This window comes from Lactuca virosa, chromosome 1, assembly GCF_052849685.1.
Source record: "Lactuca virosa cultivar CGN04683 chromosome 1, Lactuca_virosa_CGN04683_v6, whole genome shotgun sequence".
In the NCBI taxonomy this organism is placed as follows: Eukaryota; Viridiplantae; Streptophyta; class Magnoliopsida; order Asterales; family Asteraceae; genus Lactuca; species Lactuca virosa.
In genome coordinates, this window is record NC_136426.1 from 14,879,039 (window position 1) to 14,951,127 (window position 72,089).

The window sequence follows — 72,089 nt, forward strand, 5'->3', positions numbered from 1 at the left end:
GAGGCAAGCCTTTATGCATTAAACCCTATAATAGAGCTTGTTTTGGCATTTCGAGCCCTAGGTGCCATGCATGGACATAAAGCTTGCAGCTTTACGTGGTATTTTAGCCTTGGGAAGTTAGATCTATAGTTTAAGACAATATTTTTGCTTAGAATCGACTGAATGAGAATTGGTCAAGAGGGACTCGACGAGTGCATGAGCCAACTCGACGAGTCAGTTAGGGTTTTTCCCCAATAGGTTGGATGCGCTACAACTCGGCGAGTTGACGAGACAACTCGACGAGTTGAGTTGGAGTTTTCCCGATTCTTCTGAGGACAATAGGGACTCGACGATTCACATAGGTGCACTCGCCGAGTTGGGTCAACAGGGACTGTTGACTCGAGTGTTGACTTCTGTTGACTTTTAGGGTTTGGTCAAGACTTGGATTATGGAGACCATGGAGGGGTAAAATGGTCTTTTACCAATTCCAAGAGTTAGAGAGAGAGGTTGACCGAATTTATCTAGAGTTGAGGTTATAAGTGTTAATTAGAGATAATTATGACATGTAGGCGGAGATTAGACCGTTTGAGGGGTACGAGGTTTACTTGCTTGCTTATGAGGTGAGTCTTCTCACTATACTTACGATGAGTGGTAACTTTGTGTGATCGGAGGGTCTTGTATGCTATTATTGAGTATTTTGATATCCTGCATTATGTCTTTGTGATTTATGATGTGTATTATTCTAAGATTTATTGAGTTAGGACCGGAGGGTCCAACCCGAGTTGTGGGACCGGAGGGTCTCCACCGAGACACATCGACCGGAGGGTCTTTATTGAGATATAGCCATGAGAGGCAAATGAGATGTGTGTGGTATTTTGGGGAACTCACTAAACTTTATGCTTATCGTGTTATGTGATATGTGTTTCAGGTACTTCTCAGGATCGCGGGAAGGCGTCGGCTTGATTGTACACACGGGATGGAGTTATGTTTTGAGGATCCTGGATTTTCATTCAAACAATTATGGATTTGTGTTTTTGATAATTGACACTTTGGGGTCTTTGAGAAATGTGTTAATGAGAATTATGTGTTTTAAAAATGAAAATTTTGTTTGAAAATTTACGGTGTTACAACAACACTTAACCAACAATCTTTTCTATCATTTTTCTCAAAGCAAAGTCGGTACCCATTGGCAACATCATAGTTGCATAACATAGAATTTAATTGAGTTGGATCTTGAAATCTTATACCAAGTATTGAAACCTATTCTTTCCATGGTATTGGCTCATTAAAATCGAATGTTCTTGATTTATGGCAACTGTTTCAACCCCATCATCATCATCATCTTTGTTGTTATCATTTTCCTCCTCCTCTTCACCGCATAATTTACTCAAAAACTTATCACCCTTCAGTGGCGGAGCGTCTATAGGGACAGGGGGGCCATGGCCCCCCAGCCTTTTTTACTTATTAATAAATGTATACATATGTATCTCGTATTCTATTTTTTCTTTTACAAAAAAGAAAAAAATATCAGAAACCGATCTTATGGCCCCCCGAATTTTAGGATTACTTGTATATACATCTAACTGATTTAAAGAATTCGTACAGATCTTAATAAGTTATAGACTAATAAATTAGGAAGCTAAACAAAAATTTAACATCAACCCCGAAAATCACTGAAAAAATCAAAACAAAAATTAGGAAGCTAAACAGAAACTAACATCAAACCCGAAATCACTGAAAATTCAAAACCGATCTTATCAGGTTGACATTTAATTCGAAAACTAGAACTCTATATAAAAACCAAATAACTTATTATAATGTAAGAACTTATTTCCTCAAAACTTTGAACAAATGAAAAACCCCTAAAAATCATAGCTTCCATCGGAGAAGGGATTCTCAAGCCTCACCAGATAACATCACAGTCGGCGTAGTGTTAATCTCTATCTGCTCTCCGCCGTTTGTCGCACATGTCATTTATTCGAAGCAGCGACCTCCGATGTGCATCGCACTTTCCTATATGTCGTCTCTTTTCTCTCTTTATCTCACTGGTAATATTAGGTGAAGAAGGTTTTGAAGATATGAAATTATGAATTCTAAAAAAGTAACCATAGATTGTGAAAAGGTAAAAGGAGGCTGACAGCTTTCTATTATTTATTATTTTTAAAATTATTATTATTTTAGTAAGTAAAACATATTAGTGGGTATTTTACTTTAAAAAATTGAAAGTTTCTACCGAATGATGTTGTTTGTTAAAATTTAAAAAAGTATTTGTTCATTATTTTATTTTAATAATGTTTAAATGTTAATTAATTTGCTAGTTGTTAATTATACTTCAACTTTTTGTAAAACAATCTTAATAAAAGAAAAATAATTAATTTTTTGAAAAAAAATGTTTGTTAATCGTTTTTAATGTTATTTAATTGTTTTTATATATTAGTTAATTTTTTTATTTAGTGAACATTGGCATGAAATAACAATTAACTGATCGGGTTTAAAAAACATGTAAGTACTTCTCAAAATCCCAAAAAAAATTACGAACGGTTGGTTTTGGGTTCGGCCCCCCTAGTTTTGGTGTATGTGTTCCGCCCCTGTCACCCTTTGTTCTGTTCATAGTGATTATATCTTCATTAAAGTCCACCTCCACATCTCTAAGGTTATCAATTTCCTCTTCATTTTCCCCACCATCAATGCATGAATCATCACCATCTCCTTCTTCTATCTCAGAACCAAACCAATCCTCTGTTCCTTCACCAACATGGTCCACATAGAGGGAAATTATATCATCGGTTCCATAAGCATCAAAAATGAAACCAAAGTAATCTCCATTATTAGTAATAGCAGTTATCCCAAACAATAAGGCTTACCTGACTCAAAATAGTGTAACTTATTTATACTTTCTTGCATGAACCATTCGAGAAAGGTGATACACTCATAGTATGTCGTTCCAAAAAATCGTGATCATTGAACGTGAATTTGATAACATGATTATACGAGAAAGGATTTCGAAGAAAAAACACCTTTAAAGTTGAGCTTCGCTAGAGGATACAATCGATCAGGGTTTGGCATCGAGGTTGACATTATTGGATGGTTGGCTGCTCCCTGACGTCAATAGGGGAAAACGAGTTTGAACCTAAGGTTTTTCCGTTCTTGGTCACTGAGATGAGAAAGAACAGACATGAGTGTAGTTTTGTGTGATTTAATGTGATGTGTTTGACTTCATTTACATATGTGGATTTAATAATGTTTATATCTAATTTATTGTAATGTCACATCAGGAAATACAACCGTTTGTTCCGTTTATCCGGTCCATAATGGTTTAATTAGACAGTAATTGCTTACTTTAAGGACTAATTGCGAAAAAAATTGAGTGACTAAATGGGTAAAATCACCAAACTTCGTTGTGTTAGAGTAGCATTCTCCCAAAATCGTTCTTCCTTACTTTAAGTCAGATATTTTTAAGGCTAGTCTTGGTTCATTTAAAGTGATGCTCTATACAATTTGCAAAATCCCAAGCTTTCAGTAGCATAGATTACCTCAACGGTCACAATGAATTCCCAAGATCTTACAATGTGAACCATAAAACTTACATAAATGTAGTACTTAAATCCCAAATCTGATTCTTAATTTTAAGCATAAATCTAAATAGTGATGGCATAACCACATAGCCATCACATTAAACACCCCACGTACAATAATCCATAACTCAATAATGCTCTAGAACCCAAACTTGAGTTGAATACCATATGCTCATATAATTTAGCACATTGACTCACAAATATATCGCTGTCATATTCATTAAAAAACCAGTAAATTAAGGACATCGGCTTTTTATTCATACACGATTGATAATACAACCAAAAAAAGACTTTTCAAAATTGATAACACGCCTTAATAAACTAGAAAACATCACGCTAAAACATTTTAAAAACTTGCATATATAACAAATTTCATTAATTAAATATTTATGTAAACAGACTCAAAGAGCACAAAAAAAAATATCGATATAAGATATTAAGATTAAAGATAAATCCTTGTATTAGCCACGTTTGGCAACTTTCACACGCTTCATCATCGTGAACTGATACTACTCATTTTTTCATTATCAGCACAAAGGATTTGTGTTATAATTTATCCCCCCAACAGTTTTTTTTTTTTTTTTTTTGTAATCCGATTAGTTTCATCATTTTAGCTGGCTACAAATTCAATCAAACGCTATAAACAACATCAAATAGTAGGTCTACGAAAATCATCAATTCATTTTCATTAAAACATAACAATTTTGGAATAACTACATTGGAAATCATGGACCCTTAATCACCATTTTAGGGTAGTACCAAAATAAACCGTAATTTTATGTAACGATAAATCTAGGCTCGCTCGCCTCTGATCCTCCTAGCCAACTGCATATCTTTCGGCATGATTGTCACTCTCTTTGCATGAATCGCACACAAATTGGTATCCTCAAACAATCCGACCAAATAAGCCTCCGACGCCTCTTGAAGCGCAACCACAACACTGCTCTGAAACCTCAGATTCGTCTTAAAATCCTGAGCAATCTCTCTTACTAGTCTTTGAAACGGAAGTTTCCTGATCAAAAGTTCAGTGCTTTTCTGATACGTACGGATTTCCCTCAGCGCGACTGTTCCCGGCCTGAATCTGTGAGGCTTTTTCACTCCTCCGGTCGCCGGAGCAGATTTCCTGGCCGCCTTAGTCGCCAGTTGCTTCCTTGGAGCTTTTCCTCCGGTAGATTTGCGAGCAGTTTGATTTGTTCTGACCATATTTTAGCTAACAAGAAAATATTGACTGTGTTTAGACTAGAGAGAGATTTGATTGCAGATGGTGATTTCGTTAGGAGTTGAGTGGTTTTTATTAGGGTTCTTGAAAACAATTTTGGCAAATTTTGAAAATTTTGAGGTGGACTTGTAGCGCGAGATTTAGACGGTTAGATTACTGGAAGAGAAATTAGACGGCTGAGATTTGATATTAAGAGTGGACGCGGATTGAGATCCATGTGTTCCACGCCCGCGAAAAACAAAGATTAGCAGGGATAACTTTAATTTAAATTAAATTTCTAATTTCTAATAGTATACGATTGTTAGAAACAAACTTTTTTAATTATAACAATCCTATTACATTTTATTTTCATTTTTATTTATTCTCTTAATAGTTGTGCTAACTTATAATTATCTAGCACAAACAAAGATAACATCTACCAAGCCAAATCAATATGCTTCTTTCGGTTCAATAATATAACTTTAGGAAAATAACTTACCAGGGTAATCATCTTTATCGTTTTGTTTACATTTAGGTAATTTTTTTATTTTTGTACACATTTGACAATTTAACTTGTTATATGTGTTCACATATTGCAATTATCATCGGTTATAGCATCTGACAATGGTAATATCTGAAAAATTAACAAATGAAATGGTCAAATGTGTATAAAAAAAGTTGCATAAATGTGAACAAAACGAAAAATTAATTACTATGATAATTCATTTTCACCACTTTTTAATAACGATTTTATTTTTAATATTCGTTTGTGTTATTTTTTTCAAATGTTATTTTTAAAATATCCATAATTTCCTAAATATTAGTTAAATATTGATCAATTTTAAACATTACCTTTTAATTAATAAATATGTTTTTATTTTGTGAAATATTTTATATAGTCTCTTATAATTTTTTTCTTTTGTTTTTAAGCATATACAATATTTTTAAAGTAAATAATATCTAACAATAAAATTAAATAAATTAAATATGTAACAATAATTATGGAGAATCTTTTAAAAAATAAAAAGAAAATATTACTTAGCATTTAAAAAAAATCTATATAATGTAAATGTTTTAAAATTATTCCAACTTTTTAATACTTTTTAATTAGAAGTTTATAAACTTTTAATTTTTTTAATAAAACGTTTTAAACTAATATTTAACTTAAATATTTTTATATGTTATAAAAAATATAAATTGTCATACAAAATCTATGAAACATTTTTAAAATGTTGTAAAAGAAAGTTTATAAATAAATGTATGAAAGTTATAAAAAAAACAAAACAAAAAAAAAAGTTTAAAACCTGTAAGAAAATTTTAAAACATTTATAAAATATTTTGTTTAAAATCACTTGTAATAAAATTATATGAAAGTATAAAAAAAAGTTTAAAAAATATTATAAGAAAAGTTGAAAACATTGTATTAGAAAAACCTATAGGAAAAAATATCATAAAAATATTGTAAGAAAATATAAAATATCTTAAGAAATTTATAATTAAAAATAATAATAATAAAAAAATTGTTCACATTTAGGCAACTTTATTTTTTGTACACAATTGATAATTTAACTTGTTAAATGTGTTCACATATTATCTTTGTCACCTGGTATAGCAGATGACAATGATAATATGTGAACACATTTAACAAATTAAATGGTCAAATATGTACAGAAAAAAAAAGTTACCTAAACGTGAACCAAGCGAAAATGTAATTACCCTCGCAAGTCATTTTCCCTACAACTTTATACGCTATATTTTCCTTTGTCGACAAGATGATTTTTGTCAAGCCTGATGCATGAATTGTCCTTGAGAAGGCGGTGAACTTAAGGGGTAAATTTCATTAATTAAATATTTATGTAAACAGGCTCAGAGAGCACAAAAAAAATATCGATATAAGATATTAAGATTAAAGATAAATCCTTGTATTAGCCACGTTTGGCAACTTTCACACGCTTCATCATCGTGAACTGATACTACTCATTTTTTCATTATCAGCACAAAGGATTTGTGTTATAATTTATCCCCCCGACAGTTTTTTTTTTTTTTTTGTAATCCGATTAGTTTCATCATTTTAGCTGGCTACAAATTGAATCAAACGCTATAAACAACATCAAACAGTAGATCTACGAAAATCATCAATTCATTTTCATTAAAACATAACAATTTTGGAATAACTACATTGGAAATCATGAACCCTTAATCACCATTTTAGGGTAGTACCAAAATAAACCGTAATTTTATGTAACGATAAATCTAGGCTCGCTCGCCTCTGATCCTCCTAGCCAACTGCATATCTTTCGGCATGATTGTCACTCTCTTTGCATGAATCACACACAAATTGGTATCCTCAAACAATCCGACCAAATAAGCCTTCGACGCCTCTTGAAGCGCAACCACAACACTGCTCTGAAACCTCAGATCCGTCTCAAAATCCTGAGCAATCTCTCTTACTAGTCTTTGAAACGGAAGTTTTTTGATCAAAAGTTCAGTGATTTGATTTTCTGATACTTACGGATTTCCCTCAGCGCGACTGTTCCCGGCCTGAATGTGAGGCTTCTTCACTCCTCCGGTCGCCGGAGCAGATTTCCTGGCCGCCTTAGTCGCCAGTTGCTTCCTTGGAGCTTTTCCTCTGGTGGATTTGCGAGCAGTTTGCTTTGTTCTGGCCATGTTTTAGCTAACAAGAAAATATTGACTGTGTCTAGACTAGAGAGAGATTTGATTGCAGATGGTGATTTCGTTAGGAGTTGAGTGGTTTTTATTAGGGTTCTTGAAAACAATTTTGGCAAATTTTGAAAATTTTGAGGTGGATTTGTAGCGCGAGATTTAGACGGTTAGATTACTAGAAAAGAAATTAGACGGGTGAGATTTGATATTAGGAGTGGACGCGGATTGAGATCCATGTGTTCCACGCCCGCGAAAAACAAAGATTAGGAGGGATATCTTTAATTTAAAATTAAATTTCTAATTTCTAATAGTATACGATTGTTAGAACCAAAGTTTTTTAATTATAACAATCATATTACATTTTATTTTGATTTTGATTTATTTTCTCTTAATAGTTGTGCTAACTCATAATTATCTAGCACAAACAAAGATAACATCTACCAAGCCAAATCAATATGCTTCTTTTGGTTCACTAATATAACTTTGGGAAAATAACTTACCAGGGTAATCATCTTTATCGTTTTGTTTACATTTAGGTAATTTTTTTATTTTTGTACACATTTGACAATTTAACTTGTTATATGTGTTCACATATTGCAATTATCATCGGTTATAGCATTTGACAACGGTAATATGTGAAAAATTAACAAATTAAATGGTCAAATGTGTATAAAAAAAGTTGAATAAATGTGAACAAAACGAAAAATTAATTACTCAGATAATTCATTTTCCCCACTTTTAATAACGATTTTATTTTTAATATTCGTTTGTATTATTTTTTTCAAACGTTATTTTTAAAATATCCATAATTTCCTAAGTATTAATTAAATATTGATCAATTTTAAACATTACCTTTTAATTAATAAATATGTTTTTATTTTGTGAAATATTTTATATAGTCTCTTATAATTTTTTTCTTTTGGTTTTAAGCATATACAATATTTTTAAAGTAAATATTATCTAAACAATAAAATTAAATAAACTAAATATGTAACAATAAGTACGGATGATCTTTTAAAAAATAAAAAGAAAATATTACTTAGCATTTAAAAAAACAAAAAAAATCTATATAATGTAAATGTTTTAAAATTATTCCAACTTTTTAATACTTTTTAATTAGAAGTTTATAAACTTTTAATTTTTTTAATACAACGTTTTAAACTAATATTTAACATAAATATTTTTAAATGTTATAAAAAATATAAATTGTCATACAAAATCTGTGAAACATTTTAAAAATGTTGTAAAAGAAAGTTATAAACAAATGTATGAAAGTTATAAAAAAACAAAAACAAAAAAAAAGTTTAAAACCTGTAAGAAAATTTTAAAACATTTATAAAATATTTTGTTTAAAATAACTTGTAATAAAATTATATGAAAGTATAAAAAAAAAGTTTAAAAAATATTATAAATAAAGTTCAAAACATTGTATTAGAAAAACCTATAGGAAAAAATATCATAAAAATATTGTAAGAAAATATAAAATATCTTAAGAAATTTATAATTAAAAATAATAATAATAATAAAATTGTTCACATTTAGGCAACTTTATTTTTTGTACACATTTGACCATTTAACTTGTTAAATGGTCAATTATGTATAAAAAAAAGTTATCTAAACGTGAACAAGGCGAAAATGTAATTACACTCGCATGTCATTTTCCCTACAACTTTATCCGCTATATTTTCCTTTGTCGACAAGATGATTTTTGTCAAGCATGATGCAGAATTGTCCTTGAGAAGGCGGTGAACTTAAGGGTTAAATTTCATTAATTAAATATTTATGTAAACAGGCTCACAGAGCACAAAAAAAATATCGATACAAGATATTAAGATTAAAGATAAATTCTTGTATTAGCCACGTTTGGCAACTTTCACACGGTTCATCATCGTGAACTGATACTACTCGTTTTTTCATTATCAGCACAAAGGATTTGTGTTATAATTTATCCACCAACAGTTTTTTGTAATCTGATTAGTTTCATCATTTTAGTTGGGTACAAATTCAATCAAACGCTATAAACAACATCAAACAGTAGATCTACGAAAATCATTAATTCATTTTCATTAAAACATAACAATTTTGGAATAACTACATTGGAAATCATGAACCCTTAGTCACCATTTTAGGTTAGTACCAAAATAAACACTAATTTTATGTAACGATAAATCTAGGCTCGCTCGCCTCTGATCCTCCTAGCCAACTGCATATCTTTCGGCATGATTGTCACTCTCTTTGCATGAATCGCACACAAATTGGTATCCTCAAACAATCCGACCAAATAAGCCTCCGACGCCTCTTGAAGCGCAGCCACAACACTGCTGCTCTGAAACCTCATATTCGTCTTAAAATCCTGAGCAATCTCTCTTACTAGTCTTTGAAATGGAAGTTTCCTGATCAAAAGTTCAGTGATTTTCTGATACTTACGGATTTCCCTCAGCACGACTGTTCCCGGCCTGAATATGTGAGGCTTCTTCACTCATCTGGTCGCCGGAGCAGATTTCCTGGCCGCCTTAGTCGCCAGTTGCTTCCTTGGAGCTTTTCCTTCGGTGGATTTGCGAGCAGTTTGCTTTGTTCTGGCCATATTTTAGCTAACAAGAAAATATTGACTCTGTTTAGACTAGAGAGAGATTTGATTGCAGATGGTGATTTCGTTAGGAGTTGAGTGGTTTTAATTAGGGTTCTTGAAAACAATTTTGGCAAATTTTGAAAATTTTGAGGTGGACTTGTAGCGCGAGATTTAGACGGTTAGATTACTAGAAGAGAAATTAGACGGCTGAGATTTGATATTCGGAGTGGACGCGGATTGTGATCCATGTGTTCCACGCCCGCGAAAAACAAAGATTAGGAGGGATATCTTTAATTTAAAATTAAATTTCTAATTTCTAATAGTATACGATTGTTAGAACCAAAGTTTTTTAATTATAAAAATCCTATTACATTTTATTTTGATTTTGATTTATTTTCTCTTAATAGTTGTGCTAACTCATAATTATCTAGCACAAACAAAGATAACATCTACCAAGCCAAATCAATATGCTTCTTTCGGTTCAATAATATAACTTTAGGAAAATAACTTACCAGGGTAATCATCTTTATCGTTTTGTTTACATTTAGGTAATTTTTTTATTTTTGTACACATTTGACCATTTAACTTGTTATATATGTTCACATATTAAAATTATCATCGGTTATAGCATTTGACAATGGTAATGTGAAAAATTAACAAATTAAATGGTCAAATGTATATAAAAAAAGTTGCATAAATGTGAACAAAACGAAAAATTAATTACTCTGATAATTCATTTTCCCCACATTTAATAACAATTTTATTTTTAATATTCGTTTGTATTATTTTTTTCAAACGTTATTTTTAAAATATCCATAATTTCCTAAGTATTAATTAAATATTGATCAATTATAAATAAATGTATGAAAGTTATAAAAAACAAAAACAAAAAAAAAGTTTAAAACCTGTAAGAAAATTTTAAAACATTTATAAAATATTTTGTTTAAAATCACTTGTAATAAAATTATATGAAAGTATAAAAAAAAGTTTAAAAAATATTATAAGTAAAGTTGAAAACATTGTATTAAAATATCATAAAAATATTGTAAGAAACTATAAAATATCTTAAGAAATTTATAATTAAAAATAATAATAATAATAAAATTGTTCATATTTAGGCAACTTTATTTTTTGTACACATTTGACCGTTTAACTTGTTAAATGTGTTCACATATTATCTTTGTCACCTGTTATAGCAGATGACAATGATAATATGTGAACAAATTTAACAAGTTAAATGGTCACATATGTACAAAAAAAAAAGTTACCTAAACGCGAACAAGGCGAAAATGTAATTACCCTCGCAAGTCATTTTCCCTACAACTTTATCCGCTATATTTTCCTTTGTCGACAAGATGATTTTTGTCAAGCATGATGCATGAATTGTCCTTGAGAAGGCGGTGAACTTAAGGGTTAAATTTCATTAATTAAATATTTATGTAAACAGACTCACAGAGCACAAAAAAAATATCGATATAAGATATTAAGATTAAAGATAAATCCTTGTATTAGCCACATTTGGCAACTTTCACATGCTTCATCATCGTGAACTGATACTACTCATTTTTTCATTATCAGCACAAAGGATTTGTGTTATAATTTATCCCCAACAGTTTTTTTTTTTGTAATCTCATTAGTTTCATCATTTTAGCTGGCTACAAATTGAATCAAACGCTATAAACAACATCAAACAGTACATCTACGAAAATCATCAATTCATTTTCATTAAAACATAACAATTTTGGAATAACTACATTGGAAATCATGAACCCTTAATCACCATTTTAGGGTAGTACCAAAATAAACCGTAATTGTATGGAACGATAAATCTAGGTTCGCTCGCCTTTGATCCTCCTAGCCAACTGCATATCTTTCGGCATGATTGTCACTCTCTTTGCATGAATCGCACACAAATTGGTATCCTCAAACAATCTAACTAAATAAGCCTATGACGCCTCTTGAAGCGCAGCCACAGCACTGCTCGGAAACCTTAGATCCGTCTTAAAATCCTGAGCAATCTCTCTTACTAGTCTTTGAAACGGAAGTTTCCTGATCAAAAGTTCAGTGCTTTTCTGATACTTACGGATTTCCCTCAGCTCGATTGTTCCCGGCGGCTTCTTCACTCATCCGGTAGTCGGAGCAATTTCCTGGCCGCCTTAGGCGGCAGTTGCTTCCTTGGAGCTTTTCCTCTGGTGGATTTGCGAGTAGTTTGCTTTGTTCTGGCCATATTTTAGCTAACAAGAAAATATTGAATGTGTTTAGACTAGAGAGAGATTTGATTGCAGATGGTGATTTCGTTAGGAGTTGAGTGGTTTTTATTAGGGTTCTTGAAAACAATTTTGGCAAATTTTGAAAATTTTGAGGTGGACTTGTAGCGCGAGATTTAGACGGTTAGATTACTGGAAGAGAAATTAGACGGCTGAGATTTGATATTAGGAGTGGATGCGGATTGTGATCCATGTGTTCCACGCCCGCGAAAAACAAAGATTAGGAGGGATATCTTTAATTTAAAATTAAATTTCTAATTTCTAATAGTATACGATTGTTAGAACCAAAGTTTTTTAATTATAAAAATCCTATTACATTTTATTTTGATTTTGATTTATTTTCTCTTAATAGTTGTGCTAACTCATAAGTATCTAGCACAAATAAAGATAACATCTACCAAGCCAAATCAATATGATTCTTTCGGTTCAATAATATAACTTTAGGAAAATAACTTACCAGAGTAATCATCTTTATCGTTTTGTTTACATTTAGGTAATTTTTTTATTTTTGTACACATTTGACCATTCAACTTTTTATATGTGTTCACATATTAAAATTATCATCGGTTATAGCATTTGACAATGGTAATATGTGAAAAATTAACAAATTAAATGGTCAAATGTGTATATAAAAAGTTGCATAAATGTGAACAAAACGAAAAATTAATTACTCTGATAATTCATTTTCCCCACTTTTAATAACGATTTTATTTTTAATATTCGTTTGTATTATTTTTTTCAAACGTTATTTTTAAAATATCCATAATTTCCTAAGTATTAATTAAATATTGATCACTTTTTAAACATTACCTTTTAATTAATAAATATGTTTTTATTTTGTGAAATATTTTATATAGTCTCTTATAATTTTTTTCTTTTGTTTTTAAGCATATACAATATTTTTAAAGTAATTAATATCTAACAATAAAATTAAATAAATTAAATATGTAACAATAAATATGGAGGATCTTTTAAAAAATAAAAAGAAAATATTACTTAGCATTTAAAAACAATCTATATAATCTAAATGTTTTAAAATTATTCCAACTTTTTAATACTTTTTAATTAGAAGTTTATAAACTTTAAATTTTTTTAATACAATGTTTTAAACTAATATTTAACATAAATATTTTTGAATGTTATAAAAAATATAAATTGTCATACAAAATCTATGAAACATTTTAAAAATGTTGTAAAAGAAAGTTTATAAACAAATGTATGAAAGTTATAAAAAAAACTAAAACAAAAAAAAAGTTTAAAACCTGTAAGAAAATTTTAAAACATTTATAAAATATTTTGTTTAAAATCACTTGTAATAAAATTATATGAAAGTATAAAAAAAAGTTTAAAAAATATTATAAGTTGAAAACATTGTATTAGTAAAACCTATAGGAAAAAATATCATAAAAATATTGTAAGAAAATATAAAGTATCTTAAGAAACTTATAATTAAAAATAATAATAATAATAATAACAAAATTGTTCACATTTAGGCAACTTTATTTTTTGTACACAATTGATAATTTAACTTGTTAAATGTGTTCACATATTATCTTTGTCACCTGGTATAGCAGATGACAATGGTAATATGTGAACACATTTAACAAGTTAAATGGTCAAATATGTACAGAAAAAAAAAGTTACCTAAACGTGAACAATGCGAAAATGTAATTACCCTCGCAAGTCATTTTCCCTACAACTTTATCCGCTATATTTTCCTTTGTCGACAAGATGATTTTTGTCAAGCATGATGCATGAATTGTCCTTGAGAAGGAGGTGAACTTAAGGGGTAAATTTCATTAATTAAATATTTATGTAAACAGGCTTACAGAGCACAAAAAAAATATCGATATAAGATATTAAGATTAAACATAAATCCTTGTATTAGCCACATTTGGCAACTTTCACATGCTTCATCATCGTGAACTGATACTACTCATTTTTTCATTATCAGCACAAAGGATTTGTGTTATAATTTATCCCCCAACAGTTTTTTTTGTAATCTAATTCGTTTCATCATTTTAGCTGGCTACAAACTGAATCAAACGCTATAAACAACATCAAACAGTAGATCTACGAAAATCATCAATTCATTTTCATTAAAACATAACAATTTTGGAATAACTACATTGGAAATCATGAACCCTTAATCACCATTTTAGGGTAGTACCAAAATAAACCCTAATTTTATGTAACGATAAATCTAGGCTCGCTCGCCTCTGATCCTCCTAGCCAACTGCATATCTTTCGGCATGATTGTCACTCTCTTTGCATGAATCGCACACAAATTGGTATCCTCAAACAATCCGACCAAATAAGCCTCCAACGCCTCTTGAAGCGCAGCCACAGCACTGCTCTGAAACCTTAGATCCGTCTTAAAATCCTGAGCAATCTCTCTTACTAGTCTTTGAAACGGAAGTTTCTTGTTCCGTGATTTTCTCTGATACTTACGGATTTCCCTCAGTGCGACTGTTCCCAGAATCCGTGAGGCTTCTTCACTCCTCCGGTCGTCGGAGCAGATTTCCTGGCCGCCTTAGTCGCCAGTTACTTCTTTGGAGCTTTTCCTTCGGTGGATTTGCGAGCAGTTTGCTTTGTTCCGGCCATATTTTAGCTAACAAGAAAATATTGACTGTGTTTAGACTAGAGAGAGATTTGATTGCAGATGGTGATTTCGTTAGGAGTTGTGTGGTTTTTATTAGGGTTCTTGAAAACAATTTTGGCAGATTTTGAAAATTTTGAGGTGGACTTGTAGCGCGAGATTTAGACGGTTAGATTACTAGAAGAGAAATTAGACGGCTGAGATTTGATATTAGGAGTGGATGCGGATTGTGATCCATGTGTTCCACGCCCGCGAAAAACGAAGATTAGGAGGGATATCTTTAATTTAAAATTAAATTTCTAATTTCTAATAGTATACGATTGTTAGAACCAAAGTTTTTTAATTATAAAAATCCTATTACATTTTATTTTGATTTTGATTTATTTTCTCTTAATAGTTGTGCTAACTCATAAGTATCTAGCACAAATAAAGATAACATCTACCAAGCCAAATCAATATGCTTCTTTCGGTTCAATAATATAACTTTAGGAAAATAACTTACCAGAGTAATCATCTTTATCGTTTTATTTACATTTAGGTAATTTTTTTATTTTTGTACACATTTGACCATTCAACTTTTTATATGTGTTCACATATTAAAATTATCATCGGTTATAGCATTTGACAATGGTAATATGTGAAAAATTAACAAATTAAATGGTCAAATGTGTATATAAAAAGTTGCATAAATGTGAACAAAACGAAAAATTAATTACTCTGATAATTCATTTTCCTCACTTTTAATAACGATTTTATTTTTAATATTCGTTTGTATTATTTTTTCAAACGTTATTTTTAAAATATTCATACTTTCCTAAGTATTAATTAAATATTGATAAATATGTTTTTATTTTGTGAAATATTTTATATAGTCTTTTAATTAATAAATATGTTTTTATTTTGTGAAATATTTTAAACATTATCTTTTAATTAATAAATATGTTTTTATTTTGTGAAATATTTTATATAGTCTCTTATAGTTTTTTTCTTTTATATTTAAGCATATACAATATTTTTAAAGTAAATAATATCTAACAATAAAATTAAATAAATTAAATATGTAACAATAAGTATGGAGGATCATTTAAAAAATAAAAAGAAAATATTACTTAGCATTTAAAAAAAACAAAAAAAAATCTATATAATGTAAATGTTTTAAAATTATTCCAACTTTTTAATTCTTTTTAATTAGAAGTTTATAAACTTTTAATTTTTGTAATACAACGTTTTAAACTAATATTTAACAGAAATATTTTTAATTGTTATAAAAAATATAAATTGTCATACAAAATCTATGAAACATTTTAAAAATGTTGTAAAAGAAAGTTTATAAATAAATGTATGAAAGTTATAAAAAAAACTAAAACAAAAAAAAAGTTTAAAACCTGTAAGAAAATTTTAAAACATTTATAAAATATATTGTTTAAAATCACTTGTAATAAAATTATATGAAAGTATAAAAAAAGTTTAAAAAATATTATAAATAAAGTTCAAAACATTGTATTAGAAAAACTTATAAGAAAAAATATCATAAAAATATTGTAAGAAAATATAAAATATCTTAAGAAATTTATAATTAAAAATAATAATAATAATAAAATTGTTCACATTTAAACAACTTTATTTTTTGTACACATTTGACCATTTAACTTGTTAAATGTGTTCACGTATTATCTTTGTCACCTGGTATAGCAGATGACAATGTTAATATGTGAACACATTTAACAAATTAAATGGTCAAATATGTACAGAAAAAAAAAAGTTACATAAACGTGAACCAAGCGAAAATGTAATTACCCTCGTAAGTCATTTTCCCTACAACTTTATACGCTATATTTTCCTTTGCCAACAAGATTATTTTTGTCAAGCATGATGCATGAATTGTCCTTGAGAAGGCGGTGAACTTAAGGGGTAAATTTCATTAATTAAATATTTATGTAAACAGGCTCACAGAGCACAAAAAAAATGTCGATACAAGATATTAAGATTAAATATAAATCCTTGTATTAGCCACGTTTGGCAACTTTCACACGGTTCATCATCGTGAACTGATACTACTCATTTTTTCATTATCAGCACAAAGGATTTGTGTTATAATTTATCCACCAACAGTTTTTTGTAATCTGATTAGTTTCATCATTTTAGCTGGCTACAAATTCAATCAAACGCTATAAACAACATCAAACAGTAGATCTACGAAAATCATCAATTCATTTTCATTAAAACATAACAATTTTGGAATAACTAAATTGGAAATCATGAACCCTTAATCACCATTTTAGGGTAGTACCAAAATAAACCCTAATTTTATGTAATGACAAATCTAGGCTCGCTCGCCTCTGATCCTCCTAGCCAACTGCATATCTTTCGGCATGATTGTCACTCTCTTTGCATGAATCGCACACAAATTGGTATCCTCAAACAATCCGACCAAATAAGCCTCTGACGCCTCTTGAAGCGCAGCCACAACACTGCTCGGAAACCTCAGATCCGTCTTAAAATTCTGAGCAATCTCTCTTACTAGTCTTTGAAACGGAAGTTTCCTGAGTGATTTTCTGATACTTACGGATTTCCCTCAGCACGACTGTTCCCGACCTGAATCTGTGAGGCTTCTTCACTCCTCCGGTCGTCGGAGCAGATTTCCTGGCCGCCTTAGTCACCAGTTTCTTCCTTGGAGCTTTTCCTCCGGTGGATTTGCGAGCAGTTTGCTTTGTTCTGGCCATATTTTAGCTAACAAGAAAATGTTGACTGTGTTTAGACTAGACAGAGATTTGATTGCAGATGGTGATTTCATTAGGAGTTGAGTGGTTTTTATTAGGGTTCTTGAAAACAATTTTGGCAAATTTTGAAAATTTTGAGGTGGACTTGTAGCGTGAGATTTAGACGGTTAGATTACTGGAAGAGAAATTAGACGGCTGAGATTTGATATTAGGAGTGGACGCGGATTGAGATCCATGTGTTCCACGCCCGCGAAAAACAAAAATTAGGAGGGATATCTTTAATTTAAAATTAAATTTCTAATTTCTAATAGTATACGATTGTTAGAACCAAAGTTTTTTAATTATAACAATCCTATTACATTTTATTTTGATTTTGATTTATTTTCTCTTAATAGTTGTGCTAACTCATAATTATCTAGCACAAACAAAGATAACATCTACCAAGCCAAATCAATATGCTTATTTCTGTTCAATAATATAACTTTAGGAAAATAACTTATCAATGTAATCATCTTTATCGTTTTGTTTATATTTTGGTAATTTTTTTTTGTACACATTTGACCATTTAACTTGTTATATGTGTTCACATATTGCAATTATCATCGGTTATAGCATTTGACAATGGTAATATGTGAAAAATTAACAAATTAAATGGTCAAATGTGTATAAAAAAATTTGAATAAATGTGAATAAAATGAAAAATTAATTACTCTGATAATTCATTTTCCCCACTTTTAATAACGATTTTAGTTTTAATACTCGTTTGTGTTATTTTTTTCAAACGTTATTTTAAAATATCCATATTTTCCTAAATATTAATTAAATATTGATCAATTTTAAACATTACCTTTTAATTAATAAATATGTTTTTATTTTGTGAAATATTTTATATAGTCTCTTATAATTTTTTTCTTTTGTTTTTAAGCATATACAATATTTTTAAAATAAATAATATCTAACAATAAAATTAAATAAATTAAATATGTAACAATAAGTATGGAGGATCTTTTAAAAAATAAAAAGAAAATATTACTTAGCATTTAAAAAAACAAAAAAAATCTATATAATGTAAATGTTTTAAAATTATTCCAACTTTTTAATTCTTTTTAATTAGAAGTTTATAAACTTTTAATTTTTGTAATACAACGTTTTAAACTAATATTTAACAGAAATATTTTTAAATGTTATAAAAAATATAAATTGTTATACAAAATCTATGAAACATTTTAAAAATGTTGTAAAAGAAAGTTTATAAATAAATGTATGAAAGTTATAAAAAAAAACTAAAACAAAAAAAAGTTTAAAACCTGTAAGAAAATTTTAAAACATTTATAAAATATATTGTTTAAAATCACTTGTAATAAAATTATATGAAAGTATAAAAAAAAGTTTAAAAAATATTATAAGTAAAGTTCAAAACATTATATTAGAAAAACTTATAGGAAAAAATATCATAAAAATATTGTAAGAAAATATAAAATATCTTAAGAAATTTATAATTAAAAACAATAATAATAATAAAATTGTTCACATTTAAGCAACTTTATTTTTTGTACACATTTGACTATTTAACTTGTTAAATGTGTTCACATATTATTTTTGTCACCTGGTATAGCAGATGACAATGGTAATATGTGAACACATTTAACAAGTTAAATGGTTAAATATGTATAGAAAAAAAAATTACCTAAACGTGAACAAGGCCAAAATGCAATTACCCTCGCAAGTCATTTTCCCTACAACTTTATCCGCTATATTTTCCTTTGTCGACAAGATGATTTTTGTCAAGCATGATGCATGAATTGTCCTTGAGAAGGCGGTGAACTTAAGGGGTATTTGATAATTACTTATTGATTCACAAACCTGATTGGGTGTGAATTTAATTGAGACTATATTTGACTAGAACTATGTTATTTGATTATATGTATGACTCATAATCATTTTACTCTTATATTTGCAATACATTATAGTTTATCACATTAATTTTCTACTTTGTTAATTTTTCATTTAGCATTTACCAATTAATTATTATAATCGTCACCCTTGCCGATTTTCTTTCTAATTTACTTATCATTTATTTATTATTAATAAATTATAAAACAAAAGGAAAACTCCTCAACTTCAAACTCCAACCCACCTAAACTATATCTCTATTTTTATATACACAAAATATTTCACTAAACCATAAAATCCATCTTCCAATAATATACACCGTCAGCCATCATATCATCTGACTCATACCCCTACCCCCGTCGTGGTGTGTATATCATCGATTCAAACAAAGACCAAATTTGGAGTCGAGTTCCAACCTTACAGGTTTGATTTATTATGAAGATCAAAAAATATTTATTTCGAAAACTGGGGATTTTTGGTGTGTATTATCATCGAGGAAGACCGAAATCTAAACTACTCCCATTGTTGAAACGGACTCGGGTTGATACGGACCCGACATAGCTACTTGTTGTCGCATAGGTTGATACGGACCCGTCATATGGGGTTAATACAAACCAGACACAACCACATGATGTTATATGTATATGTGTATTGTATGTGGTATTTTAGGGACTCACTAAGCTTTGTACTTACGATTTTATGTTTATGGTTTCAGGTATTTCCGATTCGAAAAGGAAGGGTCCGGCGTGACTGCACAACATCCCCCCCCCCCCCCCCCCCGAGTTTTCCGCATTGGCAAATTATGATCTTTACTCTGATGTTTAAATAGCATACTCTGTTTAATCGGTTTTGGAACAACTCTTTTGTATGGTTTACTATTTTGCAAATGAAAAGTTATTATAAATTTTTGGAGCGTTATAGTTAGTAATGTAAGCTTTAAATTTTATGTATTTTCAATTTCTAAGTTAGATTTTTGTTTCCAATTATTAATGTTATTTTTGTTAAAATGCTTGTTGGATTTTAAAATTATTATTTTTATTAAGTAAATGTTCTTTTTGCATTTATAAAATATTTATTTATGTATAATAATTATGTTTTTTATTTAATACAATGTCAAAAAAAATAAATAAAATAAATAAAAAGATAAATAATGTGGAGAGATAACCATATCCAAATGCTAGTGAAGATGATGTGGCATATACGTTGCATCACTTTTTTAATGGGTTGATGGTGACCATACCCCATATCCTTATAATTTTCCGCATAAAGATCATTGTGCCTATAAGTCTTCATTCTTGTTGCAGAGCAGAAAGTAACATAATCCAAATGTCTCGTGTCATATAAGTTGAAAACACATGCCAATGCAACTTTATAATATGCCATAACAAAAGACCGTTCAGAAATTTGACAATAAAATCTTATTTTCATGTAAAATTAACATGATTTATTCTTTGATTCTTTCATTTTACATATTCAGCTGATCAATTCACAAAACGTAAACAAAAAAAGTTGTATATGGTCTTTGTAAAAACATTTTTGGGTACCAAGGTTTAAAAGAACAAATCGAGCCCAGAAGCGTTTTCCCTTCGCCACACAAGGCGTAAGCCTCGAGACAAAGCGGGGCGAAAATAAAAAATAAATATAAAATTGTATATATTATAGAAAATAAAATCCTAAACATCAATTAAGTAATTGTTAACAAGAACATATTAATTGTAATTATTAGTAAAAAAAATTCTATATATGTAGGAAAATATTACTTCACGTGTCACATTTTAGTCCACAAGTTGTGGTTGTCCCTGTTCTCAACTTATAGGATAATATATAACTGAATGTATTATAATATATAATTCAATATACAAGGACCCTGAACATATATTTTTACAAATTCTGGTTCGATGCTCCTAATCTATGGTGGTGTGTCGGAATCAAGAAATTAGGAGTTAGTGGTTTTTATTAGGGTTCTTGAGAACAATTTTTACAAATTTTGACAATTTTGAGGTGGACTTGTAGCACGAGATTTAGACGGTTAGATTACTGGAAGAGAAATTAGACGGCTGAGATTTGATATTAGGAGTGGAAGCGGATTGAGATCCATGTGCTTGACACCAGCGAAAAACAAAGATTAGTAGGGATGTATTTAATTTAAAAATAAATTTTTAGTTTTGTATACTATATACGATTGTTAGTCGTTAGACCCAAACTTTTTTAATTATCACACTCCTATTTTTAGTACATTTTTATTTTGATTTTGGTTTCCTTTTACTAATTAGTTGTGCTAACTCATAATTATCTAGTAATGTCACAAACAAGTATAACAACTACTAAATCAATCAATATGCTTCTTTAAGTTCAGTGCATACAATTCTTGTTCATTATATTTCCCTTAATTTGTCTACACGATGTTTTTGTCAAGCATAATACATAAATTGTTTCAACCTCTCCACAAAATTGTGAATTGTCTTCTTCTCGAGAAGGCAATGAACTAAGAGTGAGAAAGGAGAGAAGACAATGATGTTTGTAAGGCTTGAAAATAAAGCCGACAATATTTTAAACGAGCAAAAGATAATATAATAGATTTTCATCAAAATATGTTTGGAGTTTTGGCAAATCTCCTTGCACCAATGCTACTCAAGTCAAAGATACAGATAAAGCTGATGATGATGTGGAGATGTAAAAGATGGAATACTTAAGGATGATTAATTTATAAAGGATTAATATTAAAAATATTAAATGAGCTTTTGTGAATGTCAACCTCGTCCCCAAACAATTTATTACTCTATTTCATATTTTATACTTTTTTTTGGAAACGGCAAATAATATTATAAAAGACCAGAACTAACAAGAAGCTAGCCAGCAAGAGAACAAAAACAAGAGATACATGAAAAGCAGGAAGTGCAGGAAAAGCTAAATGGTTATAAGCATAAGAAGGGGGAAATACTCCACATCACCCATTTGATCCCCTTATTTTCACCTTTGTGTTTTAACCACAAGTATACCAACGATTTGATGTTATGAGCCACCAATGTTGGAGAGATGAAACGTTGCTTGAATATCCGATCATTCCTCGCTTTCCATATCAACCAAAGCAATCCGTAGGAGATTAAAGTGAGTAATTTCCTCTTCTTTGGGCATCTCCCCCAAGTAGTAGCAAATTTGAGTAATTCCCCCAAGCTATTAATTGCTACATTTCCAATTCCACACCATCTAAAGATCCATTCTCGAGTATCGTTGGCAAAACTACAATTAATTAAGATATGATCCGCACACTCTTCACCCCAATTGCAGTGACCACAGGTAATAGAACTTAAATTAACACCACGTTGACTTAAAGCCAAAGAAGAAGGAATTCTACCCATTTTGGCCTTCCATATAAAAGTTGATACTTTCAGAGGGGCCTCCTTGATCCAATCAATTCGGTTAAGAGGAAATCCAGGAGTATTGTTTGCCACTTTAACCCGCATAGCACATGTAGTGAAGATCCCCGAGGAGTCGAGTCCACATTTCCACCCATCACTAGCATCTCCTGGTGTAAATAGTCTAACAATTGCAGTGATCTGGTTTAGTTCCTGAGTCAGACCTGCGTCATGAATGTCACAAGCCCAGTTCCATTCGAATCCATGTGCCTTTATCCTTTCAGCCACTGTGCACTAGAATACAAATTTAGCAATGCAAACTTTAATGAACAATATCGTAACTTAAAGATTGTCCACGAAGAGATATTGCACATTCTCGACATTACTTGTAACATCCAAACATTACACTCAATTCTTGCTTTTTAGAACACATTTTATTAATTAAAAACACCGTTTATTCCAAAACATTTCATTCTTAGACCAAATTTCACAATTTAAACAACATTAAAGAAAATCATAATTCAAAACTCAAAATTCAGCGGAAACATGAATATAAATAGTGTCAAATGGAAAACTGCAATCACTACAACTAAAATGACATTTATTGGCATAGAAAAAGTGTCACTAAAAACCGAAAAAGTGTCAAGGCCCCCTAGGCAATCAGCGGCACAAAAAAAATATGTCACTAAAAGCGCTGCCACTAAAGGCCTTTAATAGCACTTTTTGGTTGTGCCGTTGCAGCTTTTTTATGTTTTAGTGACACTTTTCTATTATGTCATTATAGCATGTTTATCTTTTTAGGTTTTAGTGGCACAGTTCCAGGTAGAGCTTGTACTGTTGCTATTCATTTATCTTTGATCAACTTAGAATCTACCTCCTATGCTAACTTTAGTGTGCATGGTCGTTCCAACACACAAGTTCATCCTATTGATGAAAAGAAATAGATCACAATGATGCAATCACTAAAAACTAGAAAATACATGAACATAAACAACTTACGTTTCTTAATTGTAAAGGGGAGGAATCCAACTACAAGCCCTAAATGGAACTCAGGTTGTTCGTATCTTAACAACAAGCCCTCATGGAACTCAAAAAATAAAGAGAGGATCGGAGATGGTTGAGAGAAGCTGCCCGAAGTACTCGCAAGTATTCTTACGATCAAATGGAAAGCGAGTAGAGATCCATGAGAATTTGGGAAAGGAACTATTGCAAGGAGCGGATATTAAGGTATATGATCAAGACTGGTCTTTTTTTTAAGTTTTGGGTGGGCGAAATGATCTACTAAATTAGGGGAAAATAAGAGCGCGCAACTTGAATTTAGAATTTCCAAGGAAATAGGAGCGGGCTACTAGATTTTCGATGTATAGTGGCATAAAAATATTTGTGCCACTAAAAACTTGTGCCACTAAATGTAATTTTGTTTGTAGTGAATACAAACAAGCTACACTAATCTGTACCGTGAAGCTTTGTCATCCTTTGTACATGAAGATCCCATAACAGTGGTTTTAAGGGAAAGCGTAACACGAAGCTTATTGAGTTCCAACACATAGACATCATATCAATCATACATATTTTACCCCTAACATAAAAGATACAACTAACACATCACCATACATGCAAGTCTAAGAACAAATCACTAAACAAGCATACACTACCACGGGACACGTCGACTAATACCGATCCACTTTTTACTCAGCACGTCGAGCTCTCCTATATTACTCAATGCTTCAAGTCAATAACATATATATATATATATATATATATATATATATATATACGCACACATACACACACACCTCGTTATGTCGAGCAAATATCATACACATACTAAACAACAAAACATTCTAGTACTACTCACATACATCCTGTGAGGCGATCCAGTTAGGCTGAATGCTCGTATTTGCATGTTTTGTTTGTTATGCAGTGTGTTGGTACTTTGAGGGAACTCACTAAGCTTTGGCTTACAATTTTAGTTTATTGTTTCAGGTACTTCTGAGGATCGTGGAAAGCGAAGGCCTGATCGTGCATATCTTCCTATTTTCATGATATGGATTTTTGGGACATGTGATATGACTTTACTTTTGAAACAATGACTCTTTTTGTAAACAATGATGGTTAATGGTTGATTTTTAAAATTTTAAATTTGTATGACTTTAGGAGTGTTACAAGTTGGTATTAGAGCCTTGGTTTGAGAGAATTGGATGAACATTTGTGTGAATCCATACTCAAACTAGGGAACTGCAAAGTTTTTAAAATGGTTTCAATTTTTTGTAAAAAGTAACCAAAGAAGGATGTGATGTGTACGATCAGTTGGAGCAAGAAAGTATACCCCAAGTTACCCACATTGTTATTTGATGTTATGTTTATGGTAGAACAACATGCTAGTGGTAAGTTAGGGATCTTCAGAAATTTCATGACAAAATTGTCTGATATGTGATGCCGGATAGCCTATGATTATTTCTTGTATGGAATTGACATCATTATTGTATTTGCTTAGTGTATGCATCATAGTTGTACATAAATAAGATTCTATAGCATGAGAATGTTTGGTTTGGCCTTATTTCATGTTCTTGTTTGATGAAGGGCTTAGGGTATAATCAAGTATTTGACTGTCTATAGGATCCAATGTTATGTATGATTAGCATACACTAGTGTTTCAGGGTTGGTGAAAGTTTCATGGATGGGTTTATGTGTGAGCAACCGGCCAGTTGAGGAATGTTTAGTCATTCTCTAAGGAGTGAGGATAGGATGTATGTGTATCCTAGTGAGTGATGTTAGGGTTGTTGTGATGATCTTATGAGAAAAATACGGGTAGGTGTGGAAGGTATTATGGGCTCGTACTACCAGAAGCACAGGACCTGTACGCGTAGCAAGGAAGTCACAACCTTAGGGTTTCATTATTTAGAAAAGTATGTATGGTATGAAATGCGTATTGTCTGATATGTTTTGGTTTATTTTTCAATATGGTGCTCACAAGGGGATCAGTCTCAGGAGTGGAGCAGGCGACCATGATAGGTCAGGGTTGAGTAAGGATCGAATTAAGGAGTTGATTTCTATTGAGGTGGTTATTGTTGTCCAGGGATCGATTTCGGAGTTGTTTGGGTCTATCAAGACTGCCACGATTGAGCTTTTCGACGATCGTTATGTTGCACTTTCTGAGGCTGTTGTTGCTGCAACTACCACAGTTGTTGCAGTCGCTGGGGTGCGTGGAGAGAGAGCCTTCCAGTATAAGGACTTCAATAATATGAAGTGTTCGATGGAGTCCAGGATCTGAGCATTGCGATGAGGTGATTATCCGATGTTGAGGGGTGTTTCTTTACATGCTCCTGCCCCTACCGACCAGAAGGTCAAGTGCGCCCTGAACCTTCTTCGGTCAAGGGCGAAGGACTGGTGGAGATTGATGATTGGCCCGTACACTCTTGAGTAGAGGATTGATGTGACGTTGGAGCAGTTCTATGAGATGTTTCGCATGAGATATATTCCATTGGTGGAGAGGGAGAGGCTGGCCCATGAGTATTTGGATTTGAGGCAGGGGACTGAGTCGGTGACTAAGATCACCAAGATGTTTACTGAGAGGGCTTTGTTTTGTCCTGGGTTTTTCGCTTCTGAGCAAGCTCAGATGACCCGGTACTTGAACATGCTCAAGACGGACATCTGTCAATTTGTGTCCACTTAGCGCTATGGTACACTTGTGGAGCTTCAGAAGGCCACGAGGAGGCGGGAGATTGATATGGAGCTCTAGGCGAAAAGAGCGGAGTCAGGCTTCAGCGCAGACGCATCATGCGGTGAAGCGGTTCAAGGTCGTTGATGTGAGATATGGGGGTTAGAGGGGTCGCACTTGTGGAAAGTGCGGCAAGTTTCATGGTGGTTCTTGTCGATCTTATTTTGGGTGCCACAAATGTGGCAAGGAGGGGCATTATGCTAAGGATTGTCGCCAGCAGGTCCCTGTACCGAGCACCAGGATTTGTTATCAATATGAACAGGCTGGCCATATTAAGGCGAATTGTCCCTTGCTCACTGCGGGACCGACGCAGGCTCCAACACCAGCTACATTGAGAATCACAGATGGGCGCCAGGGTAGGGCGGAGCCCCCGAGGGTTCGAGTTCGTGCTTTTCAGCTCACATCAGAGGAGGCCAGGGTGGCGTCAGACGTCGTTACTGGTATATTTCCTTTTATCATTCTATCAATTATTTTATGGTATGCTTATGTTTATGCTTTTGATATGTACCTTCTTAGTGAATTATTTGCCTACTATTGGGCTATTCGACTCGGGTGCGAGTTGGTTCTTTGTATCTCAGTCTTTTAGTAGGGGTTTCGATATGAACCTTGGAGAGTTGGAGTGTCCGTGCGGGTTTCTATCGCCAACGAACACGAGATTTCTGCATCGAGTGTTTTTCAAGATTGTGTTTTGGAGATTTTTGGGGTGCCTTACTTGATTGATCTGATCCCTATTCTCATAAGAGATGTGTGTGTAATTGTATAGATGGACTGGTTGAGTAGATTCGGGGATATGATCGACTGTGAGGGTCAGCATGTGATAGTTCGAACCCCAAGTGGGGGAGAATTGGTTATTTATGGAGAGGGTACCAGATTGGGATCAACCTTTTGTTCTACTACCAGGACTCGACGGTATATTCAGCACCGATGTATGTGTTATCTTTCTTATATGGTTGATGCCCGAGTTGGGAAGCAGGCTTCGGTTTCGGATGTGCCGGTTGTCAGGGAATTTGTTGATGTGTTCCTAAAGGAGTGTGACACCAGTCAAATTTTGGTCAAAAATAAATTGATCAATAATCGTAATTGGGATGAACCAAGTGGTAGAGTTTGTAACAAGGTTTCCAAAACATAAAGAACACTGAAATCCGAGTTATAACGAAGAAGTTATGACCAATCGAAAATCCGCGACAAAACCGACAAAATACTGTTCAGTGTAAAAAGCGAATTTTCGATAAAAGGCTTTTTAGCCTTAACAATCTAAATAAAAGTTGTAGAATATGTTAAACCGAGAACGTTTATAAAAAGAACGTAAAAATCTGACTTCGTATGAGGAAGTTATGATTTTTCTAAGTTACGGTTTACCAGTAGACAGCTAAAAATTCGAAATATAAATTGATCGCTATTTAGCCGACACAACTTAAACAAGAATCGAAGGTCTCGTCAAAAGTAGCACAACGGTAAAAAGACAGACGAAAACGGACGTCGGATGAAGAAGTTATGAATTTTTAACGGATTTCCTGTCCCGGTCTGTTAAAAATAATAATATTAAAAATAAAATCAAAACCAGCCGACAAAGTCTAAACGAAAGTCGTAGAGTATAATTTTACCTACGCGTGCATATAAAAAACGCTAAAAACAGAGCTTGTATGCGAAAGTTATGATTTTCGCAAGTTTTTGGCACAAAAATCAAGAAAATCTTGAAAACCGGGCAATTTCGCATAGGTGGCTTCGGACATGTCATCCTTCGCATGCAGCCTCCACATGGCATCTTCTGATTGGACCGCAGCCTCGCGTGGCACCCGCTGATTGGTCCGAAGTCGTCATGCTCCTTCCCCATTGGACCGAAGTTCGGTCCACTTAGAAGCCTCCATCTGTCCGAGCCTCGCACATGGCCTTCGCAGGAGCTGCCGCGTGTCCTGCTGACTCATCCCCTCGGCCGAACCCTCGCACCCCTATATAAAGGGTGCGAGCCTTCTCGGATTTGAGAGGTTTTTCACCCCATTTTTCCCCCTTTTTCACCTTTTCATCCCGTAAACTTTCTCACGACCCCCCAAGGCCCCGATATCGTGTCTAAAGCCCGAAGCAAGCCCCGGAGCCCCAGAATTCTCGAGAAGTTAACCTCTCTCCAGTCGAAACTCTACCCGATTTGAGCCGGTTTCTCGTCAAACAAACTCCTTTCCGGGAAACGAAACGCTGCCCGAATCACCGCTTATCAAAGTGAGTTCATACCCCTATAATATACCTTTTTAAATGGTTTTATATGCTTTTTAGGGGGGGAATACAAGTTTAACACAATAATAAATTGTGTTAATAACTGTATGTGATAATAATCACACAAAGAGTTTTCGTATGCTTTTAAGAATTACCAAATACTTCCAAAATGACTTAAAGTCATGTTAAATCTTTAAAGTCATGTAAACTCCGTTAAATTCTTTGAAAAATGTTTCATAAACTATTTCAAATTATAAATGCCAAAATCATGTTTATATATGTATAAATATATAAATAAGATTTGAAGGGCTTAGGACTAATGAATTATCTTATTTCCTTTTCCTTGTTTGGATGTGGAATTAAGGTTGTATTATTTGTCCGAAGGTCGTTTCCTTCTTAATTATATATATATTATACATATATGAGTATAAAAGGTTACTCCTTTTGGTATCATTACCTTTGTATCAGGCTGAGCAAAGGTGTTCATCCATGAGAAATCATGCTAATCAGATAGAACATATAAATTATAATAGGTATAATTTATGATTCAAAACTAAATATACAAGTATGATTCACGACTGTATACTTTCCAAGGAAATTACCAAAATTCATTCAACTATACCAGGATATGTATAATACTTTTAATATATGAACAACATATTAAAGAAGTAAAAATACATCATACCGCGTTTGCATTAACAAAGGTACTATACAGAGTACCAGGGTTAGCAAACACGGGGTAATAATACATCATACCGAGTTTGCATTAACAAAGGTACTATACAGAGTACCATGGTTAGCAAACACGGGGTAATAATACATCATACCGGGTTTGCATTAACAAAGGTACGATACAGAGTACCGGAGTTAGCAATCACACGGTAATAATACATCATACCGGGTTTGCATTAACAAAGGTACGATACAGAGTACCAGAGTTAGCAATCACGGGGTAATAATACATCATACCGGGTTTGCATTAACAAAGGTACGATACAGAGTACCAGGGTTAGCAATCACGGGGTAATAATACATCGTAAATCTCGTTGAAACAATAAATTTGTGAGACCCTTCACGGTGTACTTATCTAAGTACGACTTTAAGTCCTGGCCTATTAACCAGAATCTCTTGTAGGGAGAGCGTGAATTTGTGTATAAATCTATATGGGACTGACAATCCCACACCTCTACTGTTCGCTACAGTTTGGCCGGCAAGCCTAGGGTGTCAAATATCATACCATTTCGACGCCTGAAGAACATCGCCGCAGGCATATCAGTCATATTAGTATGGTTAATAGAACTCACATGGATAAAACAACGAGTGAATTACTAAGTAATATACTTCTCTTAAAACAGTAAGAAAAGATAATTACATCCCGACCAAATATACCTTCTGTAGTTTTTACTTACATGTATCATGAAATCAAGTATGGTAAATATACTTGTACTTCTGGTTTTGAACATTTAAAACCACAAGGCAGTATTATGGATAATATAATATTTTACAGGATTAATACTAAGGTTTTTACTATAGAACAGATATAACTAAGAATACTTTTACAAAGGAAACGGTTTATGGGATTAAACAACTTTTACAAATGAAACGGATTATGGAATTAAACCACTCTTTCAAAAGAAACAGATTATGGGATTAAACCACTTATACAAAGGAAACGGTTTATGGGATTAAACCACTTTTACAAATGAAACGGTTTATGGAATTAAACTACTTACCAAATGGAACTTAGTCATTCAATCTCTGTAAACTAGTATAACATGAAAGACCTTTAGTGGTTAATTCTATAATTCCTTAGTTTTTACATCAGAGTTATACATAAGTAATATCCGATTGACAGTAAAATGTGTGACTTCCGCCTTACTTCCTGTTCCTTGTTTGGTTGTGGGCTTAGGGCAGATACACCTATTTGACTGTCCATTCGATATTGGGTTATATATAATCAGTATAAACTAAGTAATTACAAAGGGAAACTATTGAGGTTATCAGTTAATCACCTCAGGAAATATAGGATTTCCTTGAGAAACCAATGAACTTATCCAAAGAACTTAGGGTATACTTAACAGAACTAAAATACTTATGAACTCACCAGCTTAAATGCTAATCTACTCTTTCCAAATAACTTGTATTCTCAGGAATCCAGTAGACATGTACACTCCCGAAGCTTTTGAGAAGACTACCTAGTACCGTATCGCGACTCTTGTCTTCTACTGTACCTACTTTGGTGTTTGAATATGTAATGTTTAAACGCTTATGTAAAACTTATACTTATTAATGCAATGGTTGTTTGTACTTTGATTACTATATTGCATGTGTTGTGATACTTACCTGAAGTCCTCCGCCCCTGAACGTTTCTACCGTTCTGGTTTGGGGGTGTGACAAGGAGTTTCCTGGTGTGCCTCTAGAGAGGCAGGTCGAGTTCATGATTTATTTGGTCCCTGGTGCGGCTCTGATTGCCAAGGCGTCGTACCGATTGGCACCACCCGAGATGCAGGAGTTGTCCTCTCAGCTTCAGAAGTTATTGGACAAGCAGTTTATTAGATCAATTAGTTTGCCATGGGGAACACCAATTTTGTTCGTCAAGAAGAAGAATGATTCATACCGGATGTGCATTGATTACTGGGAGTTGAACAAGTTAACGATGAATAACTATTTCCCCATCCGCGGATTGATGACCTCTTCAATCAGTTGTAGGGTGTGTCTTGGTTCTCCAAGATCGAATTGAGGTCAGGGTATCATCAGATAAGGGTTAGAGATGAGGATGTGGAGAAGACTACATTCTAGACTCGTTATGGTTATTATGAATTCGTGGTGATGCCATTTGGGCTCACCAATGCGCCTGCGACTTTTATGGATTTGATGAATCGGGTATACAATCCGATGCTCGATCGATCAGCCATTGTCTTTATTGATGATATATTGGTGTATTCCAAGACCAGAGAGCAACATGAGGAGCACCTTTGAGAGCTTATGGGAGTGTTGAGGCGAGAACAGTTGTATGCCAAGTTCTCAAAGTGTGAGTTTTGGTTACGAGAGGTCCAATTCTTGGGACATATCGTTAACCATCATGGAATTTTGGTCGATCCATCCAAGATTGAGGCCATGATGTAGTGGGAGGTTCCGAACTCTCCCTCAGAGATCAGGAGTTTCTTGGGTTTAGCAGGATATTACCAGAGATTTATTCAGGATTTCTCCAATATTGTAGTACCCCTTGCCGCATAGAGAGGAAGGGTGTGGATTTCCGGTGGGTCCCTAAGCAGTAGGTGACATTTGAGACTTTTGAGACAAAGATTGTGTGAGGTCCCAATGTTGACCCACACCGATGGTGTTGATGAATTTGTAGTGTTTTTTGATGCATCCATCGCGGGTTTGGGCACAGTGCTTATGTAGCATGGGAGAGTTATTGCTTATGCTTCTCGACAGTTGAAGTCGCATGAGGTCTGTTATCTGACTCATGATTTGGAGTTGGGGGCAGTAGTGTTTGCTCTCAAGATTTTGCCGCACTACTTGTATGGGGTTGGATGTACTATCTACACGGATCATAAGAGTTTGAGGTATTTAATGGATCAGTCGAACCTGAATATGAGACAACGTATGTGGCTTGACGTGGTCAAGGATTATGACTATGAGATTCTGTATCACCCCAGGAAAGCGAATGTGGTTGTTGATGCTTTGAGCTGCAAGACGGTTAGTTCTGCTATTGGGAGTCTATGTATAAGGATACCGATTGACTCTTCGCTTCTTGATCTGATTAGGGAGGCTCGGGCCGAGGGAGTTAATAAGGAAATTTGGAAACATGAGAGACTCATGGGTGAGATTTACAGGTTTGCTACTGACAGTCGGGGGTTATTGACCCGGTATGGACGTGTTTAGGTGCCAGATTTTGGTGGGGTCAGACAGACTGTGCTGGAGGAGGCACACAAGTCCAAGTTTTCGATACACCCTGGAGCCACCAAGATGTATTAGGATTTGAGACTTAGCTATTGGTGGTCGTGCATGAAGAGGGAGATAGCATGGTATGTTGAGATGTCACACCCCCAAACCGGAACGACGGAAACGTTCGGGGGCGGAGGACGTCATGTTAAGTATCACAACACATGCATTATAGAAATCAAAGTACAACAACCATTGCATTAATAATGTATAAATTTAACATCAGATGTTCAACATCAAAAGTAGATATAGTAAAAGACAAAAGACGCAACACGGTACTAGGCTGTCTTCTCAAAAGCTCCGGAAGTGTACCTGTCTACTGGATTACTGAGAATACAAGTTATTTTGAAAGAGAGGATCGGCATTTAAGCTGGTGAGTTCATAAGCATATTTATAACTCAAATCCGTTTTCTCGTTATTTGATAAGGTAAACACGTTTTTCCCAGAAAATCTTATATTTTCTGATGTATTATATCTCAAATCCGTTTTCTCGTTAATTGATAAGGTAAACACGTTTTTCCCAGAAAATCCTGTATTTTCTGATGTATTATACGGTAAGCAAAAAGGGTGAAAGTTTCTGGTTCTTAAGTGGTATATTGTATTATAGTTTACATAAAACCATAAAGAAAAGGCGTTTTCCAATACGAAAATAGTATTTCCGTATTTAAACTGGTAAAATATTGTATTATAGTTTTATAATGATAAAACTATGTGAAGTTTTACTTATTCATACACTAATCATTTAAGAAAAGGCGTTTTCCAATACGAAAATAGTATTTCCGTATTTAAACTGGTAAAATACTGTATTATAGTTTTATAAAAATAAAACTATGTGAAGTTTTACTTATTCATACACTAATCATTTAAGAAAAGGCATTTTCCAATACGAAAATAGTATTTCCGTATTTAAACTGGTAAAATATTGTATTATAGTTTTATAAAAATAAAACTATGTGAAGTTTTACTTATTCATACATTAATCATTAAATTCAATACCAAATTGTGAGTTATTATAACCATACTATGACTAGATGGCCTGAACACGACGTTCTTCAGGCGTCTCAAAAGCTACAACATTTGTCATCACAGGTCTGCCGACCTAGCTGTTGCAAGCAGCTTTGGTGCGGGATTGTCGGTCCCGTATAGATCTATACACAATTGTCACGCTCCCACTCAAGGAGATTCTGGTTATAATTTCAGGGCTTTTGTTGGTACTTGGAAAAGTACATGAAGGTAGTCTCACAAGTGCTATATTGATACTAGGTAATAAATACTCAGTAGGTCAGTTTCATAAACTATATAAGATATAGTTTATATGGTTGTTTTCTGATTGATGTTTTCTAAAGAATGTTTTCTACTCGTTTTCTGTTAAATACCAATGAATGTGTTCTCTAAACTATACCTATTATAGTTTAACTGTTAATAAGAAATCGGTAATACTGCTATTCCATGAGGTAATATTGTTATTCCATGAAGTTCACTGTTTGTACCAAACAGTTAGAAAACCATTTATATTTATATAAACGTAATATTTATATAATTGTGATTAATTAGACCTTCGATTATATAACTTTACCCCAAGCCCACAACCACACAAGGAACAGGAAATGAGGTCAAATTATATATTCTAAATCTTTATGAATCCAAATTATATAATTTACACATATATAAGTATACAATTTTTGATAATTATAACAATTTAAAATATATTAAAACATTTAGAAATCTTTTGGATATTAACACAATTTTCATTGTGTTCAACTGATTTTCCCCTCTTAAAATAGTTAAAAATCATGAAAATGTAGGGGTATGAACTCACTTGATAGGTGGTGATTTGGGCAACGTTTCGTTTCTATAATTGATTGATGAAACCGCGAGTTTTTGATGAAAACCGGGTTTTACGCGGGCAGACTTTCGACTGGAAAATATTATTTTCTCGAGGACTTCGGGGCTCTAGGCTTTCTTCGGGTGTTAGGGGTGTTCCCGAGGTTTCTGGGGGTTAAAAGTGGCTTAAAAGGGTATTCAGAATGAAAGGAGATTTGATTTTTGTAAACCAAATCCAGAGACCTCGCATTCCTTTTATAGTTGGCTGAAACCTCGGAGTACGTTGGGCGTAACTTCGGTACGCTGGGACTACCCGGTACGATGGGCGTACCCTCGTACGCTGGGCGTACAAGCTACGTGGCGCGTGTTTGGAACCTGGGCCTCGGATGTGGCTGTTGCGTGTCGATGTGCGAAGGAAGGACGACGTGGCCGGATGCCGACCTTGTCTCCGAGTACGCTGGGCATACTCTTGTACGCGGGGTGTACTCCTATTTTTCAAACTTCAAAAACTCGTAACTTTTGCATGCGAGCTTCATTTTTGACGTTCTTTATATCCACGCGTAGGTGAGACCATGATCTACAACTTTCGTTTAGAATCTGTCGGCTAATTTTGACTTTATTTTTAAAGTTATATTTTTAACAGGCCGGGACAAAAAAAGTCTGTTAAAAAATCATAACTTCTTCATCCGACGTCCGTTTTCGTCTGTATTTTTACCGTTGGATTTCTTTTGTTAAGATCTTCGATTATCGTTTAGGTTGTTTTGGCCAAAAGTTGCTCGATCTAAATTTCGAGTTTCGGGCTATGTACTGCTATGTCGATTCTTAGAAAACTCATAACCTCCTCATACGAAGTCAGATTTGAACGTTCTTTTTATGTAAATTTGCGGTTAAACGTATTCTACGACTTTCATTTTGATTGTTAAGGCTAAAAATATTTTGATTGTAAACTCACTTTTTACGTCGCACATCGTTGTGCCGGTTCTGTCGCGGATCTTTGATTGGTCATAACTTCTTCGTTATAACTCGGATTTCGGCGTTCTTTATATTTTTGGAAACCTTGTGACATATACTACAACTTAGATAAGATTATTTATTCTAAATAATCCTTTATCAAAAGTCATGTTTGACGTGAAATAATGGGTTATTACATGAGAGGTGTTTGACATGTCGGAGGTTAAGGCCGAACACCAGAGACCGCATGGCAAGTTGCAGCCACTGGAGGTTCCCATGTGGAATTAGGAACATATTACTATGGATTTCATCACCAAGTTACACCGGGAGGCTAAGGGGCACGATGCAATTTGGGTGATAGTAGATCGGTTGACCAAGAGTGCCTATTTCTTAGTTATCCGCAAGAGCTAATCGGGCGAGAAATAAGTCGACTTGTACGTGCGCGAGATCGTTGCTCGGCATGGTATTCTAATCTCCATCGTATATGATCGAGATGTTAGGTTTACATCTCGTTTCTTGCAGAAGTTCCAAGAGGAACTGGGTAAGAGATTGCATCTCAACACTGCTTATCATCTGCAGACGGACGGTGAGAGTGAGCGAACCATTCAAACACTTGAGGACATGTTGTGAGCTTGTGTCATTGATTTTGTTGGGAGTTGGGACTCCTACCTTCCCTTAGTTGACTTTTCGTACAACAACAACTACCACTCCAATATCGGTGCGCCACCTTTCGAGCTCCTCTATGGGAGGAAGTGTCGCACCCCAATGTGTTGGGGAGAGGTTGGTCATAGAGTCATGGAAGAACTAAGGAAGTTCTTCAGACGACAGAGCTCATCCAGCAGATCAGACAGAGACTTCAGACAACTCAAAGTCGGCATAAGAGTTATGTCGATAAGCGGCGATCCAAGTTGGAGTTTTAGGTCGGAGATATGGTTTTACTGAAGGTTTCACTATGGAAGGGTGTAATACGCTTCAGGAAGAGAGACAAGTTGGGGCCCCGATATATTAGGCCATTTTGGGTGATAGTCAGGGTTGGCAACGTAGCGTCCATATTAGATTTGCCAGAGGAACTTAGGAAGATCCACAACACCTTCCATGTGTCTCAGATTCTGAAGTGTGTGGCTGATAATTCAGCGGTCATTCATTTAGAGGATGTTCAGATTAACGACTATCTGAATTTCATTGAGAGGTCGGTGACGATCTTGGATCGGGATACGAAGGCTCTACGCAACAAGGTGGTGACTTCGGTCAAGGTTCAATGGCGACATAGGAAGGGTTCCGAATGGACATGGGAACCCGAGTTTGAGATGCGTGAGCATTACCCGAAGTTGTTCACAACAACGGGCTTCAGGGACGAAGTCTAGTCCAAGCGGGGGAGAATTGTAACATCTCGATGATGAGGTATTTCCAAATTAAACCCTAAGTATGAAGATTTTGTTGGATTAGGTGTCTAAGTCCATAACTATTTTGGTATGTACTTGACCCGATTATGAGCATGGTCCTTTTGGGTTGCCTTCACCATAGCAACTGATAGGATGAATTAAGGAGAAAGAAGATTAATTATGATTTATTAATATATTATGTGAATAATATATTAAAAGAGAAATCATATTGTTTAATTAATATCGATCAAGAATTAATTTAGAATTAATTTTGTTGTCAAAAGAGATTAATTAAACTTGGGGGACTAATATTGTAATTATAAGATAATTGCATAGTGGGCTGAGGAACCCTTGGAAAGGGGTTCGACGAAATCCTTATGAATAGCCCATTAGATTTCGTCCATAGGGAGTATTCTGGAAGGATCTTGTGGGTTGCTTAGAGCCTAAGCAACCGGATAAGGCCTTTGAGTGAAACCCTAATTCCTTAGCTAAGGACACCCCAGGCATCCAAAATCGAGAGCCTTAACCCTAAGAAGAGTTCAAGAGCCGATTTTGCCTTCTCCTCTCTCCTTTGTTCTTTCTTATTTCTAGTGGTGTTTGTGACTCCATTAGAGGTGCAACACTTGCGGCATTAAGCTTTCAAGAGTTAAGATCAAGAAGAATTGTGATTGTTATTGCTACATAACAATCAAGGTAAGATCTAAACCCTAATCATATGTGATTTATGACTATTGTATGCTAGTTCATAGTTATTGCTTTGGTATTCAATGTTGTTATGTTCATAGTAGAAAACCTATATCAAAGCAATTAGGGTTGCATGAACACCATAGGAATGATGTTATGCCCATAACCCAACAGTGGTATCAGAGCCTAGGTCGTTTTCTTGTGAATAGATGCAAAAGTGAACTGCCAAATATCAAGAAAATCGAAAAATTTGCATTCTGTTTGGCTGACTCACCGAGTCCATGTGTGGACTCGACGAGTTGCATGAACTCGACGAGTTCCATAGTGGACTCGACGAGTCCATGGCTCTGGTGCCGGGTTTTTCGATTTTCTGGCCAAATTTTGTTGAGGATAATTACCAAAACTCGTTTTTCTTGCTAAAATTCGATTTTTTAAGTTTGGAATGGTTATCCTTGACAAATTTGGTGGATTTGGTTAAATATGGATAATATAGGATTATTATTAGTCAAATATTTGACCTGGTAATTTGTAAAAGTTTCAAAATACACCCCTTAGGTTTTATAGTTTAAATTTGAACTTAAATGTTTTAGTTTTTGAAATTTAAATAGTTAAACCCTAATGTTTTGAAAGGTTTCAAAACTTGTCCTCAAGTTTTGGAATTCAAAATTTGATTAAAAGTTATTAATTTTGAAATATTAAATTCTAAAACTCTAGTATTTGAATAGTTCAAATTGCACCCTTATTGTTTTATTAAATTAATTAAGTGTCTAATTAAAAGATATAATTAATAAATCCATAACAATTTGGTTTAAGATTAATCAAATTAAAAGTTTAATTTATTAATAGTTTGAACCACCTAGTATTTTAAAAGTATAAAATACACCTTATACTATATAACATTTAAAAGTTTAACATATTATATATGTATAAGTAAAAGGTCAGTCTTACCGTTAGTAGGCCTCATTCACGAATCTGGTCTATAAGGGGTGTTTAAGTAAGCGGCCTGTAAAATGACCACCATTGGGTATCCACTCTTACCCACCGCACTCTTGACTAGTGGATGGTCGTTAGCCGAACGGGTAGGATAAGACACAACCTTCCATTATAAGCATAATGAAATACGAAGTAACTAAACACTTTTTTAAAATTCCCAAATCTTAGTTACTTTAGGCAAAATGTAGAGTTGGTGCTAATCCATGAAATTGCACATTGCGCCTTGTTGGTCGTTAGTGGAGCGTCTGTGGTTAACCGGCACACTAATATGGGACCAATGAAGGATGGTGTAACGAGCCAAAAAAAATTTCAAAGAAATTTTTTCATTTTTAATTAACCAAACACATTCCCATAAATCAAGAAATTCCAAAACAATTGTTTCAAATCCATATTCATTACAACTTATTTTTCAAATATCAGAGTGTCCCATAAAGTCGCCTGAGAGAGAGTGTACGCCGCGCCATCAAGCTTTGCCCTTGCCCTTGGACTCAGATGAACCTGAAACAAATCCACAAACTGTAAGCGAATGCTTAGTGAGTCCCCCAGAGCATACCACACATATACACATATCATGTTAGCTAGTCCAAGCTACGCATGTAACACATAAGTCATGCCTACATAAAACCTGTAAGAATGCCATGGGCTACCCCACATGGTCTTACATCCAATTCCATGGGCTCCCCCACATGGTCTTTACCTAGGAATGCCATGGGCTACCCCACATGGTCTTATATCCAATGCCACGAGCTCCCCCCGAGGTCTTCCATGCAAAACACATAATCACATATCATAACAAATCACATATCATATCAAATCACATAATGGGTCGCCCTTGGTGCCTTAGACCCATGGGTATGGTGAGAAGACTCACCTCACAAAGCTGAATCGGTAACTGAATTCAGGTATGTCCTATGCTGCTCTTCCCAAACTGTTTATAATCAATAAGTAAATAACTCAGCATAATCCCATAAATACCCCCAGGGTCAACCCTGGTCAAAGTCAAAGTCTATAGTCAAGGTCGACAGTCCATATTGACCTTGACTCGTTAAGTACATTCGTTCACTCGTCGGGTTCCCTGCTTAACTCATCGACTCGCCGAGTCACCCGAGGGACTCGTCGAGTTCCATGGTGTTTACGGCTGAAAACCGCCAATCGTACACCCCTGACCGTACACCCCTGACCGTGAACCCTTGGTCGTGAACCCTTTCAACTCGCTGAGTCTTTTGCACGACTCGTCGAGTCCCTATTAGTCCATTATGTTTACGACCTCTTCCAGTGGGACTCAAGGTCCCAAACTTCAGATCTATACTATACTAGTGTGGAATACACGTAAAGTTGCAAACTTTACGTGCATGCAAGGCCTCACATGGCCATAATCACCAAAACTAACCTTCAACAAGGTTTCCATGCATGGGAAGGGAATGAGCTCACTAAAAGGTGCAACTTTATGATAATTGGGACCTATGAAGGTCCAGATCTGGAACCATATCCTTGTGATAGGTCCAGATCTAGGCTTGCTTCCATTTCCTCAAAGTTGGTCACAACTCTCAAATAGAATTTATGCTTAAGGTAATAGATTTATACCTCAAATCAATGCCCAAGACGAACTAGATGCTAGATCTAGTGTTTTTCCCTTGATAATTCTTCTTCAAGCTTGGAATCCTCCCCAAAATCTCAAGGATAAGCTCCTAATTGATCTTACTTCACTCACAAGAGGGTGTGCGGCCATAAACGTTCTTCTAAGGTGCTAAGGGAGGCTACTGGGGCGGATAATGATGTTTATATAGGGGCAAACCCCAAAATTAGGGTTTTCTTTAAACAGCTCGGACTCGCCGAGTCGACCCTTCCGACTCACCGAGTCACCTTCGTCCCGCGTTCCAGATACCCGACTCTACTCGACGATTTGGTCCTCCCACTCGCCGAGTCCATGCATGAACCTCTCCAAATTGTCAACTTCCAGCCAATACCTGAATCGGGTGTTACAAGTCTCCCCCACTTGAACTAGAATTCGTCCTCGAAGTCTGCTGACCCAAATAAATCGGGGTAATGCTCTCGCATCTCCTCTTCCGGTTCCCAAGTCCACTCGGAACCCTGCCGATGATGCCATTGCACTTTCACTAGTCTTACTTCCTTATTTCGAAGAACCTTCGTCTTCCTATCCAATATGGCAACGGGCTTCTCGATGTAGTTCAAGCTCTCATCCACCTGGATATCACCCAACGAGACAACCGCAGCCTCTTCGGTGACACACTTCTGAAGTTGCGACACATGGAACGTGTTGTGAATCTGGCTAAGCTCTTCTGGCAAATCCAAGCGATATGCCACTTTGCCCACTCGGGCCATGATCCTGAACGGGCCTATATACCGAGGCCCCAACTTGCCTCTCTTCCGAAACCTAATGATCCCTTTCCAGGGCGACACTTTCAGCAACACGAAATCCCCCACCTGAAACTCAAGATCCGATCGCCGTCGGTCGGCGTAGCTTTTCTGACGGCTCTGCGCGATCCGCAACCGGTCGCGCACCTGTTGAATCAACCCAGTAGTCTTGAGCACTACTTCAGTACTTCCCATGACCCGGTGCCCAACCTCACCCCAACAAACCGGGGTCCGACACTTCCGACCATATAACATCTCGAATGGAGCCCGGTCGATACTGACATGGTAACTGTTATTGTACGAAAACTCTGCCAGTGGGAGATACGTATCCCAACTCCCTCCAAAATCCAACACGCATGCCCGTAGCATATCCTCCAGTGTTTGGATCGTTCTCTCACTCTGACCGTCGGTCTGGGGGTGGTACGCCGTGCTAAAATGTAGCTGAGTGCCCAACTCCTCATGGAATTTCTTCCAGAACCTGGATGTGAACTGAACATCACGATTAGAGACTACCAACACCGGAACCCCATGTCTAGCCACTACCTCACGCACGTAAATATCCGCCAACTTCTCTGCGGATATACTTTCTGATATCGGAATGAAATGGGCACTCTTCGTCAGTCTATCCACCATCACCCATATGACATCCACACCCCTCGTCGTCCTTGGCAACTTCGTAATGAAGTCCATCGTGATCTCCTCCCACTTCCACATGGGAATGGGTAGCGGCTGGACCTTACCATGAGGCCGTTGATGCTCGGCTTTGACCTTCCTGCAGGTCAAGCACCGCTCTACAAACCAAGCAATTTCCCGCTTCATGCATGGCCACCAATAACTCAGCCTCAAGTCCCTATACATTTTTGTAGCTCCTGGATGTATAAAGAACCTGGACTTATGCGCTTCCTCTAATATCCTTTGTCTCACTCCCCCAATCGTCGATACCCACACCCGACCACACTACGTCAATAGGCCTCGACTATCCTTAACAAACAAAGGATACTGCCCTCGGATCCTTTCTACCTTCCAATTCTCTTTATTTACTCCCTCAACCTGAGCCTCTTTGATCATCTCCATCAATGGAGAGATTACCGTCATCCTCAAACACACATTCCTAATCGGGGAACCTGTCGTCTTACGACTCAAAGCGTCGCCCACTACATTAGCCTTCCCTGGGTGGTATAGAATCTCGCAATCATAGTCCTTTAGCACGTCCAACCACCTTCTTTGTCGCATGTTGAGGTTCTGTTGGTCCATCAAATACTTCAGACTCTTGTGGTCGGTGTAAATGGTGTACAGCACTCCATACAAGTAATGCCTCCAAATCTTGAGGGCAAACACCACTGCCCCCAGTTCCAGATCGTGAGTAGGGTAATTTGCCTCATGAAGCTTCAATTGTCGCGAGGCATATGCTATCACATGCCCTCTTTGCATCAGTACCACACCAAACCCTGAAATCGATACGTCACAGTACACCACCAGATCATCTAATCCCTCTGGCAAAACAAGGATCGGAGCCTCGCACAGTCTTCGTCTCAAGGTCTCGAAGGCTAACTGTTGATCCGTACCCCACCGGAACGTCACATTCTTCTTGGTTAGCCAGGTCAATGGCACAGCAATCTTGGAGAAGTCCTGAATAAATCTCCGATAATAACTTGCTAAACCCAAGAAGCTACGAATCTCTGATGCATTCTTCGGTACTTCCCACTGCATCACAGCCTCAACCTTGGCTGGATCAACCGAAATACCTTGTAGCTAGCAGCAAAGTGTAGGATAGTCAATCCAGTATAGATCTATACACAAACTCAACGCTCTCCACTTAAGGTGATTCTAGATACAAAACGAGCCATGACAAGTGATGTCATGCCCCGTTACGTGGCTCACATAATTGTAGTAGTGTTCTTGTATATGTATTGTATGTACTAGTTGTATTGTATGTTCTCTCTCTCTCTAGTATGTATGTATGTTATCTCTGTTTCTCATAATAGTATGTTCTCTTGTATAATGTATAGTATGTACTAGCTGTATTGTATGTTCTCTCTCTGTCTAGTATGTAAGTATGTTCTCTCTGTTTCTCATAATAGTATGTTCTCTTGTATAATGTATAGTATGTGCTAGCTGTATTGTAATGTATAGTATGTACTAGCTGTATTGTAATGTATAGTATGTACTAGCTGTATTGTATGTTCTCTCTCTGTCTAGTATGTATGTATGTTCTCTCTGTTTCTCATAATAGTATGTATTGACTCATGTATGAACTGACTCCTTGTATGTTTCATTGTTCTAGTAATAGTATTAGTAACTTCCTAAACTACACCTATTATAGTTTACTAGTAATATTGTTTGTATGTATGAACATGTTTGTATACCTTTGCTACCCAAAGGTATTGAATAGAAAGAAGGAACTTTTATATCTATCTATATATATATATATATATATATATATATATATATATATATATATACATAATATATAACTAGGATTCAAACGACCTTCGAACAAACAACCGATACCCTAAGTCCACAACCAAACGAGGAACAGGAGGTAAGGTGAGCTATCAGTCCTAAGTCCTTTCAATCCTACTTATATAACTATATCTATATAGATACATATTTAACAGAATATAAGTTTAAAAGAGTTTAATAAAAGTATTTAACACGTAAAAGAGTTTGTAAAACATTTTGAAGTAGTTTGTTTGATAACACAGTTTGAAAAGTAAGAAATCCACTTGTTTGGTAGTTATTAATCACATGTGATTGATATAATAACTATAATAGTTCAACTTGTATTCCCCCCCCCCCATAAAAGCATTTAAAATCATTTAAAAGGTTGATTAAGGGGTATGAACTCACCTGTAGTGTGTAGTTTGGATGAACGGATGGTATAGGATGCTAAGTGTCAAGTGAAGACTTGAACACACACACAGATCCTAATTAACATATAATAACACATATATGTATTCCAATTAGTCATTTAACACCTAATTAATCAAGTAAAGACACCCTAAATCATGGAAAACACATTGATTCAAGTGCTATAACCACCAAGGATTGCATCTAAGGGTTGTAGGGCTTTGCTTTTGAGTTTATGGTCAAAGGGAAAACTCTTCATGAGTTTACGGTTTTGGGTTTACGGTCCCAATGGGTTTACGGCCGTAAATCCATGGTAACTTCTGCCATTTTGTGATTTTGAGGTCTTATAAGTCATAAAGAAGTATCCTTACTTCAAGTCTAAGCCTTAGGAAGACATGGTGGCACAATGGCACCACTTTATAGAGTTTACGGCCCATGGACCATTTCTCCATGAGTTTACGGCCGTAAAATCTATGTGTTCTTGGTCTTTTTGATGTTTAAGGTCCTAAACACTTCAAGGTAGTGATCTAGACTAGTATCCAAGGCTAAGGAAGGGACTAGGGCTCACTTTGCCCCATCTATTAGGGTTTACGGTTCAAGAACATGTCTTGACTGTAAACACCTTTGATCTTGTGTTTCTTTGTGTTTTCTAATTGAATAAGAAGTGAAACAAGCCTTATAACACACTAGGGTAAGAATACTTACAATAAAGGAGCTTGAAAGGGTGTTCACGGCCCAAGAACACTAGTGTGTGTTCTTGGTGTTCTTGGTGAAATGAAGAATGCTTGAAGATCTAAACAAATGGAATGATTTCATGGAGGAAATCATGTAAGATCACTAGATGATGAAGGATATCAACTAATCAAGGCAAGAAACACTTACAAAGTTGAAGATCAAGAAGAAAAATCGGATGCTACTTGAGAGAGAATGAGTTCTTGACTTGGAAATGGTAAAAAAATGAGAAAAATAACTAAGTGTCATATTTATACTCCTTACAGTTTACGGCCGTAAACACCATGTTTGGGCCGTAAACTCCAAACTCTTGGAGTTTTGAGACTTTATTGATGCACAATAAACCCTAGAGTATCCTCTCTCCAGTTATCTCTTGAAGTACTAAGCTTTAAAACACTCAAACTGACTCCAAAAAGCTTAAAAGTTAGCAGAAACAATTCTGACTTCTATTGAAGTGAATGGTTGTACAGAATAGAAATTCCGGGTTGTCACATCATCCCCCCGTTAGAAGAAATTTCGTCCCGAAATTAGAGTTTAAGCAAATAAGTAGTTACAAATAACTAAGTAAAAAGACGAGGATATTTCAGTTTCATCTGATCCTCTCGCTCCCAAGTGAATTCAGGTCCTCGCTTGGCGTTCCAGCGAACCTTCACTATCGAGATACGGCTTTGTTTTGTTTGCTTGACCTCCCGGTCCATGATCTCTACAGGTTCTTCCACGAAGTTGAGGCTCTCGTTAATCTCGATCTCGTCGAGTGGGATTACAAGAGTCTCGTCGGACAGACACTTTTTCAAGTTCGAGACGTGGAAGGTAGAATGTACGTTACTGAGTTCCGCGGGGTAAGTTGAGTCTGTAAGCTACAGGGATATTCTAGCGAGTATCTCGAAAAGCCCTGCGTAACTTTTCTGTCGGTTACTAGAGGCTTTCAATCGTCCACTAATCTAAACGATCCTCTCTAATGATGCCCTCTAACTCTAGATCGTGAATTTCATAGCTAGCTTTGAGGGTTTCCAACTGATGGGAGGCTTAGGTAATGACCTTACTTCGTTGCATCCAAATGCAACTGAGCCCCGGATTTGGACGCATCGCAATAGACAACAAAGTCTTCTATTCCTTTTGGATGGGATAGTATCGGTGCGGTGCACAAGGCTCGTTTTAGCGTTTGGAATGCTCTCTCCTGCTTCTCTTCCCAGTCAAAGGCCACGCCCTTCTGGGTCAAAGTTGTAAGGGGCTTCGCGAATCGTGAGAAGTTCTGAAAGAACCTACTATAGTAGTCTGCGAGACCTAGAAATTTACGAATTTCTGTAGGTGTCTTCGGATCTGACCATTCTCAACGGCCTGGATTTTGGAAGTGTCTACTTGAATTCTCTCTTCACTAACAATGTGACACAGGAATTTGACCCTTCGAATCCAAACTCGCATTTAAGAGAATTTCGCGTAGATCTTCTCTTATCGAAATGTTTCCAAGACCTGCTGAAGATGTTGACTATGCTCCTCCTTACTACGAGAGTAGATAAGTATGTCATCAATGAAGACGATGACGAACTGATCCAAGTAAGGACGACACACCTTATTCATTAAATCTATGAATACTGCGGGCGCGTTTGTTAATCCGAACGGCATCACTACGAATTTGTAGTGCCCATAACACGTTCGGAAGGCTGTCTTCAGAACATCCTCCCTTAATACTCGTAGTTGGTGATACTCGGATCTTGGATCGAATTTCGAAAAGAAGTTCGCCCTTTGCAGTTGATCAACTAAATCGTCTATGCTAGGCAAAGGGGTACCGATTTTTGATGGTTAGCTTTTTGAGCTCCCTATAGTCGATGCACATACGAAACGATCTGTCTTTCTTCTTGACGAACAAGACCTGAGTTCCCCAGGGTGAGAAGCTTGGTCTTATAAAGCCCTTGCTGAGCAGTTCGTTAAGTTGATCGGACAGTTCCTGCATCTATGCAGGTGCTAGACGATAGGGTGATTTGGCTACTGGGGTAGCCCCTGGAACTAAGTCGATCCTAAGTTCGACTTGACGTTGTGGAGGTAATCGTGGGAGTTTTCTGTTCTATCTGAATCTATTGTCTCGATCGGTGAGAAGGCATTTGATTGGATTCTAAGTTTATCCGCATGGCAGTACGACCACTCGTAGTCTTGGGCAGTCTCCGTCTTAAAGTTCATATCAGAAGTCATATTTGGTTCATCAATCACAACTTCGTGTATACGAGTCATATATAATTAAGACTAAAAAGGCAGTCGAATAAATGATTCTTCTTTAAGCTCACATCCAAACAAGGAAAAGAAGTTAAAGCGGAATCATCAATTCTAAGCCTGTAGAACCTTGATTATATACCACCCTTGCGTATACCTTCTCCAGCGATAGATCAACCGTATGGGTCTTCGGGTTGAACTTGACGTACTGTACGAGTGGTACTCCGGGGAGGTTTGCTGAGGTGTCTTCGGGAAGGATACGAAACATAAGGTACTCTCTGCATGAGTACCTCGGAGTTCCGGGATGACGGCTTCGCTAGAAAGGCGATTTCGGAGAAAAGAATTTACGCATGAAACTGGTATTGTGAGGGTCGAATTTGCTCAAGTTATATGAAAATGTCGGACTACTCAGAATAAGAGGCATTAGACTTAGTTCATAAAGGTGTTACAAACTAAACATGATAGTGCAACTTTTAACAGAGTTTCAGTACTTTAATTTACTACTAGAATACGGCTGCGAACAAGGTATACTACAAAAGCAAGTATACGCAGCACGAGAGCCCCTTGACTGATGGAATCTCGCAAAAGGTAAGACTCTAGTTGCACTAGTGTTTACCAGTTTATAAGTCTATTATAATGAAACTCCCTAGTATTTCAACGTGGGTCCGAAGTAGTCTCTCCTGCGGCAGTGATCCTTAGAATCTTCTCGTCTGCGCCAGAGTTCTTTGTTATTGGACAATCCTTCTTGAGATGTCCTATATCACCGCATAAATGACAAATCGGGCTTGTCCCAGCATCGGTGGTGGAAGTGAAGTGTCGAGTCGGAGTTATGTGGACACGGTTGCTTTCGTTGATCTTCCCTTTTGGACAATTCCTATAATAGTGTCCTGCCTCCCCACAACTATAGCAAACTTGGCTGGCTCCGGTGGTGGAGGTGGTTCTACAGAATCGAGCAATGTGCCCCATTTTGTTGTAATTGATGCATTGCAATACCCGGCAAGCTCCATTATGATGATAGTTACACTTGTTACACTTCGGGAGTGTTCCCTCATATCGTTTGACCAGTGCTGAGGTGGCAGGGGTCGCCACTGGTTGTTGTTGCATGGCCAGCCTTTGAAATCGCTTGCGTTCCTTTTGGGCTTGACGCTTTCGTTTCTTAAACTCTGAGTTGTGGCCTTGGGTGTTCGTAACAGTTATCATTCGTTGATTTCCCGGGTGGTTACGACAATTTGAACTGTCAACACCTTTTACAGCCTTGCTTTCGTTACTAGTGTTGAGGTGTGCAAGGACAGCTGTCACGGCAGCTGATACCGCTGCTTGGAAGGTGGCAGCGTCTATATGCAGGATCGGGGTTGTGTCGTTCGGCGGATTACCTCTAGGTGACGACATGATTCTGCTATTTGACAAGAAAAGGAGTTTGTGAGTGATTATGGTCGGCCCTAGATGTATTCTACTCAATCATGTAATTGTAAAGTTTTTGTTTTGTTAAACTATTCTCGATGGTTTGACCTACATCCCCATGATGCAGTACTGGAAAAGAGTTGAAGTAAGTTCGTAGAATGTTTACTAGACAATTGCTATTTTGAACTAGACTATCATTGGTTGGTGGATAACCGGATCCAACCTTTGACAAGAATTGGAAGAAATCCTTGAGCTAATTTACCACAGCTCAATAATTTGACGAAGTGAGTGTTTAGATAGGATTCTAACGATAGCAGAACGAAAGTATTCGAACAAGGATTGGCACAGAAATTTGTCGACTGTCAATATCATTGATATTTAAGATGTAATATGTTTGGGAAAAATGACCTTGGAGTAGGTCTTACATCATATCCGAAGTAGAAAAGTTTTGACAGCATAAAGGCCTAACTAGAAAGTACTTACAGTACAGAGTTAGTTACTTAGAAAAGTGCTACTTAGAGCATAGATAGGAAGACTATTCTTTCAACCAAGGAAAGAAAGGTAGAATATCTCCTACTGGTGACGGTTATCCCTTGGGTGAACCCTTAGTTCAGCCAGCTGAGGCTCCATATCAAGTAGGTGCCTTTCGTACACCCTTTGGCCTACTCGGAGCTCTATGACTTCAGCTCGAGTTTCAGCTAGTTCTTGCTGCAGGGTCTCGTGGTCTCCTCTAGATCTCTCACGAGCATCTTCCAGACGAATGGTGCGAATGGTATGCATTCTCGCATTGGCGTCAACTTCCGTGATTCGATGGAGAGCCGTCCTACCCTGAATCTCGTTTCGGGCCACTCTGCGGACCAGGATTGGCAAGACTCTGTCTGCTGAGCCTCCTTCGCTCAGGTCATAAAAGCTTTGGTCCCCGTTGAATGGTATGGGCTGGTTCTGCTCTTGGCTCCATGTTTCCAAGCTTTCCACCCACGGAGGCGTCGGGCCTTGGAAGGTCGGACGAGGGTTAGGATCTGGGACAGGAGCCATCGGGGGTAGGTTCTCAACTTCAGGCTCGGAGTCAGAACCATCTGCAAAGCCTTCAGCCTGGTGATCATCCACAGGGATTGGGTGATCATTTTCTGGCTCTGCTTCAAACCCTCCTCCATTACCTTGGTTAGGGAAGTACAAGTTGTCGTGGGGATGGAATCCAGCCATGTTATCTACGCGAGAAAAAGGGGTATAAGAATTAACTAAATAGACGTACTAATTAGATAATTGTAAGATGATCTTTTTAGTTTTCAGATAAGTAATTATAGTAACACAGAATACTCCTATAGTATTTTAAGTTTATGTTTTGTTCTAATGTTTTCATTGTAGTAGTGTTGGTAAGTTTTTAGACTTGTTGCAACCTCACAACCACACTTAGGCACATGCTAGTCACTCCTCGGATAATATAGTTGATCAGGCTATATCTTCCCAGATTTGACTATATGTCTCTAAGTCTACTTGTGCTGCCCAACAATCGTAATACTTTTGTTCTGTCCTAGTGACACTGATTTTAGTATGAATGCAGGTATGTATAATTGGTTAAATATTTTATTATTTAAAAGTATAAACTCTTTATCAGAGTATTTTAATCCCGCTGTGTTTATAGTTTGTATATCTTTTATGGGTTGATATACTCGATTCACTATAAACAATGCTCTGATACCAATCTGTCACACCCCAAAACTGGAACGGCGGAATCGTTCGGAGGTGGAGGACGTCATGTACAATATCACAACAATGCATAGTAGTAAACAAGCAACAACATCATCCATTGCATTAATAATATAATTTAATACAAGTGTGTTCTGTCAAGTTTAAAAGAAACCAAAAATATAAATCAAAGTAAAAGATGAGTCTTGAACGAGCTCCATCTTCTCAAAACCTGGCATCGGTACCTGTCTACTGGTGACCTGAGAATACAAGTTATTTTGAAAGAGTTTATCAGCTTTAAAGCTGGTGAGATCATAAGTATTTTAGTGTCATTGTTTGTATGAAAGTGTTTGTAAGTATGCGATGTGTAAGTTTGTAAAGGTTTGTGAATGTTTGCAAAATGGTTGAATCTCCTAGAAAACCCTATGTTTTTCTACTAAAAGTAGTCTTCTACCAAGGCATCAAGTGTTTGTATGTGTCTCTTGTAAGAGTATGTATTTTCCCAAATCTGACTATCATTAACCAAAAATATAGTTTTTACATTACTGTTCATTGTGTGAAGATCACAAAATGAATGCAATGGGAAATAAAATAGTACTGTAGTGTTGTATTAAGTAACTACTGTTGTACTAACTACCTTAAACCAATTGTTATTTAAAGTACCATGTGATATGCATGTACCATACTACCGACTAGAAACACGACGATGTAAGACGTCGGAAGGAATGACGTTTGGCACCCGTAGACTTGCAAGTCCCACTGTAGCTAGCAGCAAGGTGTAGGATAGTTAATCCAGTATAGATCTATACACAAACTCAACGCTCTCCACTTAAGGAGATTCTGGATACAAAAAGAGCCATGACAAGTGATGCCATGCCCCGTTACGTGGCTCACATAGCTGTAGTAGTGTTCTTGTATATGTATTGTGTGTACTAGTTGTATTGTATGTTCTCTCTCTGTCTAGTATGTATGTATGTTATTTCTGTTTCTCATAATAGTATGTTCTCTTGTATAATGTATAGTATGTACTAGTTGTATTGTATGTTCTCTCTCTGTCTAGTATGTAAGTATGTTCTCTCTGTTTCTCATAATAGTATGTTCTCTTGTATAATGTATAGTATGTGCTAGCTGTATTGTAATGTATAGTATGTACTAGCTATATTGTAATGTATAGTATGTACTAGCTGTATTGTATGTTCTCTCTCTGTCTAGTATGTATGTATGTTCTCTCTGTTTCTCATAATAGTATGTATTGACTCATGTATGAACTGACTCCTTGTATGTTTCATTGTTCTAGTAATAGTATTAGTAACTTCCTAAACTACACCTATTATAGTTTACTAGTAATATTGTTTGTATGTATGAACATGTTTGTATACCTTTGCTACCCAAAGGTATTGAATAGAAAGAAGGAACTTTTATATCTATATATATATATATATATATACATAATATATAACTAGGATTCAAACGACCTTCGGACAAACAACCGATACCCTAAGTCCACAACCAAACGAGGAACAGGAGGTAAGGTGAGCTATCAGTCCTAAGTCCTTTCAATCCTACTTATATAACTATATCTATATAGATACACATTTAACCGAATATAAGTTTAAAAGAGTTTAATAAAAGTATTTAACACGTAAAACAGTTTGTAAAACAGTTTGAAGTAGTTTGTTTGATAACACAGTTTGAAAAGTAAGAAATCCACTTGTTTGGTAGTTATTAATCACATGTGATTGATATAATAACTATAATAGTTCAACTTGTATTCCCCCCCCCCCCATAAAAGCATTTAAAATCATTTAAAAGGTTGATTAAGGGGTATGAACTCACCTGTAGTGTGTAGTTTGGATGAACGGATGGTATAGGACGCTAAGTGTCAAGTGAAGACTTGAACACACACACACAGATCCTAATTAACATATAATAACACATATATGTATCCAATTAGTCATTTAACAACTAATTAATCAAGTAAAGACACCCTAAATCATGGAAAACACATTGATTCAAGTGCTATAACCACCAAGGATTGCATCTAAGGGTTGTAGGGCTTTGCTTTTGAGTTTATGGTCAAAGGGAAAACTCTTCATGAGTTTACGGTTTTGGGTTTACGGTCCCAATGGGTTTACGGCCGTAAACCCATGGTAACTTCTGCCATTTTGTGATTTTGAGGTCTTATAAGTCATAAAGAAGTATCCTTACTTCAAGTCTAAGCCTTAGGAAGACATGGTGGCACAATGGCACCACTTTATAGAGTTTACGGCCCATGGACCATTTCTCCATGAGTTTACAGTCGTAAACTCTATGTGTTCTTGGTCTTTTTGATGTTTAAGGTCCTAAACACTTCAAGGTAGTGATCTAGACTAGTATCCAAGGCTAAGGAAGGGACTAGGGCTCACTTTGCCCCATCTATTAGGGTTTACGGTTCAAGAACATGTCTTGACCGTAAACACCTTTGATCTTGTGTTTCTTTGTGTTTTCTAGTTGAATAAGAAGTGAAACAAGCCTTATAACACACTAGGGTAAGAATACTTACAATAAAGGAGCTTGAAAGGGTGTTCAAGGCCCAAGAACACTAGTGTGTGTTCTTGGTGTTCTTGGTGAAATGAAGAATGCTTGAAGATATAAACAAATGGAATGATTTCATGGAGGAAATCATGTAAGATCACTAGATGATGAAGGATATCAACTAATCAAGGCAAGAAACACTTACAAAGTTGAAGATCAAGAAGAAAAATCGGATGCTACTTGAGAGAGAATGAGTTCTTGACTTGGAAATGGTAAAAAAATGAGAAAAATAACTAAGTGTCATATTTATACTCCTTACAATTTACGGCCGTAAACACCATGTTTGGGCCGTAAACTCCAAACTCTGGAGTTTTGAGACTTTATTGATGCACAATAAACCCTAGAGTATCCTCTCTCCAGTTATCTCTTGAAGTACTAAGCTTTAAAACACTCAAACTGACTCCAAAAAGCTTAAAAGTTAGCAGAAACAATTCTGACTTCTATTGAAGTGAATGGTTGTACAGAATAGAAATTTCGGGTTGTCACAATTGGTGAGCCCAAACGGCATCACTACAAACTCATAATGCCCATACCGAGTCCTGAAAGTCGTCTTCGGAATATCCTCATCTCGAATCCTCTTCTGATGGTATCCCGACCGAAGATCAATCTTGGAAAACCAAGACGCACCCTGCAGCTGATCGAACAAATCATCGATCCTTGGCAATGGATAACGGTTCTTCACCGTTAGCTTGTTTAGCTCTCTATAATTGATACACATCCTGCGGGATCTATCCTTCCTTTTCACGAAAAGGATTGGTGCTCCCCACGGAGAACTACTCGGACGAATGAACCCTCGGTCTAACAGCTCATGAAGCTGTGTAGATAACTCTTGCATCTCAGGTGGTGCCAACTGATATGGTGCCTTTGCTATCGGAGCGGCACCCGGCACCAAATCTATGCGAAATTCCACCTGCCTCTCCGGAGGCACCCCTGGTAACTCTTCGGGGAAAACATCCCGAAAGTCCTGAACAACGGTCACACTGCCTACATCCTTCGCGATCTCTACCCTTGTATCCGAGATATATGCCAGAAATCACGTACAACCTTGCTGCAGGAACCTCCTAGCCCTTGCAACCGAACAAAGGGTCGGTCCCTGCGATGCTCTATCACCATGTATCACCAGTTCTCCCCCACTTGGGGTTCAAACCCTCACCAACTGATGATCGCAGTCAATCATGGCCCCGTTGGCCCCCAACCAATCCATTCCGATAATCACCTTTAGCCCTCGCAACGATATCGGGACTAGGTCAACTCGAAATCTATCACCAAGTACATTCAGGACACAGTCCCGATATACCCTCGTAGCACTAACGGTGCGGTCATCCGCAATCTCCACCTCGAGCGAGGAATCCAAAGTTCCCGACGCTTCCCGGAACTTCTTGCTAAGCGCAAGAGATACGAACGATCGGATTGCACCCGAATCAAACAAGACATGAGCAGACATACCATTGACCAAAAAGGTGTTGGGTTTTGAGCATTCTAACACTCCTATGGTGTACATGCAACCCTATAAACCTTGGATCTATGTTTTCTCTATTATACATACAAATATTAAATATTCCAAGGTTTCATCCTAACTAGCATATTATGAAGCACCTATACTACAAAGTTCTAGTTAGATGACATACTTTTTGATGTAGCTTGATGTCTTCAAGCTTTAAGAGCTTAGCCCCAATAGTGTGGAAGCCTCAAATGGAATCACAAATCACCAAAACACCTTGGAAGAACTTGAGAGAATATGTATGCACACTAAAATCGGCCCACTCTTATTTTCACACACTTGTGCCAATTTTGTGAGACAAGGACCCATTGATATATTATGGAGGATTAGGGTTACATCCATGTAAACCCTAATACCCATGACCTTTGATTTACATAGGATCCATGGGTTAAAAGCTCCATGGACCATCCATGAAAGCTTAGCCCAACCTAAATTAACTTGGCCCATTCCATATATATAAGAGTCCATATTTAATTAGTTCTTTTTGATCACTTAATTAATTCTAAATTAATTCTTGATCAATACTAATTAAATAATATGATTCCATATTAATATATTAGAACTTATAATATATTAATATAAATCATAAATATACTATTCTCAAAAGACTATCCATATAAATTGTGCCGGTGAAGTGCAACCCAAATGGACCATGCCGGGTCGGGTCAAGTACATACCAAATATAGTTATGGACTTAGACATTAATCCAACAAAAGGTCCCTATACAAGCATATAGTACACATAAGCGAGACAACTACATAGAGTAGGGAAGAATGAATACGTACCAGCCACTACGTTTGGCGCTGCCCGTGCCTCCTCGGTAGTCAGCTGAAATGCACGGCTCCTCACTGCTGGAGCTTCCGCCTTAGTAGGGAGACCGTCGGTAATCCTCATTGTGGCGGGCGCGGGCGCCGCCACTGCTCCCCCTCCTCCCTGCAATCTCGGACAATCGGCCTTTTTATGGCCAGTCTGATTGCAGTGGAAATATATCAAGCCCTTCTTAGGGCAATCCCTGCTCACGTGGCCCTGCTGACTACAAGAGTAACATCCCGATATCCCAGCTGTACGACACTCCCCACTATGAAACCTCCTGCACTTGGCACATCGGCCCCGACCCTGCTGGTCTCTACCCGAAGAATCAGAGGTCTTAGGCTTCTTAGCCTGAGCCCCTGCTGTCTGCACCTGCTCAGTCTTCCGCTTAGTGCGGGAATCCAACTCCATCTCCCTCTCACGGGCCTTCTCCACCATCTCGTTTAGGGTTTTGCACCCCGTAAAGCTCAAGAATTCCCAGATATCATCCCTCAGCATGGAATGATATCGGGTCCGTCTCATCTCCTCATCGGTAGCATACTGGGGGATCAACAAAACTCATTCCCGAAACTTAGCGGTGATCTCTGCCACAGTCTCAGTGGTCTGCTGCAAAGCATGAAACTCTTGCACTAGTCGTTGCACCTCAATGGGTGGTGCAAACTCCAAATCAAACCGCCGGACAAACTCAGCCCATGTCATCTCAGCCACCCCGGCTGGTCCCACATGTCTAGTAATCTCGCCCCACCAATCTTGAGCTCTGTCTCTCAGCATGCAAGAAGCAAACCCAACCTTTGCCACATCCGGGTAAGAACTCGTGCGCTGGGCGTTTTCGATATCCATCACCCAGCGTCGGCTGGGGTCCCTGACCCCGAAAAACTCCGGCGCCCCACACGCCTTGAATTCCTGGAACGAGGGAGTTCGGGCCCCCAACTGGCCCGCAACAATCTCAGTCCTGAATGATTTGAGTCTCTCCTCCATGATCTCCATTATGCCCTCCTTGACCGTCCCAAAAAAGACTGGGGTAGCGTCAACGATGCCCTTGCTAACCTCGGCTGCAATAAGCTTGCGCAGCCTCTCATCTATGACGTCTGTAGTGTCACCCGATCCATTCCCGGATCCAGATCCCGATCCTGATCCTCCCGTCCCGGAACGTGTCACTACCATGCTGAACTGGAATGTCATAAATCATAACGATCAGGATTTTCATAAAACGGATCTCTCCACACTGGTCCTCCTTGAAGTCGTCAGATCTAACATTGGCTTGGGTACAGGTCCTGTGCTTCCAGTAGTACGGGCCCAATACTACCTACCACACCTACTTGTACCTTTCCCCAAGGCTCTACCTGATAACTCCAAGTCTCCAATTCGTCCCAAATGAATCATATACTACAAACCACCGCATAACCCAAATCCTAGGCTGTCCTAAGATTTGCTCTACCCTTCTCAATCAAACCACTCATAACCGGTTGCCTTTATGCATGCAAATTATACACAGAAAAGGATCAAATAGTCTTTTGAATAAAAGATTCTACCCTAGGACCACAACCAAAAAAGGAACAGGAAATAAGGCCAAATCAATCATTCTGAGGCTATAAGCTCCTAACCGTATACAATTTTAAAAGCATACACATAGCAAGTCTCATACGATTAACAAGTTCAAATATCAGTATAACATGGCTAACACATTGGGAAATACTTACTTGGCTCGGCCGATCGCGCGTGTTTCACTCTTTTCTTTTTATTCCTTCAAAGTTTTTAACTTTTATTTTGAAAACCAATTATCATTTCCTTAGTTTGAGTCCTGACACACCCGAGAGTGTGCCCGAATCCCTCAAACCAAGGCTTTGATACCAACTTGTAACGACCCAATTTTTTTTTTTCAAAGAATTTTTTTCATTTTTAATTAACCAAACACATTCCCATAAATCAAGAAATTCCAAAACAATTGTTTCAAATCCATATTCATTACAACTTATTTTTCAAATAACAGAGTGTCCCATAAAGTCGCCTGAGAGAGAGTGCACGCCGCACCATCAAGCTTTGCCCTTGCCCTTGGACTCAGATGAACTTGAAACAAATCCACAAATTGTAAGCGAATTCTTAGTGAGTCCCCTAGAGCATACTACACACATACACATATCCGGTTAGCTAATCAAAGCTACACATGTAACACATAAGCCATGCCTACATAAAACCTGTAAGAATGTCATGGGCTACCCCACAATGTCTTTACCTAGGACTGCCATGGGCTACCCCACATGGTCTTACATCCAATGTCATGGGCTCCCACACATGGTCTTTACCTAGGAATGCCATGGGCTACCCCACATGGTCTTATATCCAATGCCACGGGCTCCCCCCGGGGTCTTCCATGCAAAACACACAATCACATATCATAACAAATCACATATCATATCAAATCACATAATGGGCCGGCCTTGGTGCCTTAGACCCATGGGTATGGTGAGAAGACTCACCTCACAAAGCTAAATCGGTAACTGAATTCAGGTATGTCCTATGTTGCTCTTCCCAAACTGTTTATAATCAATGAGTAAATAACTCAGCATAATCCCATAAATACCCCCAGGGTCAACCCTGGTCAAAGTCAAAGTCTATAGTCAAGTTCGACAGTCCATATTGACCTTGACTCGTCGAGTACAATTGTTCACTCGTCGGGTTCCCTGCTTAACTCATCGACTCGTCGAGTCACCCGAGGGACTCGTCGAGTTCCTTGGTGTTTACGGCCGAAAACCGCCAACCGTACACCCCTGACCGTGAACCCTTGGTCGTGAACCCTTTCGACTCGCCGAGTCTTTTGCACGAATCGTCGAGTCCCTATTAGTCCATTATTTTTACGGCCTCTTCCAATGGGACTCAAGGTCCCAAACTTCAGATCTATACTCTACTACTGTGGAATACTTGTAAAGTTGCAAACTTTACGTGCATGCAAGGCCTCACATGGCCATAATCACCAAAACTAACCTTCAACAAGGTTTCCATGCATGGGAAGGGAATGAGCTCACTAAAAGGTGCAACTTTATGATAATTGGGACCTATGAAGGTCCAGATCTGGAACCATATCCTTGTGATAGGTCCAGATCTAGGCTTGCTTCCATTTCCTCAAAGTTGGTCACAACTCTCAAATAGAATTTATGCTTAAGGTAACATATTCATACCTCAAATCAATGCCCAAGACGAACTAGATGCTAGATCTAGTCTTTTCCCCTTGATACTTCTTCTTCAAGCTTGGAATCCTCCCCAAAATCTCAAGGATAAGCTCCCAATTGATCTTACTTCACTCACAAGAGGGTGTGCAGCCGTAAACGTTCTTCTAAGGTGCTAAGGGAAGCTACTGGGGCGGATAATGATGTTTATATAGGGGTAAACCTCAAAATTAGGGTTTTCTTTAAACAGCTCGGACTCGCCGAGTCGACCCTTCCGGCTCGCCGAGTCACCTCCGTCCCGCGTTCCAGATACCAGACTCTACTCGACGAGTTAGTCCTCCAACTCGCCGAGTCCATGCATGAACCTCTCCAAATTGTCAACTTCCGGCCAATACCTGAATCGGGTGTTACAGATGGCAATGGGTAGCTCGTAGATTATCATAGATCAATGAAGCGTGTGTGGTTAACCGGCACATTGATTAGGTGATGGCATCTTCGAGAGTACCAAACTAATTTTCATGGTTATCCACACCTTGTTTGTGATCCTCGGCATCCCAGTCACAAACATGAAGTGCATAATCGAGATTAAACATGCCATTGAAAAGTTTAATGAATCTCAAAAGATCTAGGAGTTTCAATTCATTTAAAACTTAAACCTTCAATTTTCCTTTTTCATGGTTGAAATTGGTAATTCGTCATCTACCTACCTTCAAATATTCTGCAATTGGATTACGACATCCCTTTTCCAAATTGTAGAATATTGTGTTGGGTCCTAGCCTTAATATCTCATTTGGGTGTTTTATTAAGGACTCAATCAACTAACTTGAATTTCTCCCGTTTTTGTAGATTTCGAATTCTAACTATGGTCTTCCCGAACCCTTTGGAAAAAGCTTTCCATTTGAAGATGATGTTCCACGATTGGATTGTGGAAATGGAAATCATGCTTCACTTCCTCCACCTCCTCCAATAATTCTCCCTGACCCACATGTTCGAAGACTCGAAAAGTTCAAGGTCACTCAAGCCCTGTTGGCAATTAGACACGAAGATGGAAAGTCGATATGTGCTCACGTCTTAGGGATGAAGTTGCATATTGACAAGATGGGAATGTTGGGTGTCGATGTCTCGAGGAAGCTGGCTGTTGACTTGGTTCTTCAATCACTTCCTGACTCATATAATGAGTTCATTATAGAGTACTATATGATGGACCACGACGTGACCCTCATTGATCTTACCTATTTGCTTATTGTTGTTGAATCAACAATGATTTGGCGCACTGGTAAAGCAAATTTGATTGGTAGATCTACTTCCCAAGCTGCTATGGACATAGGCAATGACATGGATATCCCATAAATGATTTCTTCTCCTAAAGGAAAGAAATTAGGCATGGTCAAAAGTTTTGATCATAAGAGAAAAGCCAGTTCTGAAATAGTTCCATGTGCAAATGCCAAAGATTCCATTTGTTTCTACTGCCATGAGAAGGGACATTGGTTACGAAGCTGCCTTATTTACCTGAGAGATCTGAGAAATGGGAGAGTCAAGATGTATATCTCTGGTTCAGGTAAATCCACTATCTAACTCTATTAAGTTCCTATTTGTAGATTCTTAATACATGATGTGATAAGATTGCATTTTGATGTTTTGTAGGATCGAAGAAAGAAAGGAAGCTTAAAGGAAGAGTGAGCTGATTCTGATCACGAAAAAATGGATTTTCATCGCATGGTTCGAAGATCGGATTTATGAGTTGTTGTTTAAGAGTTAGGATAGATTGCTTACAAATATTGGTAACATAGTTTTCATTTGTAATTGCGTTGTAAGGACAAGTTTTTCCGCAATTTTATAAATAAAATAAATTTTGGTTTTGTCTTATTTATATATCCTTGCAATGAATTTTGTGAAAAATTGATGTTTGAATGTTTCTATTATTAGCAAGTGGATGTGATTCTTAGTTTTGTTATTTGTGATAGTGTCAGAAATTTACTAAATAAGGAATGATTCTCACCAGCCCAAGTTTCAATTGGATAGAAACTTGGAACCATACAACTTGTTTTGTGTGATGAATGAGAACCTTCGTATTTGGGAAATTTAAACTAATTCCTTGTTCACATGTAGGTGTGAATCAAGTGAAGGACTAAAGGATTTAGTATACATTTTTGTGCACTAGTCAAGTCCACCACAAAGAACAATAAGAATATTCGTCATGATTTACTAAAAGTTTAGTAAATGTGGTTATGCTTAAAAGATTAAGTATGATTCTGAATCATTGGAAAAGTTTTAATGAATGACAGAACGAATAAGAAGAATCAATTAGGCAGAAAGATAAAAGTTTCTCCAATCTGAAAAGAAGGGAGAGTACTTTAATATCGTGTTTTATGATTGTCTTAGTGATTATGAAATCGTATCACAATTGATCCTCTAAAGACACCTTAGTGCATAAGTATGACTAAGAAGAGGAATCGAGAATTGTTGAAATGGTCAGATCAAAAGGATGAGTCATACTTCGTTCCAAACTCGAGTCTTAGAGTCGTACTCCAAGATTGTGTATTGAGTGATATGTTTTAAGTAAGTTTATGACATATCATCAAATGTAGAGTATAAATGTTTCTCACTCTTGCACATTTTGAAATTGGTAAGTTGTGATGTCTTGGATAAGACAAAGACGAACTAAGACCAATTGTGTGTTATTTTGTCTTGATAAGAATCCGCATTAACTCTTGAATATTTGTTTGTCGAGAAAATGTCTCTTGACAAGAGAATCTTATATGTAAAGAGGACAGTGGGAGTCTTAAAGATCTTGAAAAAGGTTTCGAGAACTAATCAAGAATAAAAATATTGTTTTGACATATTCTTGTTTCTATGTCATTCCATTTGAGTTAACTATGCGTGTGAGTTCTATGAGATCTCATTTGATTGAATAAGGCAAAGCACCTTGGTCAATGAAAGTCCATTGATATGTATGGGTGTGCTGCTCAACAACTTGGAAGACATGGTAGGCCCTTGTGCTGCCAAGTGGCAAGAAATTAAGATTGAACGAGTCTGGTCCATTTGAGTTTGGATTTGTCACAAACCTTGTCTTGTGATTATGGTTATGACAAATTCACATGGATAGGAACACATACACCATAAAATCTAAGTGTCATAAGGTTTCTCTTCGATTCATGAAAATGATTGTGAGGAAACACTTTCACTAAGAAGATTTCAAGGAGATAGCAATTGTGTAAATTGCATTCTCAAATTTGATTATGATTACGACATCCCTCTTCATAGTTCGAATTGTGAGATTTGGCAATTAGTCTGAATATTTGGGACTTATTGTTACAAGTTCTAAAATTGTTTAGACACACATATGAGCTTTCTAATAAAAGGTGTATGAGCTTAGATAAAGCTTATCGAAGCATCTCGTATCAGAAATATGAACTTTGGTAAGAAAGTCAATAAGTATTGTTTTCTAGAAGTCCAGCTGATTTCTGAATCCATGTCAAAGCTAGTGGGAGCATAAGTGTTATGCTGGTAAGAATATAATTATCACGTTAATGGGAGCGTGATTATTATGTTGCAAGTTAGCAATATTAATTATAGAAAACAAAAGTTTCAATTCGCAAAGTATGTAGAGGTTGAAAAGTTGTTTTGCTATAATTAAGGGAGAGAATATTATACTTCATTTCAAATCTAAAAGCTTAGATCGAGAAATTTTAATCAAATTTAGTCAAAGGACATATATAAATGGTATGTTGAAAAGATTCAACATAAGGGAATTCTATATATGACAATATTATGGAAAGAGACTGGTAAAGTATCACGTTTCCATTACATAATATTCGACCGTTCTGATTTTTCCGAATGCCTAGGGCATTAAGAGGGAAAAAGGACCAGAACCGGATATGACTAAATTAAATTAAACAACTGTCAAGGACGATCTAAGGTTCGCTAAGGATTTGTTGCTTGTGAGCAGTTGGAAGTATAGTAAAGGATGAACCATATTGACATTATTTTTATAAATAGGATTCTATTAAGAATGAGTTGTCATATGGAAAATATGGAAATGTTTCCATAATGGGAGTTGGATATTAAAAATCTATGTAGATTGGAAACTTTTATGCAAGAAGGATGTTCAAAGGAATGTACTTTGAATGTGAGATTTCTAACAATCTCCAATAGAGCACTTTGTAATATCATTGGCAAACTCTTTGTGACTTTTGTGCTGTGACATTACAAAATGATCATTGCATAAAATGTTAGAATCGAACATATTCTAAAAGTGGCAAGAATTTGGTATTCTTACACTTGTGATAAGGATTGGGAATTGTGAAATGAGTGCAATTGGAAATGTTATTCAATTGATATATTTCACAAAGTAAGGACCATATGTAAACATAGTATGCATGCTTAGAGCATGGGATAACTAATGTTATAATTCAAGTATTAAGTTGATTATCCGAAACATAATACAACGAATAATGTGTAATCAATATGGTGACTAAATAAAATGTGTTTTATTTATACTCAAAAGTTTGAGATCATGTTTGATTCAATTATTCTTGTGTTTCACTTCGCATGTTTTGACTTCCCGAATAACTAGGTTATTTAAACTTCCACAATCGATCATACTTTGGAAGTAGGTATGAATGAAGATTGTCATGAATCTGTATGCAGATTGTCTAAAGTGTTTAGACATAGCACAAATTTGCTGCAGAGTTCATGAGTACTTATGTAATAAGATTAGAGTATTGGATTAAACCCACGCTCACTTAAATCACTTCATGGATTTTATCACGAGTGATTAGTGAGACGATAATATCTTATATTCTTGAAACGGAGACATGTGAGTTGTATTTTGCAAGTCGGTTGTGTTGGATTAGTGTCTAAGCCCGTAACTATATTTGGTAAGTACTTGACCCGGTTGTGCATGGTCCTTTTGGGTTGCCTTCACCATAGCAACTTGACAGGGCGATTTATGAAGAGAGAGAAGATATTATGATTTATTAATATATTATGAGAATAATATATTAAAGGAATAATAATATTATTTAATTAATATTAGTCATAGATTAATTAAGAATTAATTTGGTGACTAAAAGAGATTAATTGAATATAGGGGACTGAACTGCAATTATTGGATAATTGAGTTATTGGGCTGGGAAACCCAATGGAGCAAGGGGTGAACGAAATTATGATGGGAGTCCATCATATTTTCGTCCATGGCCTTAATCCAGAAGGTTCCATGGGTTGCTTGGTGATTAAGTTGTCCATTAGGGTTTTGGCTGAAACCCTAGAAGCTCACAGTATAAATAGACCCCTTGGGTTGTGGAAATCGGCTACACTTGCTTCCTTGGAACCCTAGGACCGATTTCATACCTCTCTCCTCTCTCCAAATCATCCTCTTGCTAGTTGGTGTTTGTAAGCCATTAGAGGAGTGACAATTGTGACTCTAAGCTCAAAGACAAGAAGAATCAAGCAAGCTACAAGAGGTAATCATCTAGATCTGAGTTTCTTATGTCTAATTCGAATTGTATACACTAGATCTAGGGGTTGCAAGACTTGGATAAATTGCATGTTCAATAGAGAAACCTAGATCCAAGTATTAGGCTTTGCATGTGTACATAGGAAAGTTCTTATGGCTCAAACCCATTAGGTTGCACATTGACATATGTAAACACACCAGTAACTTGGTGTTATAAAACATATTATTGTGTGTGATTTGATGAGTAGGTACAAGCGAGCATTTGAGTCGAAGTTTATCCGTTCCTTTTATCCAAAGTGGATAAAAGCGATATCTGTGAGCCCCTCGATGATTTAGCGATGACACCCTAAAGCGCTTGGCCAAGCCCGGACTAAGTTGATGTGTTCAATTGTAGTCTGTTGCCAGTCGTCATAAATCGGAAATCGGGAAACAACACATGAATAGAGAGTATGATTAAAATCCATGTCTCAGTTCATACGATATCTAGAATGGAGGAATATATGATCCCTTATCTAAAGGACACGTTTATGATAAGATCAGAGTTGACAGCGGCTTTTGAAAGCTACGATTGCTGATCGGATTCTGAAGTCGTATTTGCAAAATAGTTATTAGACTTATCCAAGTGGAAGACTGTTGGCTTAGGTGTCTAAGTCCATAACTATTTTGGTATGTACTTGACCCGATTATGAGCATGGTCCTTTTGGGTTGCCTTCACCATAGCAACTGATAGGATGAATTAAGGAGAAAGAGGATTAATTATGATTTATTAATATATTATGTGAATAATATATTAAAAGAGAAATCATATTGTTTAATTAATATCGATCAAGAATTAATTTAGAATTAATTTTGTTGTCAAAAGAGATTAATTAAACTTGGGGGACTAATATTGTAATTATAAGATAATTGCATAGTGGGCTGAGGAACCCTTGGAAAGGGGTTGGACGAAATCCTTATGAATAGCCCATTAGATTTCGTCCATAGGGAGTATTCTGGAAGGATCTTGTGGGCTGCTTAGAGCCTAAGCAACCGGATAAGGCCTTTGAGTGAAACCCTAATTCCTCAGCTATATATAAGGACACCCCAGGCATCCAAAATCGAGAACCTTAACCCTAAGAAGAGTTCAAGAGCCGATTTTGCCTTCTCCTCTCTCCTTTGTTCTTTCTTATTGCTAGTGGTGTTTGTGACTCCATTAGAGGTGCAACACTTGGGGCATTAAGCTTTCAAGAGTCAAGATCAAGAAGAATTGTGATTCTTATTGCTACATAACAATCAAGGTAAGATCTAAACCCTAATCATATGTGATTTATGACTATTGTATGCTAGTTCATAGATTATTGCTTTGGTATTCAATGTTGTTATGTTCATGGTAGAAAACCTAGATCAAATCACTTAGGGTTGTATGAACACCATAGGAATGATGTTATGCCCATAACCTATAGATTTATTGTATTTAGCCTTGTGTATGAAAAATGTTATAAAATGACCCGTAGTGGCATTTTTGTATTATTTTGCCTGAGGTCACGTACGCAGGGCGTACATGCATGATCCCCAAACCCTAATTTTCAGGGTTTGGACCCTATGTAAACATCCTGAAGTCCTCAGCCTACCTTCTTTCATCAGCCTTCAACTCACATTCGCCCCCAAACAAAGCCTAATCCACTTTTGAGCACTATTGAGCTTTGTGTGTGTGTTTTGGTTACCTTTAAGGATAGAGGAATAACAGAAGATCATCTTGGAGGAGTAGGACTCTTTGGATCCAAAATCTCATCACCATTTGTCATCATTTGGAGGTAAAAAGCTTTGAACTTGATGAAGTTATACATAGATCTAAGTTAGCCATGAAGTTTGTGTCCTTTTGGTCCCATTAGTTTGATATTTTGAGTATGAGCTACTCCAGTCCATTTAATCTATCCTTTCAAACGTCTTGAGGTGTTTAGAAGCATAAAATGTAGTCTTTGATATTTTCTTCCCTTTCATTCATGAGTTATAAGGTCTTAATGGGTTAAGTAGTTAAGGTTTTTAGTGTTAAGCACTTATTGTCCATGCAAGACCATAAATATGGAAACTTTATGGTCAAAGACGACATTTGGGGCTTGGATCTGGTTTTGGACGTATGGACTTGGTGTATTAAGCTCTTAATGAGAGATGGGGCTGACTAGGTGTGTACGTTGGGCATACCAAATGGTACGCTGCGCGTACGCGGTCAAATCCCTGACTTTTGGGTAAAACGGAGTATGCCCCGCGTACTCGGTTGGGTTAACTCGACTGGTTTGTTGACTTTGACCTTTTACCAAGTTTGACCTAAGGGTATCTTAGGTAATTTGAGTGGTATTTGAGACCAGTCATTATTTGGTGTTTAGGTGACCAGTAGAGTTGTCATTTAGAGTTGTGTTCTGTCATATATCTTTTTAGACTGAGAGGTGAGTTTTCCTCACTATACTCGTGGGTTGAAGGCACCAATGCCGACCCACTATATTATTTATCGTGGTTATAGGATAATATTATGCTAGTACATGATTGAGTAGTAAATCTATATGGTTATCTATATTTGCTGGTTTTGTGTTTTTGTTTGTTTGTTACATATGTCGATATACTGTGGTTGGGTTGAGGCGGTCCTGCTTTGTGCTGAAGGACAAGACACCTGGGGAGGTCCGGATAGGCTGTAGCCCCTACGAGACGGTCCAGTCAGGCCGAAGTCCCGTAGAGCGGTCCATATAGATTGTAGGCCATACGAAGTGGTCCAGTCAGGCTGAACGCTCATATTTGCATGCTTTGTTTTGTTATGTAGTGTGTTGGTACTTTGGGGGAACTCACTAAGCTTTGACTTACAATTTTAGTTTATTGTTTCAGGTACTTCTGAGGATCGTGGGAAAGCGAAGGTCTGGTCATGCACATCTTCCTATTTTCATTATATGGATTTTTGGGACACTCTGATATAACTTTACTTTTGAAACTATGACTCTTTTTGTAAACAATGATGGTTAATGGTTGATTTTTAAAATTTTAAAATTTTATGACTTTTGGAGTGTTACAAAATTCGGATTAATAATTAGTTAATTATAATTGATTTCTTATTAATTTATTAACTATATAAATTAACAAATCAATTATTTAACTATTGATCTCATGTTAATTTATTAATCAAATAACAAATTAACATATCAATTATCTATTCCCAATTAATGTATTAATCACATAATATATTAACACATCATTTTTTTTTTCTCTCTCTCCTAATCTCATTTCTAACTATGTCTTGTTATGATGACAACCTAAAAATGTATTTGCTTATACTGATAGGCCTGTCGAAAAAACCCGAAACCCGTTCTACCCACCCGACCCGTTCCGAATTCGGGTAGAACGGGTCGGGTAAAACAGGTAACGGGTATGAACATTCGGGTAATAGGTTAACCCGATAATAATATAGGTCGGGTTTTAGGTATGAATATTTATTTTCGGGTATACCCGAATTCGTTTTTTAAATAATACCAAATATATAATGCAGTCACGTACGCACACTTCAAATAAAACAAAACCCTCCGTTTCCTTCTTATGAACGACGACTCGACAGTCGACGCAAACTTGCAAAGGGAATACGACGCTGAAGCTGAAGTACTGAACCGTCATCACAATTCTTAGTTTCTCACTATTGCACGGAATGGAATTAAAAAAGTACATAACATATTATAATGATTTGTATTGTTATTATATATGTACTTGTTAATTGTATGGAGTATTTTCCTAGCCGATTCTTTATTAAACCAACCAACATGTAAAAGTAAATAAATAAAAAAAATTATCAATAAGTGTCATTTAATAAATTTTCGGGTATACCCGATAATTACCCGACCCGACCTCAAACCCGAATACCCGAAACCCGAAAACCCGAATTACAATATAGGTCGGGTATCGGGTATTATTTTCTTAAGGAAATACCCGTTCTACCCGAAACCCGAAAATTTTACCCGTTCGACACCCCTATATACTGATACCAATTTAATTATGAGTTTAGACACATTAATCTAATAGTTCTATCGTAAAAATGAAAAATTTATTTTGAAAATCGAGACGTTACAACCACCATCACCAACGACTATCACTATTATCCTTTATCATCACCAACTTTAACCACTTCCATTTCTGCCCATACCTCCTTTACCTTGTCCTTCCACCTTCGCCCAAAAAACCGCTCTAGAAACAAAACCACACACAAAATATGACTTTTTCCTAAGTTAGTCCCCATATATGAAAATGGAAATCAAAATGGAGTATTTAATATTTGAAATAAATGTTTTTTTTTGGAAAATGGAAATTCTAACATATTCATCAAATACACAATACCCAACTATCAAACTTGCAAAAAAATAAAAATAAATTCCAGGCATAGTTTCTTAGCCATGCTCTTCACCAAAAAGTAGGGATATCATTTTAGAAATCATATGCAACTCACATTTTAGAAAGGGAAGTAATTCCCAAAATTAGGGTCTTACATGCTTCCCTAAATGTTGTTCATTCAACATCTTTATGGTAATATCTTTATGGAACAACACAATCTCCAATCAACTAAAAGTGACCTTTTCCCTTTCTCTTCATAAACATCATCCATGTCACCAAACTGATATTAATAACAAGGTTTTACATAAACACACCTGTACACCAACATTTCCCTCAAACAATTGAACACTGGTCAAACATTCTAGATCGGTTTCCTACGTGAACGTATACATATTTAGCTTAATTGAAAAGAACGCGAGCAGTGGAAGGGAATAAAGAGGGAAGCCATTTGGTAAATCGGTGGCTGAATCTGAAAGAAATATGCAAGTTCGACCGATAGAAATCGAGCCATCAGGTGAACTAAGGTTTACTTGTTTCAACGGATTGGAATGACGTAAAGAAAGATCGTTGTGTGTAATTGTGTTCATGAAGATGTTTTTGAGTGTTTATGAAGAACAAACTCAAACCAAGACAAATACATGATTTTCTTTTTTCATTTTTTTATGAATAACAATAGTATAAAATGAAAAAAAAATAAAAAAGACTTTGCAATATGGTCCGACCAAAAATAAAAAGAAAAACCATAAAACCGAACGGGTAAAAATTTCAATAAGTTGTACTTAAATCAGGTAAACCATAGGATATAGTATTATTTAATTTGTCAAATATAATTACTTTTACTTTTACATCATACATACTTATAAAGCTAGCATTTTTTCTTGAAACTCATGCATTTGAAACCCCCATAAAAATTTGCCAACACCTCATGCATTTGAAACCTCCACACCCTTTCACCTTCAAAGTAATTAATCACACATAATCTCATTCTAAGAAAATCACACACTATATAAGTTCAACACCTCATGCATTTGAAACCCCACACCATTTCACCTTCATTATATATGTAGTTATATTAGTACATTTTTCTTACAAAAAGTCGTCATTTGGTTGAAGATATTATGATTCAAAAGTTTTCATATAGTTGAAGCATTCACGATCCATATATGATGATTTGAAGAAATGAGTTATGTCGCATCGATGATAATTGTAATATGATTTTTTCTTTCAACCAAAACAAATGAAGTTTTTCTATTATTTCTTTATATTTAATTTCTCATTTTATCTTTATATGTGATTTGTATGTATTACTCAATCTTGAATGTGACTCTCCAAACATCAATGTTTTGCTTGGAATATCTTTCTCATTCTTCTTTTTAATGAAAAACATTTTGATTGCAGGTTAGTGAAGAATTGTCATCAAGTTTCTATGGTTGAATGGTGTTAAATAAAAAAAGAAGATTCAGAAAATGGATATAGGTTTTTTTTTGTTTGAGCAAAGTAGACGAATATTAGTTTTTTCTTTTGATTTAAACGTATATTTATGTAACATGTTTATTTATATATTCAACCACCCAATGTTCTTATTTATTTAATTGTAGTTTTTCTATTTTGATTATGTTTATTTTCTATTATTTTTTTGTTGGGTTATCCTACACAACATATTTACAAGACAATATTTAAAAAATAACATAATTTTTAACATTTGATATGTAATTATGATGACTTATCATGATATATTCTTCATATGAAAGTAATTTATTCATATTACTATGACAAGAATTACATATGACATTTACGAAAATATATATTATATGTGATTTGTTTAACATATATATGCACCTATGTATGTTATAAATTTATAATTAAATATATTTATGTTTAATAATTGAAGGGATTAAAATGATGCATCAAAACCAATTATTTAGACGAATATAATAATAATAATAATAATAATAATAATAATAATAATAATAATAATAATAAATACACATTTCCAAGTACCGTATTCATTTGAAACTCACACTACAACTCAAGAGTTTTCTGATTTATGTATGTTTATTAGTTACAACTCAAGAGTTTTTTAACTTATGATTATTAATTAGTAATCACTAATAACTTTTTATTTTCCTTTCTTTTATAAGGTTGTAAAGTTTTGCTCATTAAAAACATTAATGTATTTGAAGAGATTTGTGATTTAAATAAGAAAAGTTAATATAAATGTTATAATAAATATTTTAGTGTTTTTATGTTATTAAAAGTTATAGTGTTTATTTTTCATATTTTTTATTATTCGTTGTATATATATATTTTTTAATACAAATGTTAAAATAGATGTTTTTGTATTTTTATGTTACTAAAAGTTGTAGTACATATTTTTGTTCATACATTTTGTTACCCGTTATATATAGATTATCATATGTTTGATATATAATTTACACAAATTTAAACGGTTTATAAAATTATTAAATAATTGTATATATCACAATGACTTAAAAATTAAAACTATAATCATCATATCATCATATCATATCATATCATACTATATTATAAAGGAAACATTTTTTCTTTCACCACATTCATTTGAAACTCCCAACTTTTCATATTTCCATACAATATGCTTAATTTATTAACTTAAATACGCTTTTAGTTGTAAACATTATCATAAATGGAAGAATTTGTGACTTATCAATATGATATACTTAATTTGTTAACTTCAATATATAGTTAAATAAATAACCTACATTAATGTATCAAATAAACGTAAAACTTTAGTGTGAAATTTAAAATCTACAGTAAAATATCAAATAATGTTTAAAAAAAATCAATATATATTTTTTAACATAGTTAAAAGGAAAACATTAAATATAATAATTATAAAAGAACCTAAATTAATGAATCGAATTAACTAAAAGGTGTCTGAAAACTATATTCTAAAAAATATATTTTTAACCTGCACCGCGCAACGCGCGTGAATTCGTCTAGTTTGTCTAATAAAAAAAGGGCTAATGCCATAAAAGCCCTTGAGTTTTCAAGAAATTGTGGGTTTTACCCTTTGGTGTCTTTTAAGTTCATTAAAGCCAGATATTTGGATTAATTGTGTCAAAATCTCCATTTAACAAGTAAACAACCGGTTACCTGGTTATACTCTCCACCCATTGTCATCTTCATCCCCATACATCATTCTTCTTTTCACCCTTCTTCTTCTTCTCTTATGGTGCAATGAATCTAACCATGTTGGTTTCCATTCTTCTTCTTCCTTCTGAATCGAACCTTAACCCCCGCCCCCATATTTCCCCCAGGGAAAGATTGGTGGAGCTCCTCTAAAACCGCCTCCTTAGAGTCGCCATCAATATTATCCACAACCAGAGCCGGTCCACCGGCGTAGCTCCACCCCCTCTCGTCGACGCACGTCCTCACACCTTCATTATACACACAAACCTCAACATCCCTTTCTTCCGTTTACCTGAATCCATCAACATCATCCACATTTTTGAAGATTAGGGCTTGTGGCTGATCAGGCTTTTCTTCCTCCATCAACGGATCAATCTCATCCATCATATTTCCCTTCCAATTCTGCAGATTGATATAAGGAGCTTCTCTGCCACTGTCATGCTCAAACTGATCGGTTCCATCATTGAATTGAATGATTCCTAAGCGGCATCAAAAGTAAAACATGAATCAAAGCAAAGGGGTTAATCGTCTATTTATCCCATTCATCACCCTATTCAGACCTTGAAGTCCAAGCGTCACTTGTTCATCACCTTCATCGTCTGATTCAAACCTCTTCGTCGTCGATAACGCACCCATTTTGGGCTTCACCAATATATGCTATGTGATTAAAATTCACACACAACACACAAATGTATGATTTGCTACTGATTTGTGTTTTATATGTGTATTTTTGTGTTCCTTTGTATTTTCAAGATGACCATGGTGAATGGGTTGAATGAGGAGGAAAATTTTACAAGAGCTGAGTTTAGATATGGGAAAAAAGGAGAGGTGGTGGTGGACCATGTCAATGTAGATATGGTGGTTGTGGTGGATTTCAGTGATGGTAGAAGTGGTGGATTTCAGGTGTGATGTTTTTGTAAAAAATGATGAACAGAACAGGGGATGAAGAGCACGATGAACAGGTGGTGATGGTTGTTGTGTGCGTCTTTAGTTATGAAGAATAGAGATGGTGATTTACCTTTAAGTCTATATTTGCATGTCTGAATCAAGAACAAAACTCTCCCGATTTGTAGATTTGAATCAAGAAGAAAACTTGGTGTTTGATTCAATGGTTTCAACTGCAATGAGTTAGATGACTTGTGTGTGTTACAGGCAGTTAACCGGGAAACCCTCTAAAAGGGCATAAATGTAAAAATTAAATCAAATAGTTGGCTTTAATGAACCTAAAAGACAACAAAGGGTAAAACCCACAATTTCTTGAAAACTTAAGGACTTTTATGATATTAGCCCAA

The 72,089-nt window shown here is 35.9% G+C and overlaps 2 protein-coding genes and 5 pseudogenes across 2 annotated transcripts; all 7 read right to left on the reverse strand.

Moving 5' to 3' along the window:
• Nucleotides 1-4,334: 4,334 nt before the first annotated feature.
• LOC145103850 (histone H3.2-like) lies at nucleotides 4,335-4,757 on the reverse strand. The gene has a single exon (XM_079041121.1). It carries the CDS (start codon nucleotides 4,755-4,757, stop codon nucleotides 4,347-4,349), a length of 411 nt encoding a protein of 136 aa, XP_078897247.1. The 3' UTR covers nucleotides 4,335-4,346.
• A 2,248-nt stretch (nucleotides 4,758-7,005) lies between these two features.
• LOC145103855 (histone H3.2-like) lies at nucleotides 7,006-7,421 on the reverse strand (annotated as a pseudogene).
• Nucleotides 7,422-9,574: 2,153 nt separating this feature from the next.
• On the reverse strand, nucleotides 9,575-10,000 carry LOC145103864 (histone H3.2-like; annotated as a pseudogene).
• Nucleotides 10,001-11,814: 1,814 nt separating this feature from the next.
• On the reverse strand, nucleotides 11,815-12,212 carry LOC145111565 (uncharacterized; annotated as a pseudogene).
• Nucleotides 12,213-14,443: 2,231 nt separating this feature from the next.
• Nucleotides 14,444-14,856, reverse strand: LOC145103871 (histone H3.2-like; annotated as a pseudogene).
• A 2,318-nt stretch (nucleotides 14,857-17,174) lies between these two features.
• Nucleotides 17,175-17,576, reverse strand: LOC145103881 (histone H3.2-like; annotated as a pseudogene).
• Nucleotides 17,577-22,379: 4,803 nt separating this feature from the next.
• Nucleotides 22,380-47,701, reverse strand: LOC145111571 (uncharacterized). The gene is made up of 2 exons (XM_079047840.1): nucleotides 47,534-47,701; nucleotides 22,380-23,114 (listed from the first exon to the last, which is right to left on the reverse strand). Exons 1-2 carry the CDS (start codon nucleotides 47,699-47,701, stop codon nucleotides 22,380-22,382), a joined length of 903 nt encoding a protein of 300 aa, XP_078903966.1.
• Between the last annotated feature and the right edge of the window lie 24,388 nt (nucleotides 47,702-72,089).

Coding starts and splice junctions, on each gene's coding strand:
- LOC145103850 (XM_079041121.1), bottom strand. CDS start 4,757: ATGGTCAGAACAAATCAAACTGCTCGCAAATCTACCGGAGGAAAAGCT.
- LOC145111571 (XM_079047840.1), bottom strand. CDS start 47,701: ATGGAGCTTGCCGGGTATTGCAATGCATCAATTACAACAAAATGGGGC. Junction 23,115..47,533: donor GAAGATCAACGAAAGCAACC/GTGTCCACATAA, acceptor TTTGTATTCTAG/TGCACAGTGGCTGAAAGGAT.